General features: G+C 37.6%; 1 protein-coding gene across 5 annotated transcripts; it reads right to left on the bottom strand.

The window, feature by feature from the left end:
• Positions 1-24,556: 24,556 nt before the first annotated feature.
• Positions 24,557-53,312, bottom strand: LOC134380228 (zinc finger protein 169-like). Of its 5 annotated transcripts, XM_063099871.1 has the most exons (6): positions 53,272-53,312; positions 52,402-52,638; positions 50,071-50,158; positions 38,374-38,500; positions 37,798-37,893; positions 24,557-27,534 (listed from the first exon to the last, which is right to left on the bottom strand). In XM_063099871.1, exons 3-6 carry the CDS (start codon positions 50,101-50,103, stop codon positions 25,976-25,978), a joined length of 1,815 nt encoding a protein of 604 aa, XP_062955941.1. In that variant the 5' UTR covers positions 50,104-50,158; positions 52,402-52,638; positions 53,272-53,312; the 3' UTR covers positions 24,557-25,975. The 5 variants fall into 5 exon arrangements, with proteins under 5 accessions (XP_062955941.1, XP_062955942.1, XP_062955943.1 ...); XM_063099872.1 differs by lacking the exon at positions 37,798-37,893 and having other exon boundaries at positions 24,557-27,537; XM_063099873.1 differs by lacking the exon at positions 37,798-37,893.
• Between the last annotated feature and the right edge of the window lie 18,777 nt (positions 53,313-72,089).

The following is a 72,089-nucleotide window of genomic DNA, read 5'->3' as shown; positions in this document are numbered from 1 at the left end:
CTACATTCTGGAATTTAGGGGTCTGCCAGGTGAATAACAGAATCTATACCTCGTTAGAAAGAGGCTCTCAATCAACCTACCTAACCAAACTATCAACAGCTCTTGTTTGGAATACTTTTCCTTTTTCTTTTATACGAATGGTCAAAGATCACCAAGAATTTAAGTAAACCTTGCAATGTGAAAATGAAAGACAAATAAAAACAAGTGACTCTGGAAGAAACAGCACACCATGCAGCCTAATTCGCATCCTCAGAAAGACTGATGATGAAAATGTTCTATCCAGGAAACAGGAAAGCTGGTCTATGAAAAAGGAAGAATGACAGCATTCACTAATACATAAGTGCTACAGGCTAAGAGATTAGCAGAAAGATAAGAAACTCATCATTGCTATATCCAGACCTTCCATATCTGAAATTAAGCTCACAAAAGAGGGGTTTAACACCAGAATAGTTTCAGGCGAAGAAAGGATTAATGATTTCAAATACAGTTTAGTTAAGAAAAAAATACGGACCAAAGATTAGGAAAAATACAATGCTGGAAAATAAAGAAATAAGCGTAAGGAATATATGGATTATCGTAAAAAAGTTCAACACGTGTGTATTATTGGAGTCCCACTACAGGAAGAGAGAGAAAGAACAAGACGGAAGCAACATTTGATATACCTTTGAATAGTAATAAAATAGCTGATAATCATTCCAAATGAATGGAAGTCAGGAAGCATAATTATTCACTGTAAGTAAAGTGAATAGAAAGAAAAACACACCTAGACGCATCGTAATAAACCTGATAACAAATGATTACAAAAAATAATTCCTAAGGTATTTAGAAAAAGGACAACTGGGACTTTAAAAGAGAAAATGAAACTGATGACTGACTAGAACCATGGAAGCCAGAAGTCAATAAAACAACACTTTTAAAATTATAAAATAAAGTGAATGATAGAAGCCTATAGCCAACAAAAATAACCTTTAAAAATAAAGGTTTCACTTTCAGACAGTCAAAAAGTAAGAAAATCTTTAGCCAGCAATTCTACCTCAGAAGAAATTCTTACTAAAGTCCACCACAAAGATGGAATATGAACCTCTGTGGAACCATGGAAAGGAAAGAAAGAACGAAGAGCAGTGGAAAGGGTAAATGTACTGTTACATCAAAATACGTATTGAGTACAAGACAACAATATTAATTTCTTTTGAGATTTAAACTGTGTAGAATGAAATACATGATAACAATAACACAAAAGGGAGGAGAAGGGCAAATTAAGGAAACATCTTTCTTGGCTTTCTCAATGAAGTAGCAAAAGCATTCACATATAATAGAATCTAGCCAAGTATTTATGTTGAAACCTCTAGGGCATACACCAAAAGAATAGTAAAAGAATTTATAACTCAACAGCTACTAGAATATCGGATGCATTAATTAAAAATATCTGATTAATAAATATATCAAAACATCCCATTGTACCTCATCAATGTTTAAATTAGGATTTATCAACTAAAAACAATATTCTAAAAATATGAAGAGAAAAAAAGAAAAATGTAATAGACAACAGGTGGGACAAAGAATGAATAAATGGAAAGGCGGTAGATAAAATTCTAGATATACCAGTAATGCCTTTATCAGTAAATAAAATATACGCTCTTATTAAAATAACTGGATTTTTAAAAAACTAGTACTATGTGTTGCACACAATGGACACAACTTGTATATAATTAACACAAAAAGATTAAAAGTAGATGGAAAGAGATATATGCAAGCACTACACAAAAGAAAGTTGATATAACTGTACCAATGTGTGAAAAATACATTTTAAAGAAACAAACATTCCTGGAGTAAAGAGGGACATCTCATGATGATACAAGGGTCAATCCACAAAAAAGATGTAAAATTTTTACATTTCTAAATGGCTTATATCATTTTAATAGTTTTTGTTACTAGTGTTGGACAGATTCCTTCCTTAAGCTCTTCCTTGTATTTGAAAGTGAAAATATATTAAAGAAAAACAAAACAAAACAAAAAAACTGCAGTTGAAAGCCTTCCCACAAAGAAAACTCCACTTTCAGAAGATGTTATCTTTGAATTCTTTCACACATTGAATGAATGAAAACACCAACACAACATGAACTCTTCCATAAGACACAAAAAGTGGGAAACCTTTCCAACATGTTTTTGAAGACAGGATAACCCTGAAAGCAAAACTTAACAAGGACATTAAAAGAAAAATAGAAGTCAATCTGTCTCATAAATACAAATGCAGAAGTCCAAAATAAAATATTATCAGACCAAGTAATGTACCAAAAGTTCTTACATCATGACACAATTGAGTTTATTACAGGAATGCAAGTTTTGTTCAACATTTGAAAGTCAATTGGTACAGTTAACCATGTTAACAGAAAGATAACAACATATGGTGATCTCATTAGAGGCAAGAAAAAACATTTTTAAAAATTCACCACCCAATCATGATTTTTTTGAAAAAAAAAATCCTTAGTAAATTAGGAAAAGAAAGGCAATTTCTCAATCTAATAAAGCATATCAAAGAATTCCAACAGCAAACATTATATAATGAGGGGATAAGGGATGCTTTTACTCAGCCATGATCCAGGCACAGATGGTAACATCATCACTTCCATTCAACATTGTAGTTTAAGACCCAGTGCAATAAAGTAAGACAATGAAACAAAAAGCTTAACGATTTGAAGGTGAAAAGAAAGTCCTCATGCATACTATTATATTATTTACATAGAAATTCATAAGTAAGTTAATATTTAAGTAATACTGGATTGTGGCAGTTATCAATATTAAAACAGAGGCACTTAAACCCTACCAAAAGGGAGCCAGGAGGCCCTGAAGGAGCCTGAAGCACATATGCGTATGATGCATAAACTCCTCAAAAATGCAGTATTCCAGATAAGCCACTTACACAAAGACACTTGCTCAACATCAGCTGCTTCCACCAATGAGCTAACACCATCTCCTACAACGAGCTCCCGTAATCAACAGTCTTTGCTTCAAAGCAGTTTATGTGGACTTCCTTTTGTCTTTAAAAGCTTCCACTAGCCCCCACCTCTTTGGCTTTGCCTATGGTCCACCATAGCATATGTATCTCAGATTGGATTCCCCCATTACTCCCAAATAAACTTTCTTTAGAGATCCTGTCTCCCTCTCTGCTGTTATTTTAGGTTGACAGGATATAAGCTAATTAAACAGGAATAAAATTTAACAATTGTAAAATAAGTAAACAGTACCATTTACAATAACACCACTAACTAGTTTCCAAGCATAAATCTTATAAAATCTTATATGGCCTCTACACAGAAACTGGAAAATATTACTAAGACACAGTAAAAAATAACAAATGGATTAGAAGACTTTCCATGAATTAGGAAACTGAATATTGTGAATATATAATTCTCTACAAATTGGCCTATGCATGGAGAAATTCAAACAAAAATCTTCTCAATAATTTCCACATTTGGTTCTTTTCTCCAATTTCTAGTTATACTTCATAGTTTCCATTTCTCTGGTGAGAGTCCCCATCCATTCATCATAAATGTGTTTTTCTTTATATTTTTAAATGTATTTATAGTAACTTCTTTAAAGTCCTTGTCTGGTAATTCCCATTCAGGATGGCTTCCTTTTACTGCTTTTTCTCTTTGTTATCAATCACATTTTTCCTGTTTTTTGGTATGTCTAGTCATTTGAGATTGTATTTTGCACAATATGAATAATATGTTTTAGAGATTCTGAATTCTATTATTACCTCTCAAGAGTTTTTTGTTTTGTCTTGTTTTGTTTTTTATTAGTGAGATACTAAATTCACTTTTCAAGTTCCATACACACCTTTCCCTGTTGGTTCTATTGGGGCTGCAGAAGGAGCTTCTCCAGGACAGACTGCTTGGTATCCCTGTGTGGGAGAAGAAATGCTCTTGCCCAAGGGGATGGAGAGGGTTCACAGACTGAGCTTCTGTAGTGACAAGATCCTCTTTCCCAGTATCTGATGTGAACCTGGAATATGCTGGTACTAAAAGAAGTTTCTTCCTTGAGAGGGCAGTTGTTTAGGAGGAATCCCTTTGCTAGTACCACGTGGTAGCTATGTATCTTGCATTTGAGAAGGGTGTCTCAGGCCTATGGGGATAAGTCTTCCTGGGATGGGCACTTGTTTGGGAAGGATCCCTCCGGGTGGTGACACATGGCCACATGATATCTCTAGGTAAGGGGAAAGGAGTCTCGGGCCTTATGAGAAAGAGAATACTCCCCTTTACCACTTACTATAACCAGGGTCCTATCTGATCCCACCTACTACTGCTATCTGTTCACTTGGTTTTGTCAACAGGATTTCTGTTCTGTCTAGGAGAGGAATGAGCTGACTGGGGCTGCCATCTGTTGCCAGTTTGGGGCTGGGAAACACCAGGCCAGTGTCACTTCCTTCTTTTGGGGGGATGTAAGACACCCTGATACTATGTTGCTCCTCCAGTCGCAGAATACCAAAATAGCCCACCTTACTCTTCCACCTTTCAGAGTTCTCCTTTGGCTATCTTGTGCATTATTTCCAGGGTTTATAGTTGGCTGGAGGACATCTTGTCTAGATGAGTCCCAGATATTTCTTAAAAAGCAACAAGAATACTTCACTTCTGGAAGAACAAATTCCTTTATTACTTTAACTCCTGTTATGTTTCAATACTGGGTTGACACCCTGATATATGAGATAGTCAAAACAACTATTCCTACTTCTGACCAATGTATTTTGATGAGTCTTTTCAATATTGTCTCCCAAATTCAGGCCCAACCTGAGAATAATCTAACCCTTATAATATCTTTTACACCTCAAATTATCTTTCATATTTCTAAGATGGGTGCTAAGTAACTACTGAGAATTCCTTTTTCACCTTATAAAAGGAAGGAATGTAGACATACTTAGGTTCATTTGACATTCTCCATATTTTAATAAAATCAACATTAGTGAGGAAAGGTTTAACAATAATCTTTCCTTTTTTGCATGACTTGAACCCATGTTAACTCCATTAACTTCCAACCTATTTCCCTGAAGGCAGATGAAGAAGGTATGTCTCAACTATGTTACAGGCTACCTTGCATATAGCAAAAATGTCTCCTGATTGGTAGACTGACTCTGACCTTGGAGGAACTGGAATAACCTGTACGTATCTGAAGGGGAGCCATACGTTTGGCTGCCTTGACTACGGTGGCTCATGTGTGGGGCACCCATGGGAGAGACTCTAAGCTGTAATAGGAGATCTCGGTTCCTATGTGGAATGAGGCTTTAGGTCAGAACATCTTCCACATCAGCCTAATGTGATTTGTCTCCTCACATCTGACCTGAACTGCTCTGTGGACATTGTAAATCCTCCTGAAGAAGAGGAATCCCTGATACTGACTGACCTCCGGGCAAACAGCAGTCCTGGAGTCCCATCCTGTAAACTCTGGATAGAATGCTGCTAAGCATGTTCCCTCGATGCCATCACACAATGGTGTGTGTGCTGTTTTGCTCACCAAACCCAGGATTTAAAAATATCTGGCAAATCAAAAAGAGGTGCTCAGCATTTGAGGGTTAATAATAGATAACTTATTAGTAGTATAAAGATGTTTAAGAGGTTATATACATTTTCATTTAAGAAGCATGTTCTTATCCATATACAAAAACTAGTGTGAACTATACAAATTGATTTTTTAAAATATGAACATTTACTTGTACATATGTGTGGAGTACAGTGTGCTGCTTCGATACATGGATATACTGCACAGTGATTCACTTAGATACCACTATAGATACCATAGCTTTGTACCTGTTTATACACCACTTCCCCTCATCCTCTTCCCCTTCCCCTCCTGGTCTCCGGTAGCCATTATTCTACTCTATCCTTCTATGAGAACCACTTTTTTTTTTTTCTAGATTCCACATATGAGTGAGATCATGTGGTATTTTTCTTTGTGTGCCTGGCTTACTTCACTTAACACGATGGTCTCCAGTTTCATCCACGTTGCTGCAAATGACAAGATTTCTTTTTCTTTTTTTTGAATAGCTGAATAGTATTCTGTTGTATATATATGTCACAGTTTTTAAATTCATTCATCCATTGATGAGCATTTAGGTTTATTGTATCTCTTGGCTATTGAAATAGTGTTGCAATGAACATGGGAGTGCATATGTCTCTGATATATTGATATCATTTCCTTTGGGTATATACCCAGTAGTGGGATTGCTAAGTCATAAGAGAGTTCTATTTTTAATTCTCTGAGGAACCTCTGTTAGGTCAGCAAGACAACAGACTAAAGGACTCTGAGCTAAACATTATCATGTAAGGGAGTTTATTTCTAGTGAACCTGGAGGAGAAACTGAAAGATCAGTTTCCTGCCCCTGTACAGACTAGAAGAGGCTTTATAGGGTTTGAATTTGGAAAGGAGGGGTTAGGGGGAAGAGCCTAAGTTCTGAGAAGGGGTTGGGCAGCTATTCTGAGCACTAATGGCTTTGTGGTTTTCTTGGTTTTTACGAGATCCTGTTTTGTACTGGATGTTCTTATCAGAATGCATAGGCCTGAGGGAAAGGGAGGGGGTAGGGGAACACGGTCAGGGAGAGGTCAATATGGCTGTGCTTATGTTAAGCTGACTATGAGGCCTAATAACCTCCATACTGTTTTCCACAACGACTGTACCAACTTACATTCTCACCAACAATGTTCCCTTTTCTTTGCATCCTCACCAGCATTTGTTATTTTCTGTCTTTTTGATAATAGCCATTTTAATTTGAGTGAGGCAAAATCTCAGTGTGGTTTTAATTTGTATCTCCCTGATGATTAGTGTTACTGAGAATTTTTTCATGTGCCTTTTGGCCACTTGCATGTCTCCTTTTGAGAAATGTCTCTTCAGGTCCTTTGCCCATTTCTTTAATTGGCTTATTCATTTTTTTACTGTTAAGTTGAGTTCCTCAAATATCTGGATATTAGCCACTTGTCTGATGTGTAGTTTGCAAACACTTTATTGTCGGGTCCGCTGCCAGCCGACCCGAACAGCCGTAGCCTCGTTCCTTTCGGTGGGCGAGCGAATGGCCCAGATTACTCTTTCCCTTTGGTCCCCTTTGGGGGAAGAAAGCCGTGAAGAGAGGTGAGCACAGCCGCTGGTCCCAACCAGCCTGGTTTAAAGGACACTCAGAGGCGGCGGGGGTTCTGTTGAGCAGTTCCGTTTATTATCACACAAGCACTTGCTTTTATAGGCAGATGGGGAGGGGAGGTTTTAACATAATCCTATCAGCTTAACAGTCATGAGCATGCATCCTGTCTCAATGCCTAGCTATTGCAATCACGCAGTGTTCACAAGCGTGGAAGCACGTATTTGGCCAATAAGGGCTAAGGCAAGGTTCCTACAGACACTCCCACCCTACTTCCTCCCGGCGCCCTCTTAGGCTGCCACGTTAATACGCCCTTGTGGGCCCATAATGGCGCAGCTTGTAATGTCACTTAAGGTGGCATTAGTTTTTAAGGCCCAACACTTTATCCCATTCTGTAGGTTGTCTCTTAACTTTGTTGATTGTGTCCCCTTGCTATGTAGAAGCTTTTTAGTGTGATTTAGTCCCTTTGTGTATTTTTGCTTCAGTTGCCTGTGCCTTTGCTGTCTTGCTCAAAAAAGCACTGCCCACTCCCATTTTGTGTGGCATTTCCCCTATGTTTTCTTTTAGTAGTTTCATAGTTTTGGGTCTTAAAGTTAGGTCTTTAATCCATTTTGAGTTAATTTTTTTGTGTATGGCAAGAGATAAGGGTTTAGTTTCAATCTTGTGCATGTGGATATCCAGTTTTCACAGCACCATTTATTGAAGAGGCTATCCTTTCCTCATTGTATATTCTTAGCACTTTTGTCAAAAATCAATAGGCTGTAAGTGTGTGGGTTTATTTCTGGACTCTGTATTCTGTTCTGTTGGTCAATTTGTTTGTTTTTAGGCCAGTATCATGCTATTTTGGTCCCTACAGCTTTATAATATATTTTGAAGTCATGTAGTGTGATGCTTCCATCTTTGTCCTTTTTGTTTAAGATCACTTTGGCTATAAGGGGTCTATTGTGTTTCCATACAAATTTTAAGGTCATTTTTTCTATTTCTGTGAAGAATGTCATTGGCATTTTGATAGAGATTGCATTGAATCTGTAGATTGCTTTGAGTAATATGGATATTTTTATATTAATTTTTCCAACCCATGAACCTGGGATATCTTTCCATTTATTTGTATCTTCTTCAATTTCTTTCACCAATGTTTTATAGTTCTCATTGTAGAGGACTTTCACCTCCTTAGTTAAATTTACTCCTATGTATTTCATTTTTTTGGTAGCTATTGTGAATGGGATTATTTTCTTGATTTCCTCTTATTTTGTTATTGGAATATAGGAACACTATTGATTTGTGTGTGTTGATTTTATATCCTGCCACTTTAGTGAACTCATTTATTAGTTGTAGTAATTTTTGGTAGAGTCTTTAGGGTTTTCTATGTTTATGATCATGTCATCTGCAAATAGAGATAGTTTGGCTCCCTCCTTTCCAATTTGTAGGCCCATTATTGCTTTCTCTTGCCTTACTGCACTGGCTAGAACCTCCAGTATTATGTTGAATAAGAGTGGGGAAAGTGGACATCTTTGTCTTGTTCAAGATCTTAGAAGAAAAGCCTTCGACTTACATCTGTTCAGCGTATTAGCTGTGGATTTGTTGTATATGTCCTTTAGTGTGTTCAAGTACATTCCTTCTTGATGTAGATTGAATGTCCCTCCAAAACTGATTTGAAGCTTGACCTCCATTGTGATAGTGTTAAGGCGGTGGGAAGTCCTATTATGCTAATTGAAAGGTGGGGCCTTTAAGAGGTGATTAGATTGTGAATGGACTGACCCATTCATGGAGTGATGGGTGTGGTTCTGATGGCTTCATCAGGAGAGCGAGTGAGCAGGTTAGCTATCTCTTTTGTGCAGCCATGACAATACCCTCCCTGTGTTGCTGTAAAACCACCACCACCAAGGCTCTCACCAGATGTGTTCCTTGGACTTTGGACTTCCCAGCCTCTGAAACTGTAGGAAATAAATTCTATTTTTTTATAAACTACCCAGTTTCAAGTATTTTGTTATAAGCCACAGAAACAGACTAATGTACTTTACCTAATTTGTTGAGTGTTTTTATTATAAAAGGGGGTTGGATTTTATCAAATGCTTTTTCTGCATCTATTGAAGAGATCATGTTTTTTTTCTTCATCCTCTTGATGTGATTTATCACATTTATTGATTTGCATACGTTGAGCCATCCTTGCGACCCTGGGATGAGTCCCACTTGATCGTGGTGAATGATCTTTTTAATGTGTTGCTGGATTAGCTTTGCTAGCATTCTGTTGAGGATTTTCACATCTCTGTTTACTACAGATATTGGTATGTAGTTTTCTTTTTGTGTGTCTTTTTCTGGTTTTGTTATGAGGACAATGCTAGCCTTTTGGAATGAGTTTGGAAGTATTCTCTCCTGTCCTTTGCTGAAAGTGAGACATTAAAGTCCCCAAATATTATTGTGTTGGAGTCGATCTCTCCTATTAGGTCTAATAGTAACTGGTTTATATATTTGGGTGCTCCAGTGTTGGGTGCATTTATACTTAGGATTGTCATATCCTCTTGCTGAATTCATCCCTTATCATTATGAAATGACTTTCCCTACTTTTTTTTTTTTTTTTTTTTACTTTCTTTGACTTGAAGTCTATTTTACCTGATATAAGTATAGCTACTCCTGGTTCTTTTTTGTTTTTCATTGCATGAAATATCTTTTTCCATCCCTTCAGTTTCAGTTGATGTGTATCTTTGTAGGTGAAGTGAGTTTCTTATAGGCAGCCTATTGTTGGTTCATATTTTATAATACATTCAGTCACTGTGTCTTTTAATTTAAAGATTTAATCCAATTACATTTATAGTTCCTGCTATATAGGGACTTGTCACTGACATTTTGTTACTTTTTTCTGGTTGTTTTGCAGATCATTTTTTCCTGGTCTTACTGCTTTCCTTTCTGGTTGAGTGGTTTTCTCCAGTAGTATATTTTGATTTCTTGCTGTTTATTTTTAGTATGTCTGTCATAAGTTTTTGTGTTATGGTTGCTGTGAGGCTTGCAAAATAATTACAGTTAGATTATTTTAAACTAACAAAAACTTAACTTTGATAGCTAAGAAAAAAAAAAGCCAAGTCTATTCTCTGATGTCATTCCCCCAACCCCACTTTTTGACATTTTGTTCTTTCAAGTTACATCTTTTAATATAGCCTGTCTTTTATATGACTTTTGTATTTGTAATTATTCTATTAGATTTGTCCTTTAGTCTTCATACTAAGGATATAAATGGTTTATTCACCACCTTACAACACTAGAGTATTCTGAGGTTGTCTGTATACTTAATTTACTAGTGAGTTATGTATCTTCACATGTTTTATTGGTATACTTTGGTGTCATCTTGTTTCAAATAAGAACTCCTGTAGCTTTTCTTGTAAGACAGGTCTACTATTTTTTGACAGCTTTTTATTGAAAAATAATTGATTACATATATTTGTGGGGTACAGAATCAAGTATCAATACATGTGTACAATATGTGGTGATCAAATCTGGATGATTAGTATACTCACGTTTACAAAACATAATCTTTGTGACCTCTAACTAGTTTCTTGCCAATCTCCTCCCTCCACCTTTCCCACCTCTAATAACCAAAATTTTTTTTTAAGTTTAATGTATTATTATGATCCTTCCTTCTTTTTCTTTTTCTTTTTTTTTAAAGGTGACCGGTAAGGGGATTTTAACCTTTGACTTGGTGTTGTCAGCACCACACTCTCCCAAGTGAGCTAACCGGCCATCCCTATATAGGGATCTAAACCTGTGGCCGTGGTGTTATCAGCACCACACTCTCCCAAGTGAGCCACAGGCCAGCCCCCTCCCCCCTTTCTTTCTTTCTTTATTTTAGCTCCCACTTATGAGTGAAGACATGTGGTATTTCTCTTTCTGTGCCTGGCTTATATAACTTAACATAATTTTCTCTAAATTCATCTATGTTGCTGCAAATGGCAGAATTTCATTCTTTCTTATGGGGATAATAGAATAATTTAGTCAGGCTCCCTCAACATTTCTTGTAAACAAGTTGTGTGTGAGTAGAGTTAGTGTGCATGTGCACCAATGTATATTTTTAGTTTTGTTGCTATTGTGTGTTCTTGAGTTTGTGAAGCAGAAGCTGGCCAGCAGAGCTCGCATCTAAAAGTAGAGCATGTTTACTCTGCTGGCAGTTGCTCAGTTTTTCTTTGGACTTTGCTGGTTGCAGTTGAGTTTTGGAGTTTCTCTTTGGACTGCCTAGGTATTAGACATGTGTGTGCTGAATAAAGACTCCTCTTTCTTCAACCAAGGCTCCAAGGACCTTTTTGCTGGTTGCCTAGCTCATAGACCTCCGTGTGAAGGGTTTGTGAATGGGCTCACAGGGTCTGTGAGCTCCAGACCCTAGCCCTAGCTCTACAATTCCACTGAGTATATATACCACATTTTCCTTATCGTCATCTGTAAATGGACATTTAGGTTGATTCCAACTCTTGGCTATTGTAAATAGAGCTTCAATAAACATGGGAGTGCAGGTATCCTTTCAACATGATGATTTCCATTCCTTTAGGTAGATGCCCAGCAATGGGATTACTGGGTCATATGGCAGTTCTCTCTGTAGTTTTTTGAGGAACCTCCGTACTGTTTTCCAGAATGGCTGCACTAATTTACAGTCCCACCAAGAGTGTAAGAGGGTTCTCCTTTCTCTACATCCTTGCCAGCATTTGTTACTCTCTGTCTTTTTTATAGTAGCCAGTCTAACTGGGGTAAAATGATTTCTCAGTGTGGTTTTGATTTGCATTTCCCTGATGCTGAGTGATGTTGAGCATTTTTCATGTGTCTGTTGCCCATTTGTATATCTTAATATGAGAACTGTCTATTCAGGTCCTTTGCCCATTTTTTAATTGGGTTACTTGTTTTCTTACTGTTGAGTTGTTTGAGTTCTTTGTATATTCTGAATATTAATCCCTTGTCAGATGCATAGTTTGCAAATATTTTCTCCCATTCTGTAGGTGGTCTTTTCACTCTATTAATTATTTCTTTTGCTGTGCAGAAGCCTTTTAGTTTGATATAACCCCATATATTTTTTCCTGCATTGCCTGTGCTTTTGGGGCCACATTCATAAAGCCTTTGTCCAGTCCTATATCCTGAAGAGTTTCTCTTAGCTTTTGTTTGTCTGGGATAGACTTTATTTCTCCTTCATAATTAAAGGTTAGTTCTGCTGAATACAGAATTCTTGGCTGACAGTCTTTTTCTTTCAGCACTTTGAATATATCATTCCATTCTCTTCTGGCCTGTTGGGTTTCTACTGAGATATCCACTGAGAGACATTTGGGGACTCAGTTGAACATTGTTTTTGTTTTGTTTTGCTTTGCTTTGTTTTTGCTGCTTTCAGTATTTTTTCTTTGTCTTTGGTTTTTGATAATTTGATTATGACATGCCTTGGGATGTTCTTCCTTGGACTGAATTTGATTTGTGACCTCTGAGTTTCCTATACATGGATGCTGTCATCTTCCTCCATACTTGGGAAATTTTCAGCCATTATATCCTTGAATATATTTTCTAGGTCTCTTCCTTTTTTTTCTCCTTCGGGTACACCAAATATGCAGAGGTTATTTTTTAAAGTAGTCCCATAATTGCTGCAATTGTCTCATTTTTCTTATCTTTTTTCTTTTTGTTCCCCTGATTGGATAATTTTGTATGTTCTGTCTTCAAGGTCACTGATCTTTTCTCTGTTTGATCAAGTCTGCTGTTGGAGCTTTCTATTGAGTGTTTCAGTTCAGATAATGTATTCTTTATTTCCAGAATTTTTTTAAATTGCTTTTGTTCCTTTGTGAAGTTTCTTGTTCTGCTTCTGGGTTGTTTTCCAAATATTGTTTAGGATTCTATCTGTATTTTCTTTTGACTACCTGAACACCCTTAAGAGAGTTATTCTGAATTCTGTCAGACATGCCATAAATCGACTATTTGTTTACTTCCATTTCTGGCACTTTGTTGATTTCCTTTAGTGGTGTTATATTTCTCTATTCTTGATCTTTTTGTCTTTATGCTGATTCCTGTGCATTTGAGGAGATGGCTACCTTTTCCAGGTTTTGTAGGTGTTCTTTGGTGGTATTAGACCTTTACTTGTTAATATCAGCACTTTGTCTCTTGTCTGTGGTTTTTTTTTTCTGTTCTGTGGTGGATTAATAACAGCCACGACCACTTAAACACTACACTGAGACTAATTTGCTGTCCTGTAATTATTTCCCAAATTGGGGAAATCTTCCTGTGGAGACTGGGACTTGAGCTGTCTGCCTGAGCTAAATTACTGCCTTGATGTTGTTCCTCAAACTGGAAAAAATTTTATGTTTGGACTGGATTTTAATTGTCAGCCTTTTAGTAATGTTTGGATCATGTGTTATCATACCAAACTCAACTGGGCTGTGTGGAAAATCCAGCCTGGGACTATGTCTTTCCTGAAAACAGTGGCCCCTGCAGTTATTTCACTCTGACCAGTCTTCACTATGTGGCCAGTGCCAAATAGAAGGCAGAATAGCTGCCAATGCTGTACCCCAATGTTCCCCTGGTGGGTAACAGCCACCCCCTCCACCAGCACTCTGAACATTTCCTTTGGGGCACGCCATGCATGAGTCCCCCATGAAGACACACCAACCTTGAGGTTATTCCCTCCTCCCATCAGCTGTGGCCCCTACCTCCTATGCAGATCCAGGGGAATTTTGCAAGTGGCTTTGTTGTCCTAGGGAATGGAATGGTGGACTCAGAAGTGATTTTTTTTTCTTTTTGCCAGTGGTCACAGCACACTTTCCCCCCCTGTAGACTCCAAGTAGCTTCGTGCAAAGGGTGCTGCTGTGACTGCCATCTCCACATAGCTGTTATGAGCGCTGGTAGCTGCTCCTTGCGTTATGCCACACTGGCCCTGAGAGCGTCTGAGTCTCGGAATGATCAGAGTGGTTTTTCCTCCTGCTTATCATGGCCTTTCACACCTTCATGGACTTCACAGGTCTCTCCTCTTCTCCCAAGTTCCAGTGATCTCAGAATGACAGTTTTTGCCTTTTAACAGTTGTAAATTGATCTTTTGTGGGGTGGAGTGGAGGGATCATCTATTCCACCATCTTGGTGATATCACTCCTACAAACTAATTTTTTTTAAAAGATTTTGTTTCTAGGATTAAATAAGCTGCCAATGGTAGACCGTCTTTTAATTCCCATTATGGTATAAATTAAAGGCTCTAGAGGTTAGCAATGTTTTCAGTGTTCATAATAAGTTCATACCATGATTCCTAGGTAATTAACCCATTAAGTCCTTATGAATCATCACAGGATACCCCTCAGTAGAGAAACCTGCTTTCTGCAACTCAAACTATTAATTGTTGTAATAAAAAAAATAAATAAAGCCTTTGCTCTTGTTTATGATTAGTTACATCTTTTACCTTAGTTTTGCCTAAAGAACCCTTCTATGAGCTGCAGATTAGGACTGAGTTTCCTGGAACAAACTTTTAAAAGCATTAATCTGAAATGTATCAGGTAAGAACCAGGTCATAGCAAGAAACTGAATCAGGGTTTCAAGTGCCCTATTGGAACAGACAGATGTGGACAATTTCATGGAATTAGACTGCTTAACACAAGACAGACAATTATAACTAGCAATACTGATTTAAATTTCATTTCATTTAACTGTTTTTAATCATGAAGTATATATTTATTTTTGACCTTACTACTACTAAGAAAAACTCTTTACAGAGACAACTCATTATTTTATTTATTTATTATTATTTTTTATCATTGCACAATGTCAACATTTTTTGTGGCCCTTTACCAATTTCTCTGTAACCCCTTCTTCCCCTGCCCCTTTCCCACCTCTGTTGTCCTTAGTTACATTCACTCATTTTGAGAGTTCAAGGAATTACTGTAATTGTTGTATCTTTTTTTGTTGTTTTTTTGTTTGTTTGTTTTCAGTTCCACTTATGAGTGAGGACACGCAGTATTTCTCTTCCTGTACCTGGCTTGCTTCACTTAATGTTATTTTCTCTAAATTCATCCATATTCCTGTGAATAGCAGAATTTCATTCCTTTTTATGGCAGAGTAGTATTCTATTGAGCATATACACCAATTTTCCTTATCTAGTTGTCTGTCAATGGACATTTAAATTGATCCCAACTCTTAGCTATTATAAATAGAACTGCACTAAATATGGGAGTGCAGGTATCCCTTCGACATGATAATCTTCATTCCTTTGGTTATACACCCAGTGGTGGGATTGCTGGATTGTATGGTAGTTCTATCTGTAGTTGTTTGAAGAAACTCCACGCTGTTTTCCAGAATGGCTGTACTAATTTACAGTCCCACTAACAGTGTAGGAGGGTTCCCCTTTCTCTACATGCATGTCAGCATTTGATATTCTCTGTCTTTTTTATAATAACCAGTCTAACTAAGGTGAGAAGATATCTCAGTATGGTTTTGATTTGCATTTCCCTGATGCTGAGTGGTGTTGAGCATTTTTTCATGTGTATGTTGACCATTTGTACATCTTCTACACTGGTGACTTTTTGTGTCAATGCAGTTGAGTATCTGGTGGGCTGCCTGCATGGTGGTTGTGGCTACTACTGCTGCAGTGAGCCACTTTTGCAGCAGCCATGGCTCTGGCAGTGGCTGTGGTGGGCCACCCACGTGGAAGTGGTGTTTTTGTCATGCTGCCTTCTGTCAGGAAAGAGGTGCTGCCGTTGGCTCTTGCCTATGATCCTGTGTGTGTTCCTGCCTGCTGCTGGATGGGGGGTGGGGGGCTGCCCTCAGCTCCTGCCTAGGACCCCATGTGGTCAAACTCATTAATTAGAGTTAGTAAGATCATATCTGCAACAGGGAATTTAAGTAGCTTTAGGGATTGTCACCCACACTTCTAATTGGAATTCAAAGAAAGTTCTTTCTACTAAATCATTTTACTGGAAATGTTACCAGGTGAGATTGTGATGAATTCATACATAAATTAATTTCTTCCTGATTGGCTAATAATTATATCTTTCATGCTGGTAAAATTCAGAGACCAGTCTTGAAGAGAAACAAAATTAGTTTAAATGGTCTAAATATTTTGTTAGATTTTTTAATTGACAAATAAAAATTGTATATAGTTATGTATAACATGTTGCTTTGAAATATGTACACATTATGGGATGGCAAAATTGAGCTAATTGACATATGCATAGTCTTACATACTTTTGTGGTGAGAACACTTCAAAACTACTCACAGCAATTTTCAGGAATACAAGACATTGTATTAACTATAGTCACCAATAATATTAATTACTGTGATCTCTCGAATTTATTCCTATCTAACTGAAATTTTGTATCCTTTTACCAACATCTCATACCGCCCCCACACCCCCAGCCCCTGGTAACCACTATTCTAGTCTTTGCTTCTATGAGTTCAACCTTTTTAGATTTCACATATAAGTGAGATTATGTGGTATTTGTCTTTCTGTGCTTGGCTTATTTCATTTAACGCAACGTCCTCCAGGTTCATCCATATTGCCACAAATGATGGGATTTTCTTCTTTTTTCAGGCTGAATAGTATTCTATTGTGTACCTGTGGTAGAATTTTTTTTAAGGTATGCACTGGTACTACTACAATCTTTGGAAATATGACAACAACTTAGTTATAAAAGATAACTCTTCTGTAAAGACATACAAATCTAATCATTTTGCTGATGATATTTTACTCTGGTTGTACCCCTACTGGATTCAAGTATTTGTGTCATAGTAATGCTATCACACGATGAGAGCATGTAGAAAGAAGGAATCTGACATCTAGGAACAATTTTTATGCCAATATTTTGTTTTAAAATTTCAACACTCACTCGTAATATGTCACATGACCTCCTCTTCTCTCAACCATGTGCCTGCTGAAGTGCAGAGCTCCCCAGAGCAATCAGAGATACTGGGCCCCAACGCTTTGTGGGTAAGTCTTTCTCTTCACTCACCCTGTCAGATTCTTAGCAAATGAAGAACAAAAGCCTTAGTATGCTTAAGAATGGGGCCAGACAGGATTGATTTACATTATTTACTGACAGAATAAATCAGCTGAGACCTACAATTGGATATATACTTTAGGATAAGATGGAGAGGCACCTCATAAAATCAAGAAAAAGATGACTGTTGAAGGTCAAATCAGTTGAGTAATATAAAAATTTTTTTTCAATCTTTGGCTTAGACAAAAAGGAGGCTGGTTGAGTGAGCACTGACAAACATTAATTGTCACTTTTGAATTACTATAAACTGTTGTTGGTTTCAAATGGATTATTTATAGTCTTAAATGCTACTGTGAAGCCACTACCCCACGAGTTTGTGATTCTACATAAATGAGCCTGAAACGACTTGATGGATTTAATACCAATGAACACCTGAAACAAGCGGGAAACCTGATGATCTTCCTGTCTTCTGTGTAGATATCCTACTGTTCTGGGTTCAGGGAAAAACAACAAAAAGTACTGTAAAAGGAACATTTCCACTTACAGCAGCACTTGTGTAGAAGATATCCAAAGGGAATGGTCAAACATATTGTATGATTCCAGTTACATGAAATGTCCAGAATAAGCAAATCTATAGACAGAAATAGATAGTGGCTGCCAAAGGCTGGGGCATGAGGGAAATGGGAGGTGGATGATAAAGGACAGTTTCTTTGGGGGTGATAAAAAAGTTCTAAAATTAATTTTGTAATGGTTAGTCAATTCTGTAAATACACTAAAAACTACTGAATTGTACATTTTAAATGGGTCACTTGCATGGCATGTGTATTATGTTTTGATAAACAAGAGAAAAACCTCTAAAAGAGTGAGTGATTGACTGATCTTTTGTATTGTTTTTTGGGTTTCAATTCCATTCAGTTCTGCTCTGATCTTAATGATTTCTTTCCGTCTGCTAACTTTAGGTTTGGATTGTTCTTGTTTTTCTAGTTACTTAAGGTGAAGTGTTAGGTTGTTCACTTGCCATCTTTCCATTCTTCTGAAGTGAGCATTTAATGCGATAAATTTCCACCTTAGTACTGCTTTTGCAGTATCCCACGGGTTTTGATATGATGTATCAGTATTTTCATTAGTTTCAATAAATTTTTTGATTTCCTGCTTGATTTCTTCTTGGACCCATATGTCATTAAGTAGAATGCTGTTAAATTTCCATGTGTTTGTATAGTTTTCAGAATTTCGTTTGTTATTGATTTCTAATTTTAATCCATTGTGGTCTGAGAAAATACATGGGATAATTCCAATTTTTTTGAATTTGTTGAGACTTGATTTGTGACCTAATATGTGATCTGTCCTGGAGAATAATCCATGTGCTGATGAGAAGAATGAATATTCTGAGGTTGTTGGATGGAATGTTCTGTAGATATCTGCCAAGTCCAATTGGTCTAGAGTATTATTTAGATCTTGTGTTTCTCTGCTGATTCTTTGCCTAGATGATCTGTCCAATATTGACAGTGGGGTGTTCAGGTCCCCTGCTATTATGGTATTAGTGTCTATTTCCTACTTTAGGTCTAATAGAGTTTGCTTTATAAATCTGGCTCCTCCAACATTGGGGGCATATATATTTATTATTCTTATGTCTTCTTGATGGATCAATCCTTTTATCATTACGTAGTGTCCCTCATTGTCTCTTTTTATGGTTTTTAATTTAAAGTCTGTTTTATCAGATATAAGAATAGCTACTCCAGCTCGTTTTTCTTTTCTGTTTGCATGGCAAATCTTTTTCCATCCTTTCACTCTTTGTCTAGGCGAGTCCTTATGGGTGAGGTGGGTCTCTTGAAGGCAGCATATAGTTGGGTCCTCCTTTTTAATCCAGTCAGCCAGTCTGTGTCTTTTGATTAGGGAATTTAAGCCTTTTACATTAAGAGTTGTTATTGAGAAGCATTGATTTATTCCTAGCATTTTATTATTGTTTGGTTGTCTTAGGTGTCTTTTGTTCCTTTCTTTCTGATTTAGTGTTTATTTTCTGTATTTGTTGATTCCTTGGGTTGTAGATAGCCTTTTTGTTTGTTTGTTTTCTCTTCATGAATGCCATTTTTATTATACTAGTGGGTTTTGATTTTTCTTGGGTTCTTATGGCAGTGGTAGTTATTTTTCAGGAACCAAACCCAGTACTCCCTTGAGAATTTCTTGTAAGGGTGGTCATGTGGTGGTGAACTCCTGCAGTTTTTGTTTGTCTGAGAAATATACTATCTGCCCTTCATTTCAGAAGGATAGCCTTGCAGGGTAGAGTATTCTTGGCTGGCAATCTCTTTCTTTTAGTATTTTGAATATATCACCCTATTCCTTTCTGGCTTTTAGAGTTTATGATGAAAAGTCTGATGTTAGTCTGATTGGGGCTCCCTTATAGGTGATTTGACGTTTCTCTTTTGCAGCTTTTAAGATTCTCTCTTTGTCTTTGAGTTTTGCCAGTTTGACTATAACATGTCTTGGAGAAGACCTTTTTGGGTTGAATATGTTTGGAGATCTTTGAGCTTCCTGGATCTGAAGATCTGTGATTTTTCCTATACCTGGGAAGTTTTCTGCCACTATTTTGTTGAATATGTTTTCAATGCAATCTCTTTTTTTCCTCCCCTTCTGGAATACCCATGACTCGGATATTTGAGTGCTTAAGGTTGTCTGATATCTCTCTCAGATTTTCTTCAATGCCTTTGATTCTTTTTTCTTTCTTTCTTTTTCTTTTTTTTTTTGTCTGCCTGTGTTATTTCAAAGAGCCCATCTTCAAGTTCAGAGGTTCTCTCTTCAACTTCCACTAGTCTGCTGGTTAAACTCTCTGTTGTGTTTTTTATATCACTGAATAAATTCTTCAGTTCAGCAAGTTCTGCTACGTTTTTTTTCAGGGCATTGATTTCCTTGTACATTTCTTCTTTCAGGTCCTGTATACTTTTCCTTGTTTCTTCATGTTGTCTAGCTGAGTTTTCTTGTTTCTCATTCAGTTTCCTTAGAATTATCACTCAAAATTCCTTGTCAGTCATTTCAAGGGCTTCTTGTTCTATAGGATCTAGAGCTTGAGAGTTATTACCCTTTGATGGTGTACTTTCTTGATTTTTCGTATTTCTGGTATCTTTTCTTTGATGTTTATTCATTGTGGCAGGGGGTTTCACAGTCCACAGGTTTGACACTATTGTCTGACTAAGATGTTGCTGGGGTTGCCAATTTGGTATGGCTACCTCAGTGACTGCTCAGTTGGCCACTAGTGCCTTGCCTGTGTGGTTGCCTCGGGTCTTGGGCCTCTCCAGGGAGCCACCTCTCTGCTCAGCTTGGACTCGGCCGGGCTGCTGGGTCACGGGTGGTACTGCACGGTGTGTGGCCTCTGCCGAGCTTCCACCTCCCCTGCTGGACGTCTCCCTGTTCCGCACACACTGGGCCAGGCTGCTGGGATGCACGGAGGCACCGCAGAGCGTATGGTCTCCCCTGAATATCCAGCTATTCTCAATGTCAGGTCTCAATACAGCTGCTCCTCTCCCATTCTTTGTGAAGACTTGGATGCCAAGAATTCAGCCCTGGCCACAGACCGAGAACTCTTCCCTTCCCATCTGGAATCCAGGCCCTTTGGCCCCAGCCTACTTCAAGGACCTCCCCACTGATGTCCAGAATTCACAGTGTGCTCTAATCCACTGCTTCCCTGGGGCTGGAACACAGGGTTTCAGGTGTGCCACACACCGGGTCGCCCACACTTTCCCTGCTGCCTGCCCCTGAGGATGCCTCCTGCCGCCCCCTTTGCCACTCCTGCCGCTGCTGCTATCCTCCTCTGCCTGCCGCCAACACCGCTGCTCAAATAACTACCAGGAAGGTTTGATGGGGGATCCGGATCATTCTATTTTGTATAGAGAACATGTAGTGACTCTGAAGATCAGCCCCAATGAACAGGTCAGTGTTGACTTTACAAGAATATAAACTGGAAAAGCAGTTCAGTGAGAATGAAACCATTCAATGGATGCAGGAAAACTGGTAGGTGATGCTTTCATGTGATTCTGTTCCTTGAGCCCTGCATGTCTTCCCGGAGTGCCTTAATGTCAGAATTTCCCATCCGGGCATGAAGTGATGAATCTCTGGCAGCAACAAGCTGATCACTGAGTTCTCAGGTCTTCTGGGTGCAGGAGACACTGGGGCTGCATGAAGCATGTGGTCTGTGGGTACCCCTGTGCAAACCATGGCTACACAGGCACGTTTTATATAGATTATATAATGTAAAGCATATATGTATGCATAGAGTGATGTCTGCATGACTGGGAAGGAAGGAGAGAAGCCACAGTCCCGATACCCTACTTGTACTACCCCTTGGTTTTCATCTAGATTTGGGGTTTTGTTGCTTGGCCTCCCACAACCAGAATATGAAAGGCAGTGGAGGGAAGACCCCCTCTCACTTTCTTTAACCCTCTCCCACCCGCAACCCTGGGCTCTGGTCCTCACCCTCTCCCCATCCCTCCTGTCATTTCTACTGCAGCTCTCCTACTTCACTGCCCACCAGTCTGCTGCTCCCTGGCCGGATGCCTTCTTACCAGGACCCCTCTTTAATAATTCCAGGAGACAGAGCTTAATTCCCCTCACTTGGCATATGGGCTGGACTTGACAATTACTTCTAAGAGAAAAATGATAACTTTATGATGAAGAAACCTGGCAGACACTACCTTCACTAAGTGATCAAGGGTAACACCACTAAGTCATATTGTGTACCTCTTGATAAGACACAAAGAGGACAATTTGCCTCTGTGGTACACCAGACAATTCCAAATTGAGGGACTTTTATAGAAATCCTGGCCAATTCTCTTCAAGCGTCAAGGTCACGAAAGACAAAGAAAAACTGAGAACAGTTTTTAGGAGACCAAAGGAATGTGACCACTAAGTACAACATGGGATCCTAGATTGGATTCTAGACCAGAAAAAGGCAAACAGTGGAAAAACTAGTGGAATATCCAAATAAAGTCTGTAGTTCAGTTAATAGTGTTATACCAATGTTAACTTCTTAGCTTGACAACTGTACCATCATTGTATAAGATGTTAACATTAGAAGGGACACATGAAGTTACTGATTGTTGACATCCTACTGTAAGAATAGACTTCATTTACGTATATATTTACTATTAGCATAGACTCAAAGTTCTATTTTTTTCAAATGGTTTGTATGTCATCAGTGTACTCAATTAGTTTGGTGCTCAAATTGTCCCAGATTTGGCCAGTGGGTGGAAGACCCTTCAAACTGGTGCCTGAGCCCTGGTGCCATGCTCTGTCATGTTTTTTTTAGCACTTCCTTACTTTATGGCATGACAAAATATTCTGGAATCATCAAATCCTAATCCTGGAAGCAGGCACTTCTCCAAGAAGTCCTGGTTTGCATTAATAGAAAAGGGTGTTGGAAACTAAGATCTGGACATTACATGTGCTCGCTGTTACTGGAGGGTCCTTGCTTCTTGATCATTTCGGTGGACAGACCTATAAAACATATGTTTATATACACATACACATAAATACATGGACACATACATATACATGAATACAAATATGCATGTGCACATAAACAGGCATGGACACACTAATACACATCTTAAGAAACAAAAGTTCACACAAATACTTCCAATGCCAGTCCATCTTCACAGGAAGCTTTCTTACTTTGCTCCATTCCACATGTAAGATTTTCCTTCCCCATTGAGAACCCAGGCTCCCACCAACAAGGACACATGTACTCATCTGCTCAGTCCTATAATGCATATAAAATAGTTGCAGAATTGCTTCACCCGTACCACTACAGTACACAAACCTACTAAAGTTTAGGATTTGCTTTTAATTCTGATACTCATATAACAAACCCTGCCCAAGACTGAGTTATACAGTTAAATACCATGTTCATTATTATCCCTTCTTTCTTACACAAATGGTAACAAACTATATATGCTTCTTGCATTTTGCTCTTTTCACTTGACATTTCCTGAAAAACCACTCCATTAACAGTTTGTTGGTATCTTCTTCCTCATTCTTTTTCACAGCTGCATTGTGTGTATGCACCATTTTTTTTTATTTCCTATGGTGGACAATTGGTGCCAAAGGCACAGAGCCAGGACCAGGTGTGGGGTAGGCATTTGTCAGGATATGGGGCATATGGACTCTAGGGATTAGGGAAAATGAGGGGCCATGGCTAAAGGGGGAAGTGCCTTGGACTCGATATGAGGGTAGGTGGTTTCTGATCCTTAGCCTGTGACTGGAGAACTAAGGAGGGTGGTGGCTGAAGGACCTCACACCGTGGGCTGGATCACTGGCACATGGGCATAGCTAACATGATGGGGCCTTGGGGTGCAGGGATGGAGGTGTGAATACACGCTCTTCAATCTGGTGTTGGGGAGGCTGACTGTGTTGCTAGTGGCTCATCATGAACAAAGGAAGACTTAAGAAGGTGTGAGTTGAAGGCCATAATAATATCACTCTCACTTTATGCAGGACCAGAGTCCAGAATAAATACGTAACTCCTCCATGTCTCCCAAGAGGCTAAATACCTTGGGGTTCTCCTCAATAGATCAGAGAATGAGGTACACAGCCAGTATGCAGCTTTGTAGAGAAGCAGTTTATTAAAACAAAACATCATAAAATACAGAGGCTGCTGTGCAGGAGATAAAGCATAAACCAACTATCTCATGACCAATGAAGAAAGCAACATTTTTCCTCCATTCCATATCAAGAAAGTGGAACACTGACACGTGACTTCTACCATCTTTACACTTATGGAGAAAGGAAAGGAATGGTCAGAACACCCCTTATGGCAGGAGCTGACGGCTGGACAGGAATTTTGGGGGATCCATAGGGCAGAGTGTTATGGACTGACTGGTGTCCCTTCCCCAACCCAACTCACATGTTGAAGCCTTAATCCCCAATGTGTCCGTATTTGGGGATAGGACATTTAAAGAGGTAATTAAGGGTAAAATGAGGTCATGAGGGCGTGACCCTAACACAATATGACTCTCATATGTCTCTCATAAGAAGAGAGACACCAAGAAAGTGCATGCACATAATAGGCTATGTGAGGATACAGTGAGAAGGTAGCCATCTACCAGCCAAGGAAAATGGCTTCAGTAGAAATCAAACCTGCCAACACCTTGTTCCGGGACTTCCAACTTCCTAACTGTGAGAAAATAAAGCTCTATTACTTAAAGCACCCAGTCTCTGGTGCTTTCTTATGTAAGTCCTAGCAAACTAATACAAACTTTGGTACCAAGCATGGGGTGCTATTATAACAAACCTAAAAATGTGGAAGTGGCTTGGAACTGGGTAACAGTTAAAGGCTGGAAGAATTTTGAGGAATTGTTAGAAAAAGCCTGGATTGCCTTAAAGAGACTATTGGTAGGTATATAAGTGTTAAAGGTGATTCTGGTGAGGTCTCACACAGAAATGGAACAAGTCATTGCAAACTGGAATCCTTGCTATACAGTGGCAAAGAACGTGGCCAAAATGTATTCCAGTGTTTTGTGGAATGTAGAAGTTGTAAGTAATATAACAGCAAAATATTCAGATGAGATTTCTACACAGTGATGAAAGCATGGCCTGATTTCTCCTTGCTGCTTATAGTAAAGTATGAGAGGAGACAGATAAATTGAAGAATTGTTAAACAGAAGGGAACCAGAACTTTAAGATTTAGAAAATTCTTAGCCTATCTATATTGCAAAAAATGAGAAAGCATCTTCTAGACAGAACACCAAGGGTGTTGATGGACAACCATTTGATAAAGAGATTTGTACGGGTGTAAATCATGAAACCAATTAACCATCTCACCAGAAACTCTAACTGCTTGAAGTGAAAGGGAGAGAGAGGGGACAAAATGAAGGCAGGTTATTGAACTTCTGGAATTCTAAAGGAAAGTACAATAGAATTACCTAGCTGTAAACATGCATTAATCTTCAAGAAAAGGGAAGAATGTGATTCTCAAAGGTGATTCAGATATGGGCAGGGCTACGACTCTGACCATAGGCTCAGAGAGTACAGATCTGGGGGGCAAGTGTGTCTCCTCCTCAATTTTGTGGGCCAAGAACTGCTGCCCCAGTGAGCCCAGAAGCAGAGCATTGAGCCAAAGGGGATTCTTCTTGAGTCTTAAAATCTAATGGAATTCGTCATCTTGGCTCCACACTTGCTTAGGATCCATCACTCCTTATGTGTTTCTAATGTCTCTCTTTGGAATGGGAAAGTCTAGCTCATGCTTGTCCCACCATTGTATTTGCAGATAACTTATTTGGTTTCATATGATCACAGCTGGAGATGAATTGTACTTGGAGTCTTACCTAAATTTGACTTAGATAATATTGATTTAGATGAGATTTTGGATTTAAAGTTGATGCTGGAATGAGTTAAGAATTTGGGGGTTGCTGGGATAGTGTGAATGTATTTTGTATGTGAGAAGGATATGAACTTTGGTGGTCCAGAGGGCAGAGAGTAATGGACTGAACTGTTCCCCCGAAATTTATATGTTGAAGTCCTAACTCCCAATGTGACTGTATAAGGTCATATGGTTGTGGCCCTACACAAAATGACTAGTGTCTGTATAAGAAGGGACAAATGTGCACAGAGAAAAGGCCATGTGAGGACACAGTGAGAAGAGAGCCATTTGCAAGCTAAGGAGAGAGGTTTCAGCAGCAACCAACATTGCTGACACCTTGATCTGGGGCCTCCAGGCTCTGTAAATATGAGAAGATAAGCTTCTGATGTTTAAGCCACTCAGTCTAGGGTATTTTGTTATGGTAGCCCTATCAAACAAAGACACATCACTCATGCAAAAACCAACCATAAATCGACTATTACATGATCGATGAAAGAAAGTTATGATTTTTTTCCATCAGTGAAGTAGAACATTTACTAGTGATTTTCGCCAGTTTCACACTCATGGGGAAAGGAAAGGAAAGATCAGGAGAGCGCCTCTTGTAGTAGGGGCTGATGGCCAGACTTGGTCCTCCTGTGCCTGTGGAGGTGGGACTTCTGGCTAAAGCCGCGCCCACACTCCCTGCACACGTACGGCTTCTCCCCTGAGTGGGTCCGCTGGTGTCTGATGAGGGCGGATTTAAAGCCAAAGCCGCGTCCACACTCGTCACACACGCACGGCTTCTCTCCTGAGTGTGTCCTCTGGTCAGAGGCGAGGTATGGCTTCTGGCCAAGGCCTTGCCCACACACCCTGTCTACATAAAGCGCCTCTTCTGAGTGTGTCCTCTGGTGTCTGGTGAGGAGTGACTTAAAGCCAAAGGCACGCCCACACTCAGGGCACAGGTAAGGCTTCTCTCCTGTGTGTGTCCTCTGGTGTCTAATGAGGGTGACCTTCTGCCCAAAGCCACGCCCACACTGGGGGCACAGGTAAGGCTTCTCCCCAGTGTGTGTCCTCTGGTGTCCAATGAGGGTGACCTTCTGGCTAAAACCCCGCCCACACTGGGGGCACAGGTAAGGCTTCTCCCCAGTGTGTGTCCTCTGGTGTCTGATAAGGGTGACCTTCTGGCGAAAGCTGTGCCCGCAATCAGTGCAGACGTAAGGCTTCTCCCCTGAGTGTGTGACCTGGTGACTGAGCAGCAGCGACTGCTGCCTGAAGCCACGCCCACACGCAGGGCATAAGAAGGGCCTCTCGCCCGTGTGTGAGCTGCGGTGCTGCAGGAGCGAGGCCTTCTGGCAAAAGCCTCTTCCACACTCGGGGCACACGAAGGGCTTCTCTTCCAAGTGTGTCCGCTGGTGAAGGACGAGGGCTATCTTCTGGCGAAAGCCTCGGCCACACTCCTGACATACAAAGGGTCTCTCCCCAGAGTGAATCCTCTTGTGGTTCGTGAGCGAGGACGTATACCTGAAGTGTCGCCCACATTCCCTGCACACGTATGGCTTCTCTCCTGAGTGCTTCCTCTGGTGTATGGTGAGGGAGGCCTTCTGGCTAAACTGGCGACCACATTCGGGACACAGGTAAGGCTTCTCCCCCGTGTGTATCCTCTGGTGCTTGATGAGGTCTGACCTCTGGCAAAAGCCTCTCCCACATTCAGGGCACACATGATGTTTCTGGTGGCTGAATACACTTGACTTTTGGCTGGGCCCCAGTCTGTATTTTCCGCATGTGACTGTTCCAGATTCTGAGACACCCGCCCCCTTCAACGTTCTGTCTGACTCTCCAGGGCTCATCCTCTGGGCCAGGCCAAGGTCTATTTCTCCTGTTCTGTTGTCTTTCACCCAGTCTACTGGGTGACCTTGATGTGGGCAGAAGAATGTCCTCGAAATCTTGCTCGGCTTCATCTTCCCAAACATGGTGCCAAGGCCTTCTCTCTCTCCACCTTCTCTTTCAATCAAGCACCCTGGAGCTTCCAGTTGGAAGTCACTTTTTGTAGATGAGCTTGTGAAGACTGGAGGGGGACGACCACTTAGCACATATCGTCTGAGGAATGGTGGACTAGAAAAGGCCACCGGGTGGGAGAGACAGGGCTGGAATTCCGTCCCGCGTTCTGCTAGAGAGAAAGTCTTGGTCAGAATCGCCACAGGTGCTCTGTGGGCAGTCATACTTGCTCAGCAGTCACTGCTCAGATGTTCACCGCAAAGATGCCTTTACAGACCTACCTTCCACCCCACAACGACACATTACGCACCCTACTGCAACACTGAAAACCCACGCTACAAACCGGAGCTGAAAATCTCTCATATGTTTTGGTGAAGTGTCTGCTCATGTCTTCTACCCTCTTTTCTACAGAATTTGTTCTTTTCCCTTCAATTCCTAAAATATCTACAAAGAAGGGATATTAATCCTTTATTAGTTATCTTGATTTATATGTTGATAATATATTTTCCTCACATCATTTGTTTTCTGACATTGTTTATGGTATTTTTTCCACAGAAAAGTTTTTGATATTTGTATAGTAAAATGTATTAACCTTTTATTGCCTCTGGATTAGAAAGCCCCTCCCTACATCAAGTTAAAGATGATTTCACCATGTTTCCTTCTTGCATTTTTAATTGTTTTTAACATTTAGATCTCTGACCCATTGGAATTAATTCTAAAGTGTGATGTGAAAAATGTAATTAATTTAATCATTTTATAAACCACTAGCCAATGCCCCATTTATTTAAAAAAAAAATTTGCTCTACTGATTTGAGATTCTACCTTTCTGAAATACTACATTTTCATATGTAGTCGGGCCTAGCCCCACACTTTCTATTATCTTTCCATTGATCCACTGATGTGGAAATATCTCACTAAAATTATAGAGGCTCTGTATCTGGAAGGGCTAGTGCCCCTCAGAGCTCTTCTTGTTCAGTGTTTTTGCAGCAACTCTTATGTTAATTTTTCCATATGAATTTTAGGATTAACTTGTTGTAGAGTTCCATAAGAAAACTCATTGGAATTTCTAATGAAATTACATTGTTTATAAATAAACTTATTGAGAACTGTTATCTTTATTATACTGAGATGTTCTAACCAAGAACAGGAGATGCCTTTCCATTTGTACAAGTCTACTTTGTGTCTTCCAGAAGCATTTTCTAGTTTTCTAATTGGTTTGGCACATTTTTAATTCATGTTATTCCTAAACTTCTTATCATAAGCTAATGTTATTAAAATCAGAGTCATTAATTTCATCCCACAGGAAAAGGACAATATCATTATTACCTTGTGAAAATTACTACTGTGCTCCATTTGAGACCATCATTTTGTGCCATATTAGGTATTAACAGCCAGGCCTATTATATTTCCAGAGCTGAGACAGAGCAACCCTAAGGAATATATGCTTTGGTGATTTGTTCCTTCTTTTCCAAAGACCTACAGCTGAATGTGTTAGGAACAGATTTCCTCTTTCCATAAGATACTAATGTTCATTATCTGTATGGTTTTCTATTACATCAATCAAAAGCGTTCTTCTCCCCTTCTTCCATCACCATTTTTATGTAAATTAGAGGTTCAGATTTATCCAGCATAGAAGTTATAAAAACAAGAGGTCAGTTTTATTTTCTTTGCTGTTTTTAATTTCTACATCATTTATTAGGTCTATTTTGGGTGAATGGTCATAGAAACTTCCATTAACGGAGAAACACAGTAAAAAGTTAATATATATGCTATCGTGGGTATTACCTACATTTCTACTCTCAGTAGAAATTTTTTAGGCTACTGCTCTGAGATGACACGAGATATTTTTGCCACATTATTGAAACATTAAGGCACATACTAATAAAGAACAAATTTTCAGTGTTATTAAAACACAGAATTCATTTCTATTATGGAATTAAATTGAATCTGTATTCCAATACAACCTTTTCTTAGCATACTAAGCACAAAATTTTTAGATTATAATTAAAGCAACTTTGAGGTACTATTTATAAAAAATTAAATGTACACATTTTAAATGTACAACTATAAAACTGCATTTTGACAAAGGTACACATTTATGTAACCACCACCCCACAAGATTTAGAGAATTTCCAACACCCCAGAAACTTCCTCTAAAGGCACTGTGCACTGCCCTAGACCCTTGGCAACTACTAATCTGTTTTCTGTCATTATAGATTTCAATAAATAGTACCAAACAATTTTTAGTCTTTTGTGTCTGCCTTCTGTCACTCAGCATAATGTTTTTAGATTTATATATGTTTCTTCATATATCAGTGGTTAATTCTTCCTTTTGGTTGCTATGCACTATTTTTACTAGAAAGAGAAATCAATCTGAACCATTGATTTTCAAGTGGTAAAGTAACCTTGCAATTCAATAAACTGTACTTCATCATGGTGTGTGTGTGTGTATATATATATATATATATATATATATTTAACATGGTGCTAACCTGCTAATATTTTGTTAAAGATTTTTGCTTCAGTGTTCATAGAACTATTACATTACTATATACTTTTATTATTTTGTAATGTCTTTTTTAGGTTATGGTATTAGGGTTATACTGGCCTCATTAAATAAGGTGGGAAGCTCAATTTTTAAAAAGTATTTATATAACATTGGTATTATTTCTTCCTTGACTATTTAAAGGAATTCACAAGTAAAAACATCTGGGTCTGGGGTTTTCTTTAAGTGAAGTTAAAAAAAAAAAACAATTACATTAATAAATGTAGCACTACTCACATTTTGTTCTACCCTCTGTCAGTTGTATTCTTCAAAAAATTTGTCCATAATAACAACTTATTTAACAAGTTATTAGTATAAACTTGTTTGTAATATCTACTTATTATCCTTCTAAAGTCTGAAGGATATGTGATGTTAACGCCCCTTTCATTTTGGAATTGATTATTCGTATCTTCTTGCTTTCCTTGAATAGTCTACCTAGCAATATATAATTTTGTTGATCTTTTTGAATATGTAAATTTGTTGATCTTTTCAGAGAATCAGCATTTGGCTTTACTAATTTTTCTGTTGTTTATCTATGTTATATTTCATTGATTTCTACTCAATTTCATTATTTCCTTCCTTTTACTCACTTTGCATTTCTTTTGCTCTTCTTTCTCTAGCTTCTCATGGTAAAACCTATGTTATTTCTTTTCTAAAATAAGTATTTAAAGCTATAAATTTCCCTCTAAGCACTGCTTTAGTTGCATTTCACAAAAATTTTATTTTGCTGAGAGGAATTGTAAAAGATCTAAATAAATGGACCGGTATTAGTGGCGTGAAGGCTCAATACCGGCAAGATATAATTTCTCCCCCAAATAATCTACAGATGCAATAATGTCTCAATTAGAAACACCATCCAAGTTTTCCTTTTGTCTTTCTTTTCTTTTTTTTTTCTTTTTCTTTTTTCAAAAGCTGATCCTAAAATTTAAATGGAAATGCAGAGGACCTAAACTATCCAAAGCAATCTTGAAAAAGAAGAACAAAATTTGTGATTAAAAAAAGAAACACAATTAGTCCTCACTTACACTACCTAACTTCAAAAATTCCTATAATCCTACAGTAATACAGTGTGGCTTGCGACATATCAATCAAAGGAACTTAGAATACACAGCACAAAATAGCCCCACACTTAGCCAGTCATTGGATTTTCAACAAAAGTACCAAAGCAATCCACTGAGGGAAAGGCAAGTCTTCTCAGTAAATGATGCTAGAGCTGCTGAGTATTCATATGGAAAAGAAAAATAAACTTTAATCCCTGCCTCACATCATACACAAAAATTAATTCCAGATAGATCATAGACCTAAATGTAAAAGCTAATACTGTATCGCATTTACAAGAAAACATAAGAGAGTATATTCATGACAATGAAAGTGTTCTAAAGAGGGAAAAATGAGACTTCCTTAGAATCACAAACATCTGTTTATCAGAAGATACTGAACAGAGAACAGAAAAGTTTCAGATCAGGAGAAAATATTTGCAAAACATATATATGACAAAAGATTAGTATCTGAACTAAGAAATGACTCAGAGAACTTAACAAGAACAAAAAACAATGCAATAAAAAATTGAAAAAAATTTGAATGGGTACCTCACAAAGGAAAACATGAATGATAACAAAGCACCTAGCAAAGTGCTCCACATCATTACCAAGCAGTTTTAATGCAAATTAAAACCACAATGAGATACCACTATACATCCATCACAGCAGTTAAACACACTGTCAGGGAAGATGTGAAGCAAGAGGAACTCTCATAGTGAAAAATGGAAAACCATTTTGGAAAAGGTCTGGTCACTTCATATAAAACTACATATACAGTTACCCTATGACCCAGTGTACTTGGGTGAATAGTAATAGTCTTCCCTCCAAATTCATGCCTACCCATATTATGTGAATGTGGGCTTATTTAGAGATTTGTATACAGGTGTAATTAAGTTAAGATGAGGTCATACTGGATTAAGGTGAGCCTTGATCCAATGATTGGTGTCCTTATAAGGAGAAAGCTGGATTCAGAGAGACAAAGCAGGAAGAAAACTATATGACAATGGAGGCAGAGATTGGAGTGGCACAGCCACAAGTCAAGAAATGCTAAGGATTGCCAGTAACCACCAGAAGATAGGAAAGAGGCATTCTCCTCAGAGTCTCCAACAGGAATAAACCCTGCCGACACATTGATTTTGGACTTCTGGCCTCCTGAACTGTGAAAGAATAAACTTGTTGTTTTAAACTATCCAGTGTGTGGTAATCTGTTACAGCAGCCCTACAAAAATAATACACCCAGCATATACCCTAAGTATTTATCCAAAAGAAAGAAAGACATATGTTTATTTTTTCAAAAAAAATTAGCATAAAAATGTTAATAGCAGCTTTTATTAAATAGCTAAAAACTGGGAACTGTCAAGGTGTCTATCGAGGGGAATGGATAGCTGCACATTTATCCAATAATATGCTACTCGGCATTAAAAAGGAATAAACTTCTATTGAAGCTTAAAAACTTTATGCTGAGTTAAAGAAGCTTTATACAAAAGAGCACATATTGAATGATTCCAATAATGTGTAATTCTAGAACAGGCAAAACTAATTTATGATGAAATAAAATCAGATCTCTGAGACATGGGGACGGGTTTACAGGGATGGAGCATGAGGGAACTATCTGGGATGACAGTAATAATCTGTATCTTGATATGATTTGGATGGGGGAGGTGTATACCTTTGTTTGAATTAGACTAGTACACTTAAGATTCTGCATTTCCTATAAGTTGGTTCAGGAAGTTAGTTCCTATAGTTCTACCTAAAAGTAAAATATAAACAACTGTAAGCTAATGATATGCATGCTACCCACTCCTCCTGGGTGAATCACCTTTCCTGGGGTCTACCTAGCTGATATGAACAGCCAGGAATTGCCCTCCTAAATTGCAGTATATGGAGATGTTCAGGTAGACATCTGGACCTGATTCCATGAGTCCCTACTTGACAGACCAACCACATGAGCCTACCCAGGAGGAAACTATCCCTTTCCTCACACCACTTATCTGGTTGTCTTGGCCAGGACAGACAGCGGTCCAATCAGACCTTAACACATATTCATAACTGACAAGTACACTGATGGTTCCAGATCCTCTGGAAAAGAATAAGCAGAGGCTAAGAATATGCCATGAAGCCCCCTAACAATGACAGCTATAGCCACCCATTAGCAGGACCTCATAAGATGCTCACTACCTACGAGGAGAACACCAGTCTCTTTTCCAAGAAGAGCAAGGTCTTGATACAGTGCACTTACTCAGATACGCCCAGCTATCCAGATATCCCAGGGAGAAACTGCTTGCACTAACCTCTTCACTCATACCAACCAATGAGATATCATTAGAAAGCTGCCAGAATAGCTAAAATAAAAGCACAGTGATAACATCAAATGCTGCCAAGGATGCAGAGAAACTGGATTACTGAAACATTGCTAGTGAGAATGTAAAATAGTATTCTCGAAATGAGTATTAAACTCTTTTTACAAAATTGAATACATGCTTACCATGACCCAGCAATTGCACTCTTGCATACATATCCTAGAGAAAAGAAAACTTTATGTTCACACAAAAACCTATACTTAAATGTTCCTTACTGTTTTATTCATAATAGCCCAAAACTGGAAACAACCCAAACGTCTTTCAGTGGGTGAATGGTTTAGCAAACTGTGGTACATCCATACCATGGAATACTGCTCAACAATGAAAGAAATGAAGTACTGATGCATGCAACAACTCGAATAGCCCTCAGGGAATTATGCTAAATGAAAAAAGGTGGTCCTATGATTTCTTTTATATAACATTCTTGAAATGAAAATATTATAGAGACAAAGAACAGATCAGTGGTTGCCAGATGTAACAGAGTGAAGAAAGGAGTTGGCTGTAGCTATAAATGGGTAGCACAGGAGATCCTTGCAATGGTACTTTCCCGTATCTTTGATTTTGGTGCTGGTTACATGAAGCTACTTGTGATAAAATTACATAGAAATAAACACACACACACATATCAAAGAGTGAATGTAAAATTGGTGAAATCTGAATAAGAGCAGTATTACCAGAAATACAAGCCTGGTTTAACAATTAAAAAAAAAAACAACCAACAATGTAATTCACCATATTAAGACTAAAATAGAAAGAAAACCTATGATCATCTCCAAAGATACCAAAAAAGCATTTGACAAAATCCAACATCCACTCCCAATAAAAACTCTTATCAAACAATGAATACAAGAAAACTCTGTCAAACTGGTAAAGGACAGCTATAAAAAACTTAAGTCACACTTAGAAGGAAAGCATTTGCCATAAGATTAAGAACAAGGAAAGGATGTCCACTGTCACCATTAAAACTTAACATTGAATTGGATGCTTTCACCTGTGCAATAAGGCAAGAAAAAAAAATTAAAGACACATTAAATAGAAAGAAGTAAAACTAAAGCTACTAAAACTAAAAGGTGAGTTTTGCAAGATAACAGGGTACAAAATCACTATACATAAATTGTATTTCTATGTACCATCAACAAACAATTGAAATTTTAAAACAGCACTTAAATAGCATCAAAAATATAAAATACTTAGGGATAAATCTAACAAGAGATGTCCAAAATCTATGTACTAAAAACTACAAAACAATGCTGACAAAAATTAAAGATGACTTATGTAAATGGAGAGTTATACTGTGTGCATGTATTGGAAGACATTATTATTTACATGTACGTTCTCCACAAATTGACATTGATTCAACTCTATCTCAATCAAAATCCAAGCAGTTTTTTGTAAAAAACTGCCAAGCTGATTCTAAAATCCATATGGAAATGCATAGAATAACTAAAATGACTTGGGGAAAAAAAAGCAAAGTTGGAAGATTTACACTATCTGAGTTAAAAACCTATTATAAAGTTATACTAATCAAAACTATGTGATATTGGCATCAAGAGAGACATAGAGAAGAGAGAAATAAAAAATAGAGTCCAGATATAGACTCACACACATACAGTCAATTGATTTTCCACAAAGGTACTTAGGCAATTCAGTAAAGAGAGAGTAGCCTTTTCAATAAATCGTGCTCAAAAAATTGTATTTTTATATGCAAAAAAAAAAAGTACTTAAATACAGACCCTTTACCAAGTATAAAAATTTACTCAAAAAAGGTTAGAGACCTAAATGTAAAATAAAAAATTATAAAATTTCTGAAAGAAAAAAAATGTGAAAATCTTTTTGATCTTAGTTTAGAATGAAATTTCTTAAATACACCACCAAAAGTGCAATTCATAAGGAAAAAAAAAAAAATGAAAATTGAACTTCACCAAAATTAAGAATTTCTTTTTGAAAGGCACTATTAAGAGAATGAAAAGTAAGACCCAGAGAAAATATCTGTAAATCTCATATCTGATAATGGACTTCTGTATAAAATACATGAAGAACTCTCAAAACTCAATAATGAAAAAAAAAAGAAACCATAGGGCATGGTGGTAATAACACCAGGGTCCAGGGTTCGAGGCCTGTACCAGTCAGCAAAAAAAAAAAAAGGATAATAATAAAAAAATTTTTTAAAATAACCAATTTTAAAAATTAGCAAAAGATAGGAAAAGACATTTCATTAAAGAAGATATAAGATGGCAACTAAGCACATGAAAAGATACTCAACATCATCAGTCATTACAAAAATGTCACTTAACACCAAAGAAAGACGCCACTACACAGTTATGAGAATGTCTAAAATTCAAATAATAACGAAGCCAAGTGTTGACAAAGACAAGGAGCTCTTGAAACTCTCATATACTGTTGGTGGGAATGTGAAATGATGCAGCCACTTTGGAAAACAGTTTGTGAGTTTCTAAAAAAGTTAAATATAGACTGTGTTATACAACTCAGCCATTCCAGTTCCAGATATTTATCCAAAAGAAAAAAAAGCATACATCCACACAAAAACTTGTATGTTCAAAACAACTTTATTTGTATTTGTCAAAAACTGAAAATACCCTAAATGTCTTTCAATAGATCAATGGTTAAATAATTGTTTAAGGAACACTACCATATAAAGGAACACTACTTAGCAATAAAAATAAATCCACTATCGATATACACATTATGGATAAAATTCAAAATAATTATGCTGAGTGAAGAATCCAAATATATCCTGTTTAAGTCCATTTATATAAATTCTAGAAAAATGTAAATCTATAGTCATAGAAAGCAGATCCCTGGTTGCCTGGGTATGGGGGAGGGGAGGAGGGGGGGAGGTAGGGATTACAGTGAGGCACAGGGAAACTTTGGGGGATGACAGATATGCTTGCTATTTTGGTTTTGACAATGGTTTCATGTGTGCAAACAGATGTGAAAACTTACCAAATCTCACTTTTTAAAAATGTGCAGTTTATTATACCTTAAAAACAAATCTTATCCCTTAATTATTATCCCTTCATAATATCTTATACCTTAGCAACACATTTTTATATTATATCTTAATTATGCCTTATATAATAAAGTTCTTTTTAAAATAGACAAAAGCACTCAGTTTGCTGAAAGTGCAACACTAGCTATATGGTTATATATTTAGAAGCAAAAGAGTAACAAAACAAAAATCAATGCCAAGAAGATTGAAAATAAATGAATGAAAAAAGATAAATTAGGCAAAACTGTATCCTTACCTCCCAACATTTATATAAAATTAATTCTAATTAATTCTAATTAATTTTAATTGGATTAAAGACCTGAATGTTTCCAGAATTAATATGGAATTTCTACAAATCACTAACAAAAAAGAAAAAGCCCAACTAAAAAGTAGATAAACACCTCAAACAATCAAATCACAGAAGGGGAAACACCAGTGACGGAGCAACATATGAAAAGATGCTCATGCTTACTGGTAAGCAACTTAAAACCCCTCTGAGATTTCACCTCATACCAAACCAATGGGCAAAGAATGATGTCTGACAATACCAAGTGTTGGTGACAATGTGGATAAAGAACTCCCATACACTGCTGGTACCATAAACTGGCATAACTGCTTCAGAACATGATTTGGCATGACCTAATCAAGTTGAGGCTATGCATGCCTATGAACCAGCTTCTACGCTCCTAGGTATATATCTTAAGAGAAACTCTTGCACATGTTCTCAAGGAGGTATACAAGAATACAGAGCAATATTATTTAATAGCCAAAAATTAGGAACAATTTAAAAATACTATATACAGAGAAGTTTACAAACATGCAGAACAATGCTTTATATGATTGAAGGACCCATGGGATGGAATAAAAAGATAAATGTAGTCATGGAATATTAACTCAGAAACCTGAGGTAGAGGAGCCAGACACAATCAGGGAAGGTACAGGGCTGTCACCTAGTTTTAAAACATGCTATCTCTTAGGCTGTGGGGCTGCCGCATTGCTACTCACTGTACAATTCTTCATACCTTGCTGTAATGTTAAATAAGCCATCATAAAAGAAACAAAGTTACGAGAATCCATGGGATAGAACTGATGCCCCCCAAAGTTGCCAGGTTAAGAACAGAAACAGCAAAGTATTTAGCAGGGCAGCAGACTTAGTCTCAAAGGAAAGGTGCTATTTTGAAGATCAGGCCGACCACAAGAGCCCAAGAACGTCAGGAAATCCTAAATGTGCCCGAGAAGGGAAGCCAAGTGAGAGGAGTGAGGCTGTCTGGTAGAGAAAGGAGGCGGGATGCCAGGGAAGCCCTCTCTTGAGGAGCATGACGATGTGGAAGGGAGTCAGTGCGGTGTAGTCTTCACCAGTGGCCTGTGAGGCCTGGAGCAGAGCTTCCTCCCAGCACCTCAAAGTTGGCCCCTCCTTCCTCACTTGCTGAGCCCCTAACTGCCCAGCATCTCCATCTTCCCAGGGCTTCCCACTCACCTGGACAAAGGTCCAGAAGACATTCGTTTTCCACTCTCCAGGGCTCGTCCCCTTGCTCCAGATGTGTGATGAGTTTTGGTTTGGAAAAAGCAATTCCTACTCACATGAGAAAAAAACTAAGGTGACCTTGGGTTAGTGGCTTAAGAAGCTGTCACAGAACTCAGGGCCAACCCAGGGAATGCAATAAACCTGGAAAGTGGTAGGGACGCATAACTGAGTAGTAAAGAATTACTGAATGCTGAGAAAGGAAGAATAAGGGAAGAGGATCCTGGATCTGAAGGCAGGATAATGATTCTACCCAGTACTTGAGTGAATAAAAAATATTCCCCCATTTGAAGCAAGATAATCTTAGAGGAGAGGCCCAGTCTGGGAAAAGAGGCCTGGAAATGCAGTGTCAGATACCACACACACACACACACACAAACACACATAAAACTTCACTACAAAATCCAGACATTCTCTGGGGGGATAGGGAAAAAAATATTTTTCTTTCTGAGTCAGAAGCATGGAGGCTGCTACATAAAAGCTTAAGATGCCCACAAGTAGAGTGTGAGACCTAAAACAGGCCAGCCTTACCTAGCGAGACCAGGTGGCTATAGTTCTCCAGCATCACTTCTCTGTACAAGGTCCTCTGAGCAGGACTCAGTAGCTTCCACTCCTTTTGGGTAAAGGCCACAGCCACATCCTGGAAGGCCATTAATGCCTGTAACACAAACACATACCTGCTCACTTAAGAGCCAGCCTTGCCCACTAATCAATTTAACTTAAGCAACTAACCAAGGCTGAGGCAGCAAGAAGGCTGTCCTAGGACATGCAGGTGAGATTTATAGATCCTGTTTTAAACCTGAATCCGGTTCCATGTGTTCAAGACTATTAATCCCCTCCATACATTGATGCTGAGTCTATGTCTGGTTTTTCTATTCTGTTCTATTGATCTGTGAGTCTATGATGAACACCGTGTCTCTCCATTTATTTGCATATTCTATGATTTCTTTCATCAGCATTTTGCGGTTTTCAGCATAAACATGCTATAAATGTTTTGTTAGATTTACACCTAAGAATTTCTTCAGCTTTTTTTTTTAGTGATTTTAATGGTATTGTATTTTAATTTCAGTGACCATATGTTTATTGCTATGATATATCATAAAATTGTTTGTACACTTATCTTGTATCCTGCAGCCTGGCTGAACTTACTTATTAGCTCTAGGAGTTTCTCCCCCTAGGTTCTTTCAGTTTTCTACATAGGCAATCATGTCCTCTGCAAACAGAGACAGTTTTATTTCTTTGTTAATGATCTATATACCTTTTATTTCCTTTTCTTGCCTTATTGCTCTGGCTAGAACTTCTAGCACTATGTTGAACAAGAGTAGTGGAGCAGACATCCTTGGCTTGTTCCCCATCTTAGAAGGAAAGCATTCAGTCTTTCACTGTTAAGAATAGTGTTCCACAAATATTAGAATAGATATTACCAAAAATATGGAAAACAAGTTTTTCAGGGTGTGGATAAATTAGAACCTTGCACATTGTTGATGCAAATGTAAAATGTGTGCAGTTTCTATGAAAAACAGTTTGGCAGGTTCCTCGAAAAGTTAAATACACCATTATTATATGATCCAGCAATTCCACTCCTAGGTATACACCCTGAAGAACTGAAAGCAGGGACTCCAACAGATACTTATACAGTATTGTTCACAATAGCTCAAAGGTGGAAACCCAAATGTCCATCAAGTGATAAATGGAAAAAGAAAATGTGGATATACATACAAGGGAATATTTTTTGGCCTTAAAAAAGAAGAAAATTCAGATACATGTTTCAAAAGATGAGCCTTGAAAATATTATGCCAAGTGAAATAAGCCAGTCACAAAAGGACAAATACTGTATGATTTCACTTATATGAGGTACCTAGAATAGGCAAATTCATAGAAAGTAAAATAGAGGTTACCAGGGGCTGGGTGGATTGGGGACTGTGAAGTTATTGTTTAATGGATACACAGTTTCTATTTGGGATAATGAAAGAGTTCTAGAAATGGATAGTGGTGATGGTTGTACAACATTTGAATGTACTTACTGCTACTGAATTGTACGTTTAAAAATAGTCAAAATAGTAAAATTTATTTGTTAAATATATTACCACAATAAAAGAAAAAAAGAATAATGTTAGCTTCAGAGGAGTAATGTTACCGGTAACGTTTTTTGTAGAGGAGGTTCCCTTCCATTCCATATTGTTCGGAGAGTTTGTTTTGTTTTGTTCACAAACGGTCGTTGAATTCTGTCGAATGCTTTTACTACATCAACTTGTGACTTTTTCATCTTTAGCCTATTAATATGGTGGATTACACTGACTGATTTTTCAAATATGAAACCAGCCTTGCATCCCTGGAGTAAACCCTACTTTGTAATGGCATATAATTATTTCTATACATTGTGGAAAGATTTGCTAGTATTTCGTTAAGGATTTTCATGTGTATATTTATGAGGGATGTTAATCTGTAGCTTTCTTTTGTATTGTCCTTGTCTAGTTTTGGTATCAGGGTAGTACCTGCTCCATAAAGTGAATTGGAAAGTGTTCCCTCCTCTTCTACATTCTAGAAGAAATTGCATGGCATTCGTTGGTCTTAAGTCTTCTTTAAACATTTGGCAGAATTCCACAGTAAAATCACCTGAGCCTATAGATTTCTTCTGTGAAAGTTTTTAAATTACAAATTGGACATCCTTAATAGTTATTAGGCCTACTCAAATCATCTATTTCATATTGAGTGAATTATGATAGTGTGTGTATTTCAAGGAATCAGTCCACTTCATATATAAGTTGTTGAATTTACAGATATAAAGTTGTTCATAATGCTCTGGTATTATCCTTTTGATGGCTGCAGAGGTATTTAGTAATATAACTTGTTTCATTTCTGATACTGGTAATTGGTGTCTACTCTTTTTCTTAGTCTTACTAGAGGTTTGTGAATTTTACTGATGTATTCGAAGAAGCAGCTGTATTTGCTTTTCTCTGTTCTTTCTGTTTTTCAATCTCATTGATTTCTGCCTTTATCAGTATTATTTCCTTCTGTTTCCTTAGAGTTTATTTTGCTCTTATTTTTCTAGATTCTTGACGTGGAAGCATTGATTACTGACTTGAGACTTCCTCTTTTCTAATGTATACATTATAGTGCTACAAGTTTCCCTCTCAGCACTGCTTTAGCTCCATCCACCTACTTTTATATATCATATTTAAATTCTCATTCATTTTCATGCATGGTTTTATTGCCTTGAGACTTCCTTTATGACCCATAGATTACTTATGTGTGTGTTTACTTTCCAAGTGTCTAGAGATTTTCCTGCTATTTTTCTGTTACTGACATCAAGTTTGATTCCATTGTGATTAGAGATAAAATCTGTATGATTTCAATTTTTAAAAATTTGTTAGGCTAAACAAATTTTTATGTTTTATGTTATTTTATGGCCCAGGATATTTCAATTTTAGTATATGTTTACATAGGCACTTGAAAAAACTATGTATCCTGCTATTGCTGGGTGGAATGTTTTATAAATGCTGATTTGGTGTAAATGGTTCATGGTGTAAATGAGTCCTTACTGATTTTTCATCTATGTCTTCTATCAGTCATGGAGAGAAGGGTCTTGAAGTCTCCAAGTAACAGTCTCCAACTAACTGTAAATTTGAATATTTCTCCTTTGATTTTTCCCTTCATATAATTTTGAAGCTCTGTCATTTGATGCACACAAGTTAGGATTACTATGTCTTCTTGATGAACTGACCCCCTTTTATCATTACATAATATCCCTCTGTGTCTCTGGTAATTTTCTCTGCTTTGTAGTCTACCTTACCTGATATTAATAGAGTCACTCTTGCTTTCCTTTGATTAATGTTTGCATCATTTATCTGTTTTATTCTTTTACTTTTAACCTGCCTACATTGTAATATTTGAAGTGACTTTCTTACAGAAAGCACGGAGCTGGGCCAAGTTTTTTTAAAAATCCACTGTGCCAGTCTCTCTCTTTTAATTGCTGTATTTAGACCATTTAAATTTTATGTAATTATTAATGTTAGGGCTTAATCCCACCATCTAAATTTTATTTGTTCTCTCATCTTTTGCTTCTGTTTTCTTGTTACTGACTTCTTGTGGATTACATGAACTTTTTCAGAATTCTATTTTGATTTATCTACAGTGTTTTCTAGTGTATCTCATTGGATGACTGTTTTGGTGGTTACTCTAAGTGCTGCATTACATATGTATTGCTTATCACAATCTACTGGTGGGGGTGTTTAACCTGTTTGAATAATTATACAAAACCATACCACCTATTATATCCCCTTCCTATTTAAAATGTAATTTTCTTAAATATTTCCTCTATATACCTTTAAAACCACATCAGAGGACTAATTTTTGCTTCAGCCATCAAAAATAGTTTATAAAAACCATGTGGAATATGAATGCCTACTGTACTTACCCATACATTTCCTTACCATATTCTTCTTTTCTTCATGATTGTGTCAGGGGTCCCCAAGACCACCCCCAGGTTTGATAATTCACTAGAAGGACTCATAAGCCTCACCATATAGTTATACAAATAGCTATGACTGTTATAGTGAAGGCATGTAAACCAAAATCAGCAAAGGGAAAATAATACAAGAGACAGTTTAGAGGAAACCAGGCACAAGCTTCTAAGAATTCTTTCCAGTGGAATCACACATGATGACCCACTTAATTCCTTCAGCAATGACTTGTGACAACATTAAATGTTGTCTGCCAGAGAAGCTCATTAGAGACTCAGTGTCCAAAATCTCTCATGGGGGTTGGTCATACAGGTACCCTCTGCCTAGCACATACCAAAATTCCAGAGACCAGAAAGCAAGCAAGTGTTCAGCATAAACCACATTGTTTACACAGTTTAGGCACAGTGAGCTATTCTTATCAGTTCTGGAATTGATGGGATCCCTCCTGAAATAGAGGGTCCCAGATGCCAGCCAAGGTATAATCTTGTAAGCAGAACTTTCTAAAAATAGCAGTTACAGGCCAGTTATGTTAACTTTAAGTTTCCTTTTATATTGCTTCATTTTGTTTAGAGAACTGCCTTTAGTCATTCTTTTAGGGTAAGTCTGCTGAAGAGAAATTCTCTTAAGAATGTCCTGATTTCCCCTTTCATTCCTGAAGGATATTTTCACTTGATACAGAATTTAGGGTTTATAGTTCTTTTTTTTAGAACTTGAAAATCATTGTGCTAATTCCATCTAACCTCCATAGATTCTGATGAGAAAGCCATCGGAATTCTAATTGTTTCTCCCCTGTAAGTAAGATGTTATTTTTTTTCTGGCTGCTTTCGAGATGTTTTTTCCATCTTCAGTCTTCAGAAGTTTAATTACAATGTGTGTTCTAGCATGGATTTCTTGGGTTTATCAGTTTGAGATTTTCTCAGCTTTTTTAATTCTGTAGATTTGTCTCCTGCAAAATTAGGGAAGTTTTCAGCCATTATGTCTTCAAGTGCTTTTCACCCTTGCCCTCCTTCCAAACTCCAATAAAACAAATATTAGATCATTTGTTCTAGTCTCACAATTTTTGAGGCTCTGTTCATTTTTTTCCCAGTAAATTTTCTCTCTATTGTTCAAATCAACTGATTTCTATTGTTCTATTATCCAGTTCACTAATTTCTTTGTTACCTCTAATATGCTGGTAAGCCCATCCAGTGAGCTTTTTATCTCAGTTCTAAAATGTTTCATATAATTTTTCTTTATATCTTCTATTTCTTTGCTGAGGCTTTCTATCTTTATCATTTATCTCAAGTGTGTTCTTTTGGCTGTGGATATCCAGTGTCCAAGCACCATTTGTATAAAGACTGTCCTTTTCCAATTGAATGGCTTTGGCACCCTTGTTGCAAATCAATTGACCATACATATGAGGGTTTTTTCTGGATTCTCAATTCTATTCTATAGATCTATATGTCTATCCTAAATCCATGCAATACTGTTTTGATTACTGTAGCTTTGTGGTAAGTACTGAAATCATGCAGTGTAAGTCCTCCAACTTTTTCTTTTTCAAGATTGTTTTGTTTATTCATGGTCCCAAGAAATTCCATATAAATTTAAGGATGGGTTATTCTATTTCTGGAAAAAAACACAATGGGATTTTGATAGAGATTGAACTGAATCTATAGATCACTTTGGGTAGTGCTGTCATCTTAATTTTAAGTCTCCCAATTCATGAACATGGAAATGTTTTTCCATTTATTTAGGTCTTCTGTAATTTATTTCAGCAATGTTTTGTAGAACAAGTCTATTGCCTCCTTGGTTAAATGTATTGCTGAGTATTTTATTCTTTCTGATGGTATTGTAAATGGAATTTTTAAAAAATTCCTATTCAGATAGTTCATTGGATATGTACAGAGATACAACTTATTTTTGTGTGTTGCTTTTGTATCCTGCAATTTTGCTGAATTAATTAGCTCTAATGATTCTGTGGATGTCTTGGTCCATTCATGCTGCTATAACAAAATACCTGAGACTGGGTAATTTATAAAGAACATAAATTTGTTTCTCACAGTTCTGGAGGCTGGAAGTCCAGGATCAAGGCACCAGCAGGTCTGGTGTCTGGTGAGGACCCGGTCTATGCTTCCAATATGGCACCTCGTTGCTGCATTCTCTGGAGGGCACAAAAGCAGGGGACGAAAGGCAGAAGGATGAAAGGGCAAAGAAAGGCTGAGCTTGTTCATTCCAGCCCTTTTATAAGGTCACTAATCCCATGAGGGCAGAGCCCTCATGACTTAATCACTTCCTAAAGGCCCCACCTCTTAATACTATCACACTGGAGATTAAGTTTCAACACATGAATTTTGAGGGAAACAATCATGCCATAGCAGAGGGCTCTAGGGTTTTGTAGATATGAGATCATGCCTTCAGATAATTTTCCTTCTTCCTTACCAATTTGGATGCCTTTTCTTTTTATTGCCTAATTATCTGGCTTGAACTGTCAGGACTATGTTGAATAAAAGTGGTGAAAGTGGGCACCTTTTCTTGTTCCTGTTCTTAGGAAAAAGACTTTCAGTCTTTCACCATTAAGAATGATGTTAGCTGTGGATTTTTCATACATGGCCCATATCATGTTGAGGGAATTTCCTTCTATATCTCGTTTACTGAATGTTTTTTATCATGATAGGTGTTCACTTTGTCAAATGCTTTTTCTACATCAAATGAGATGATCATGGTTTTTATCCTCCATTCCATTAATGTGGTGTATTACATTATTGATTTTCACACGTTGAGTCATCCTTGTATTCTAGGAGTAAATCCTACTTGGTCATGATAAATAATCCTTTTAATACAGTGCTGAATCTGGTTTGGGAGTGTTTTGATGAGAACTGTATCTATACTGATAAGGACTATTGGCTTGCAATTTTCTTTTCTAGTAGTGTCTGTGTCTGTGACCTCTGCTATCAGGGTAATGTTGTTCTCACTACATGAGTTAGAAAGTATTCTCTTTTCAGCGTTTTAAAAGAGTTTGAAAAAGATCCATGTTAACTCTTTATATGTTTGGTAGAATTAAAAAGTGAAGCCACTTGGTTATGGACTTTTCTTTCTTGGGTGGATTTTTATTGCTAATTCAATATCCTTACTAGTTATAGTGCTATTCAGAATTTTTACTTCTTCCTGAGTCACTTTGGATAGACTGTGTGTTTCTAGAAATTTTGTCCATTTCACCTTGGTTAGCAAATTTTTTGGCATATATCTCTTCACAACATTCCCTGATAATCCTTTTTATTTCTTTAAAATTGACAGTAATGTCTCCAATTTCACTTTTGAGTTAAGTAATTTGAGTCTTCTTTTTTTGGTTACTCTCTCCAAAGGTTTGTCAACTTTGACGGTGCTTTCAAGGAACCAACTTTCATTTCATTGATTTTCCCTATTGTTTATCTAATCTCTTTTATTTATCTTTGCTCTAACCTTTATTATTTCCTTCCTTCTGCTGGTTTCAATTTAGCTTGCTCTTCTTTTTTCTAGTTCTGTACTCATACAATTCAGTCCCTGATTTGCGATATTTCTTATTCTTTAATAGATACAATTACAACTATAAATTTTCCTTTTAGCAGTGCTTTTGTTGCATTTTATAAGTTTTGTATGTTGTGTTTTCATTTCCATTCATCTCAAGGTATATTCTTCTTTCTCTTGATTTCTTCTTTGATCTATTCATTGTTAAAGAGTATTATTTAATTCCCACATATTCATTAATATTCCAGTTTTCTTCTGTTATTCATTTCTAGTTTTATTCCATTGTGATCAGAAAAGATACTTTATATGATTTCAATAATTTCAAATTTATTAAGTTTTACTTTGTGCCTAATATATGGTCTATCCTAGAGAATGTTCCACGTGCACTTCAGTAGAATATGTATTCTGCTGTTGTTGGGTGGAGTATTCTGTATATATCAGTTAGGGGCAATTCATTTATAGTGTGGTTGAAATTCTATATTTCTTTATTTGGTTGTTCTAGCTATTACTGATGGTGAGGTATTAAAGTCTCCAACTATTATCATAGAACTTTTCTCTTCAGTGATGTCAACTTTTACATGATATACTTTAAGCCTATATTGTTGGGTGCAAATATGTTTATACCTGTTATGTCTTCTTTCTGTAGTGTATGTTTTATCAAAATATGATGTCATCTTAATCCCATAACTTTTATGATTTAAAGTCTATTTTGTCTCACAATGATATAGCTACTCTTTTGGTTTCTATTTGCATGGAATATCTTTTCTATCCCTTTATTCTTAACCTCTCTCCTTCCTTATATCTAAAGTGAGTTATTTGTAGGCAACATACAGATCGTTCTTAGTTTTATTTTTAATCCAGTCTGCTAATCTATGCCTTTTGATTGGAGAGTATAATCCATTTACATGTAAATTTAACTTAAATAGTACACAGTCTGCTCCTATACATTTCCATCCCTCTCTCTTTATATTATAATTGTCCCATATTACATCTTTATACATTGTGTGCCTATTAATATAGATTTATAATTTTTTATGTATTTGCCTTAAATCACATAGGAAAAGCACAAGTTATAAACCAAGCAAAAAGTACAATAATATTGGCTTTTTTATATTTACCTATAAAGTTATATTTACTCATGCTCTTTTTTTTTTTCTTCATGTTTTAGAGTTTCTGTCTAGTGTCCTTTCATTTCAGCCTAAAGCATTCTTTGTAGGGAAGATCTGTTAATAAATTCTCTCAGCTTTATTTATCTAGAAGTGTCTTAATTTCTTCTTCATTCTTGAAGGACTATTTCTCCAGGTATAAAATTCTTAGTTGACAGCTTTCTTTCAGGACTTTAAATATATTATCTAACTGACCAGTGGCTTCCAGGGTTTCTGAAGAGAAATCAGCTGTTAATCACACTGAGGATTGCTTGGAGCTAATGAGTCACTTCTCTCTTGCTGCATTCAAAATTCTGTCTTTGGGCTTTGACAGTTTGACTATAATATGCTTGGTGTGGATCTTTCTATGTTTATTTTGTTTGAAGTTTGTTGAGCTTCTTGTATGTACAGATTTATGTTTTTTATCAAATTTGGAGAATTTCTGCATATTATTTCTTCAAATATTCTATCCTTCCCCTCTGCAATTATCATTATGTGCATATTAGTATGCCTGATGGTGTCCTACCAGTCTCTTAGGCTGTGTTCATTTTTCATTATTCTTTTCTTTTTCTACTCCTCAAAATGGATAATCTCAATTGAACTATTTTCTAGTTCCCTGACTCTTAATTATGCCTATTCCAATATGCTGTTGAACTCCTACAGTGAATTTTTTGTTTCATTTATTGCATGGTGTGACTCTAGACTATCTACATTGTTCTTTTTTTATAATTTTTCTTTATTGATATTCTCTATTTGTTGAAACATTATTGACCTGGTTCCCTTTAGTTCCATGTCTGTGGTTTCCTTAGTTCTTTGCGCTTGCTAAAAAAGTTGAAAGTCTTTGTGCCTCAGCTTCCTCATGGTCATGTGGTAGCTGGGCAATTTAATGGTAGCTAGGCAGTTTAAAATGCCACAGTACTCTCTTGCCACTAATAAGCCACTCCCTTCTTCACCAAGTCTTCCAGTTTTGACTAGATTCCAGAGTTCTACAAAAGTTGATTCTGACATTTTTTCCGGCTCATTATTTGCTTCTGGGGAAGGACAGAGCCTTGTATTTCCCTACTTTGCCATTTTTTATGACATATGTTTGGTTTTTTAAAATTGTATGATCCCACTTATATGAATTAGCTGGAAGAGGTAAATCCATACAACACAAAACAGATTAGTGGTTGCCAGGGACTGGGAGAGGGGCTAATGGAGAGTAATTCCAAATGGGTACAGGGTTTCTTTTGGGAGTAATGAAAACATTATAGTGCTGAAGGTTGCACATCTTTGTTACTATACTAAAATCCACTGAAATGTACATTTTACTTTATTTTGAAAGGTACATTTTAAAAGGGTGAATTTTATGGTATGTGGATTATATCTTAATAAAAAAATCTTTAAAAATTTTTAATTCCAATGATTGGTAAACCCCTAAATAAACTGGGAGTCTCATAAGAACAGAGGGTGTGCTGTAGATATAACTGTTTTTAGACCATCAAAGTCTCCTGCACACAGCAGACATTCAAAAAAAAATTTTAAATCCAATAAACAAGTGCTTACTAATTTCTTATCAGCTAACATCCTGTGTCTGCCAGCCCTTCTTCTATGTTACAACTCTACTGCAAGTTACAATTTCTCCTTTCAGGCAAAAGCCCTTAGGAGACATGCCTAAGTGCCATGTTGTATATATATAGGTCAGATTTTTTAATATAATTCAGATCTGATGCATAACAAAGTACCTGGAAATGTAATTTCAAAAATCATAAAATAAGTAATTTCTATGTCTCAAATAACATACAGCAAAACAAACATACCCCTTTATTCTTTAGTTCCTTCAAAATAACTAAAGATTGTGGTCCCTTTATGCAAAAAAGTATTTTTTAAGTGCCAGACACTCTTCCAGGTATAGAAGCTTCAACTTCAAAAGCTAAGCCTCTCAGATACTTTTACTCTTTCATTAATTTTTCTTGAGGAAATGGCTAAACCAAAGGAAAAAAAAAAAGTGTACTGAGAAATATTAGTACCATCTCTCAAGGATCTATGGATCCCACAGGAAGTGGCGGAGGATGGACAGGATATGTAATGTGTTCCATTTTTGGCCAAGAATTCTTCTCTCTTGACACTATACACAGAAAAGTGAAAAATACAGAAGAAAAAATTCCCCTATTATCTTGCGAAATATCCTGAATTGCATGTGTTACACACACGTTCTCTGTCAAACTCTCTTACATCTTCAAAAGAAATGAGGGACACACAGCTCTCAGTGATGTTCTGATAACATCAAAACCAATCATTTTTAACTCATCCAGGAGTATGCAAATACCCACTATATGAGCGCAGAAGTATGATTATGTCCATTTCTTTTCTCAAAAACATTCTACACTTGACATATTTATAGCATAGTCAAAGCAAAACTGAATTAGCAAAAATGACGATAAATATTTTACGTAATTGATATAATCAGCACAAAAGTACCCTGCCTGTCAGCAGTTTAGATGGTGAGAAAATGTTAACTCCATTCAATTACATCAAGTTCACATGCTGCTTAGTCAGTGGGGAGGATATATTTTCAGAGAAGTAGCCAACCCAGACCTTTAAGTATAATTTTCCAATTTTTAAGTGTATAAAACTCAAATATAAAACATGAGGCCTACAAAACCAAATTTATCCATGCACTTCATGCAGACAGTAGGTCAGAATCCTCACCTCTACACAGAGAAAACTAATGTGGCCAAAGGCTACTATATGCACAAGCTTCCCACATGATTAGGGAAAACCTGCCGGTCACCTGGTCTCTAAGATGATCTAGGCTTCCTGATCAACTCTTCAACTCACCAGATTCTTCAAGGACAGCTCAGACAATTTCTCCCTCAAAAGCCTTTCTACACATTTTTAGGCCTTGGGAATCTCTGGGCACATAAGCATGGATGTCCTGTAAAATAGTAATCTATTTTAACTTCCCAGAAAGTGAAGATCACAGTTAACTACTCGCTGAATGTCTAAGTCATGAATGGGGCAAAGAAGTCTGAACAAGAGCTCCAGATAAAATGAGTCATACCTCCAAGATCAGGGATAAGCATCGCCTAAGCCTAACAAGGCAACCCCCAGGACAAGAAAAGGCAATGGAGCTAGAAAAAAATTTCAGAACTCACCTCGTCCCTGGTTGTCAAGAGCCCTGGGGCCATATTCTTGCTCTCCTGAGTGTTCTTCCTAGAGAAGAGTTAAGTTGCAGAGGTAGATCTGGGGAAAAGAGGAGAGAAGTGAGATGGGTCCTTGTGAAGAACATCTTTCACACTCTGTTTGGCCTCCCAATTCAGTACGAAGTAGGGGCACAGGGGAGGTAAGAAAGGCAGGTTGTAGAGGACATCAGTGCAACCAACTCTTAGCTAGTATCCTGTAAATAAAGTCCACAGAGCTGGACCAGCAAGCTCTGGTTGGGGAACAAAGCCCCTATCTTCCAGCAGCTGGGTGAGACTTTGTTTGGACTCCATTAAGAGAAAAAGGACTTAGAGGGCCCACAGGCAAATATTCATGAACTTTTTTTTCTGGTAATCGATGATCACCAGAAATGGTAAATATGTTCATACACAAACAAGACTATCTCTTTTTTTCTCCTAATTTCTTTAAAATACTTACTGTTTATAGCAAAAATATTAAAATTACCTTGTGATTCATAGCCTGCATACATTCAATACATATGACAATTATAAAGGATAGAGAAGTAGGTGCCAGCATCCCCACAATTACAAGAGCCCTCGTTTTACATGAAGTGTAAACTCTAAATAGGCTGTGAAAAGTTAAATATATATTGTTATCTCTAGAGTAACAACTAGAAAAAAATAGTAAAAATACAAAGCAGTAAAGCTGAAAGGCAATTAAATTAGAATGCTAAAAAGTATTCAATTGACCCAAAGAAGGCAGGTATAGGAACACAAAAACAGAGGAGGCAAATAGAAAACAAACAGTAAAAACAGATCTAAATCTAATCATATCCATAATTACATAAAATAAACATTCCAATTAAAAGGCACAGATTGTCAGAATGGATTTTTTTAAAAAAAGCAGGACTCAACCATATGTTGTCTATAAGAAACATCCCTTAAAGATATAGGTCGGATGCAAAAAAATGGCTGAGAAAAGATATAATACGCAAAGAGTAAACATAACAAGGCTGGAGTGGCTATATTAAGAACAGACAAAGTTCATTTCAAGACAAAGTATTACCAAAGATACAAAGAGCTGTTTCATAATAACAAAAGGGTCAATTCATCAGGAAGATATAACAAAGGTAAATGTGTATGCGTCTTATAACAATGCCTCAAAGAACATGATGCAAAAATTGACAGAATTCAACGGAGAAATAGATAATTCCACAACTGTAGTTGAGGAATTTAACACCCTGTCATAGCAATTGATAAAATAACTTGACAAAAAATCAGCAAGGAAATAAAAGTTCGAACAACCAACTTGACCAAATTGATATTATTCATTTGGTCACCACACCACAACAGCAGAATACACATTCTTTTCAAAGGCCCATGGTGCATTCAGCAAGACACACTATTTTCTGGGCTGTAAAATAACTCCTAATAAGTTTGCAAGGACTGATATTATACATAATTTGTTCTTTAATCTGAATAGAATTAAATTTTAAAAAAGTGACAAAAAGATATCTAGAAAAACTTCAAATATTAGGAAATTAAATACAGAATGGGCAGAGAGGAACTGGATTCATCAAGTGCAGACAGTCTTTTTGATTACCTTCACTGTATGGGGAGCAGGTAGATAGGGTAATGACTGAAGGAAGAAATCATGACACTGCTCCAGTCAAAACCCTGCAGGGGACCCCACTGACCCCAGAACGAGATCCACACTTACAACCTTGGCACCCAAGGCTTTTGCCAATCATAGTCCATTCCCCTTTTCCCACCTGAGTTTCCATCACCCCCCATGGACTTCCCTTTCCAGGCAGAAAGGACAACTCCTCTTATGCTCACAGCCAATCACTCACAGAGATGGGTGCCAAGCACTATGTCAGTGACTGAGGAGGAGCCAGACAAGGTGCCTGTCCCTCAAAGAACTATCTCAAACCAGTGGGACACTCAGAGAGTTGGGATGCACCATGCAAGCCCTGGAGTCCTCACGTACAAAGTGCCCTGGGAGCAAAGGGGAGAGTGAAATTTACTATGCCAGAGAAAACTCTGGAATGCTTTACAGTGAACAAACATCCGTAGCAAGGCATCTTTTGGGACAAATGGGGAAACTAAACACTGAATATTAAATAATATTAAGGAAATTTTGTTAATTTTGTTGAGGGTGATCACTGGTATTGGGGTTGTTTTCTTTAAACTCTTTATTCATAAAAGATGCATACCGAGGTATTAATAAATAAAATGACATCTGGGATTTGTTTTAAAATACTTCAGTAGAGAAGTGCCAGACACTTCATAGCACATTCACAACAGATCCATGAGGTTAAGTACCTTGCTCAAAGTGACTCAGCGGGAAGGCGCAGACCTGGATTTGAACTGCCAGGACTTAGACTGCAGGCCCTGGCACATGCCCCCTAGGGAAACAGACAATTTCCAAAGAAATCCACACTTGGGGTTGCAGATTTCAGGGGGAAAGAAGAGAGATCATTCATTTGTAAGTGATGAATCTGATTGACGAATCCGTGGGACTTCACAGCTATTTCTGATTATGTCTGCAATATTTTCATACTGCAAAGTTAAGAATAAGAACGTAAGTCAGGACGCCTGGCCCCCACTCCCTTTCTCACCCCCAGTAATTCAGGGGTCAGCCCACAGCCCTCTGGGGTCTGGGAAAAGTTCCCTGGCCCTATGTGTACCACTCCACTTGCTCCACCCCATGGTTCCTGGAAGCGTCCCAGTGCTGGAGACAGCCACACGGCGGCAGAAGCCTGCAATCTGGACACGGGGATGCCCAACGCAAGCCACGAATGTCTTATCTCCGCCAAGCCCTTTCCCAACTCACTGAGGTGCTGTAGAGGCCCAGAGGGCCCAAGGACACTGACCCAAGTCGCAGGGTGTCTCCCCATCATCCAGGCAAGTCTGGATGTTTGCCCTAAGGCAATCCCCCCCACAAATCCGGCTCCTCGTGGCCAAGCTGCGCCTCCATCACAACGGTGTGAACCACCCAGCCACGCGCGCCCGATAAACAAGCCGATTGATGCTTCCACCACACGCCCCCACCAGTGGGGATGTTTGCTCCAACCAGGGATGTGTCGTGTCCCCCCAAAACATACTGGCCCAGCCACCTCCCGGTCTCGATGTCGGGGTGGAAGTGCCCCAGGCCGATCCCACCCCACGGCCGCCAAAGCACGAGGGACGCACCTACGGAGTTGCGCGAGAACTCAGTCCAAAGCCGCCCCGGCCCCTCCAGGACGAGAAGTATACTGGGCCCCAAGCCCCACCCGGTTGTCGCGAGACAACGCCCCCTTCTCACCCCAACACACTCGCCCAGACTCCCCCTGCGAAGTGAACCGCTAGCCCCCCAACCTGCACCCCAAAACCAAACATCAAGCAACATGCGGCCACAGCCCGATCTTCCCCCGCCCGCCCACGCCAGCTTCCACGACCTCCGTCCCCGCGGTGGGGCGCAGGAGTGGGGACTACCTGCGACCCCGCCCACCAAAACCGCGGAAGGACGGTCATACGCGCCATGCGACCAAGTAGGGATGCGGAAATACGCTGACCCAGACTGCCCCAGACTGCCCCGGGGCGCGCGACTCCCCTACCTGGGATGCCCTAGAGCGAGGGACTACACTACCCAGAATGCACCAGGGAGCGAGACTACACTACCCAGAATGCGCCAGGGAGCGAGACTACACTACCCAGAATGCGCCAGGGAGCGAGACTACACTACCCAGTACGCCGTGAGGGGCGGGACCATCCTGTCCAGACTCCTCACCACTGGATCTGGCTCGAGCTTCAGGTAAGGCGGTGTGGTTCTTGTTACCTGAATCTGCTACTGGGACTCCGCGATCGCATGACTGAATAACAGCCGCTTAAGCTCTTGGAGAAATTGTGAAAAATCAGAAAGTAAAATCGAACTAACTTTCAAGGACATGAGAAGGGTGGTTTAGGTGAGCACTAATTTATAAGGTCCTTGTAATTTTAATTTACTTAAAAAGAAAAAAAGAAGTTAGTTACCTGGATGTTTTCTTGTTCTCCATCCTATAAATTCACCCCTGTATTTTTACACCCCTGGGTTTTAAATAACAGCATGTATGAATGTGCTTAGAAGTGCATTTTATAAAAACTGCCAAAAATACCGTGGTGGGGTTTTTTTGGTTTTGTTTTTGTTTTTTCAAAGAAGAAGATTCTGAAGTTCGTTTTGTTTTGTTTTGTTTTTAAACCAGCCACCGATATATATATATATCTCCCAAATGATCACAAGAAGAAAAATGAGGGAAAAGGCATTTAAAGAAATTTAAAGGTACAATAATTAAAATTACTGATACAAAAATCGTTTATTGGATGTAACAGAATCGAAAGCCCAGAAACATACCAAACTTTGCAGAGACACACACTGTTTTTCTAGGAATTGACAAAAGTGGTATTTTCAAATTACTTCCTATTTGCTTCTCCTCAAAATGAAGTAATAGGGACCAGATTTAGCCTTTTACCTAAATCAGCTTTTAAAGGGACAAAATATATGAAACAACAGATATGAAGACAATGAAGGGCCATGATCTCAGAGACGTGGGTAATGAATGAGGTTAGCCCTTGAACTTCTTTGGACGGAAAGCATTTTGGGGTCACAGAACAAAGAAGGGTGGAGTTCAACTTGAGTTGAGGAGATGGAGCTGGGAATTTGGGGAGGCCAAGGTAGCTAGAATTCACAGGGCAGAGTACAGAAAAGGAGGGAGAACTCCAAGGATGTGCACAGGGCCCTCTTCCTCCGGTATTAAATGAGTGCTGACCAACGTGTGCATGTGAGGAAACTCCCAGCATCAGGGGTAAACCCACTGGAAAGCATTAGAGGGAAATATGTGCTCACAAAGGGACAGGAATAGTGCCTATTCCCACAGAGTAGATATCTCATAATTCACACAACATCAAGTATTCAAAAGGGTTTTGCCTCAGTAGTGGGACAAAATTAGCCTAAATGCTTCTCTGGTCTCACCTAAGAGAGCTTAAAACCAATCCTAGAAAAGATCAAGTTTTCCCCAAATAACTGCACCCCAGAAAAGAAAGAAAAGCTTAAGAATAGTTGAAGGAATACAAAATGAGCACCCAATAAGGGAAAACTCAGGATTTCAGAATTCCAATGAAAAAAATGCCAGGGTGCAAAGAAGCAGGAATATGTTGCTCAAAATGAGGAGAAAAGTCAATCAATAGAAATGACCCAGAAATGGCACAGAAGATATAATTAGATGAGGACACTAAAACATTTAGTATAATTACAATCCATATGTTCAACAAGGTACAGGAAAGATTGAACATGTAAGTAGAGCTATAGAAGATATAAAAAAGACTGAAATTGAACTTCTAGAAGTGGAAACTATAGTGTCTGAGTTGAAAAATACACTGGATGGTATTATGGTTAATTTTATGTACCAACTCGGCTAGGCTCTGGTGACCAGTTGTTTGGTCAAATACTAGACTAGATGTTGCGGAAGATATTTTATAGATGTGGTTAACATTTTCAGTCGGATAACTTTAAAGGAGATTACTTTCCATAATTTGGGTGGGTTTCATCTAATCAGTTGAAGGCCTTAAGAGCAAAATCTGAGGTTTCCAGAAGAAGAAGGAATTCTACCTGAAGACTGTAACAGAAATCTTGCATGAGTTTCCAGCCTGCTGTCTTGCCCTATGAATTTTAGACCCTAGCCTGCAACATCAACTTTTATCTAAATTTCCAGCCTGCCTGCCTGCCCTACAGATTTTAGACTTTACAAGCCCCCATAATTGCATGAGCCAATTCCTTAAATCAATCTCTCTCTCGGTCTCCCTCTCTCTATCTATATCTATCTATATCTATCTATGTACATATAGATATATATAGGAAATAGAGACAACTGACAGATGTAGATAGGAGATATATATATATATATCTTCTATTGGTTCTGTTTCTCTGGAAGACCTTTTTGACTAATACAGTTGGTATTCCAGCAGATTAGACGTTTCAGAAAAAAAGATTAGTGAACATAAAGATATAGATGGGGAAACTATGCAAAGTGAAACAGAGAGAAAAAAATACTAAAATGAAAATTATTATTACTATTATTATTAAAATTATAAACCCACAGATCAAAGCAGATGAGTGAAACCCAAGCAAAATAAACAGGAAGAAAACATCACCAAGGTACAACTACTTAGCACCAGTCATAAGGAAATTTGTTAAAAAAAAAAAAAAAAAATCCAGAAAAGGTACATATTATGTGCAGAGGAAAAAAGATAAGGATGACAGCATATTTATTGCTGGAAAAAATGCAGGCCAGGAGCAACATCTCTAAAGCACTGAAAGAAAATATGTCAACCTAGAATTCTTTACCCAGTGAAAAAACAAAAAATAAAGATACAAAATACAAAAGCTGAAATAATTTATTATCAACAGGCTATAAAACATGTTAAAGGATGTCCTTCAACCAGAAGGAAAAGCATACCAGATGGAAATAGGGATATGCACAAAGAAATGAGGAGCACTAGAAAGAATAAGTAAAGGCTGTGTTTCTATTCAAATCTCTTTAACACATGTCAACTATTTAAAGTAATAAGAATGCATTGTGATGTTATATATGGAAGTAAAATGTATAACAATGATACCACAAAGGCCAGGGGAGAAATGGAAGTACATTGTTGTGAGGTTCTTCTATGTTATGTAAATGGTATAATATCACTAGAAGGAAAGTTGTGATAAATAAAGATGTATACTATAAACTCAAAGATACCCCTAAAATGACACAATAAATATATACCTAATAAGCCCACTTAAGACAAAATGAAATCACTAAAAAATAATTCAAAAGAGGGCAGCAAAAGGACAACAAAGGACAGATGGGACAAATAATATTAAGATGGTACATATAAACCCACCCATACTAAGAATAATTACATTAAATATAAATGACCTAAACACCCCAATTGAGATTTCCAGATTAGATAAAAAGTAACAGGTCCCAACTATGTGCCATCCACAAGAAGTCCACTTTTAATATGTAAGATGTATATAGTTTAAAAGTAAAAGTAGCAGAAAACATGCAAACATTAATTTAAAAGAAAAAGCTGGAGTGGCTTTATTAATAGACAAAGCTGGCATCAGTCAAGGAATATTACCAGAGACAAAGAGGATCACCATATCCCAGGCCATAATACAATTTGAACAAATTAAAAGAACTGAAGTCATACAAACTATGTTCTCTAACTATAACATAAACTAGACAACATCATAAAGATATCTGGGAAACCCCTAAATATTTGGAATTTAACCAATATTGTTTTACACCATCTGAAAACAACATTATTTATTCTGGTCTTTATTTAATGTATTTTGTTTTCTTTTCATCTGTCATGTATATTTCTTATTAAGTCTACTCTAGTTATTTTATTTTGTTATTGTTGCTTTAGTGAGTGGGATATTTTATTCCATTTTATATTCTAACTAATTATTAATGAATAGCACCATTGATTTTGCATATTTATTTTATATCTCTCCAGGTTACTGAACTTAATATTTCCAATAATTTTTAATAATTGTCTTCATTCCTCAATGATGTGATTACATCATCTGCAAAGAATAAGAAATATTCCTCCTCTTTTAAAATATTTATAGTCCTTTATTTTTATTTGGGCTGTGTTGACTAACACTTTCAGAACAATATTAATGTTGCAATACCTGGCAAAAATATATGAATATATAAACACATACATACATACATACACCATGATCAATGTTAATACAGGAAAACTTGCAACAAAATGTAACATAAAGCAGTGATATGTCTAGCCTATAAAAGTTCTTATAAATCAATACACTAATCAATTCAGTAGGAAAATGGGGAAAGGAAATGAATATGTAATTACTTTTTTTTTTTTTTTGTCTTTTTCGTGACCGGTAAGGGGATCAACCCTTGGCTTGGTGTCGCCTGCACCGGCCATCCCTATATAGGATCCGAACCCGCAGCGGGAGCACCGCTGCGCTCCCAAGCACTGCACTCTCCCAAGTGCGCCACGGGGCTGGCCCTGTAATTACTTTTTTAAAGTACTAGGAAACATAAGATATTATATTTTGTTACTCTAGGACTTGAAGAAGAGCTTCTGATGATGTTGTTTTGCCCTTATCAAACCAGCAAAAGGGCCAGCCTGTGGCTCACTTGGGAGAGTGTGGTGCTGACAGCACCAAGTCAAGGGTTAAGATCCCCTTACCAGTCATCTTTGTAAAAAAAAAAAAAAAAAAAAAAACCAGCAAAGAGATTTTTTAAAATAGTACCCAATGTTGAACAAAGAGGTTTTTTTCTTTAATAGTTATACCTTGTTTGAGTGTGTACCCCAGAATTCATGTGTCAGAAACTTAATCCCCAATGGGACAGAGGTGGGAAGAGGGGCCTAATGGGAGGTGTCTAGGCCGTGAGGGCTCTGCTTAATCTATTATAATAGATTAATGTCATTATAAAAAGAGCTTGGGGGAGAGGGTTTCCCTCTCTTGCACTCTTGCCCTTCCACCTTCTACCATGTGACGATGCAGCAAGAAGGCTCTCACCAGATGATAGTGCCTTGATCTTGAACTTCCCAGCCTCCAGAACTGTAAGCCAATAAATTTCTGTTCATTGTAAATTACCCAGGCTCATGTATTCTGTTATAGTAGTACAAAGCAAACTAAGACATACCTTGTGTTGATTTATTACCATTACTGCTGGTAGACTATGTTCAGTTGTGTTACTTGATTGATTTAATTTTGTATTGAATTTGGGGTAGAAGTATGTTAAATATTTTTCAGAAATCTTAAAAGTAACTTCTGTTTATGCATGAATTACATTTCAGAATTACACATATTTTCATACAAACAAACATTTAGTTAGTTAGTTAGTTTGGCAGGTGGCTGGTATGTAGATCCAATCCTGTGATCTTGGTATTAGAAAGCTGTGCTAACAATTTAAAATTAAAAAGTCTAAATTTAATATTTATAAAATTTAACAGTTTAAAAGCCTAAATTCAAGGTCTCCTACAAAATGAACTGTAAGCTTAGTGCAATTACAATTAAAATAGCATTTGCATATTTTTCAGCACCACAAAGTAATTATTATGTTTATCTGGATGGTGGTATTTATCATGAAAATGGTGATTAATAATAAAGCCCAATTAGCTATATTATTAGCATGTCAATATAAAACTCAGTGTGACAATGATGCAAGTTAGCTGAATGGAACTAAAGAGAAAGTCTAGTAACTAGGGAAGAAGAGAGGAAGGCAGGGAGTAAGAAGGGGAGGGAAAATGAAAAAGATGATTTAAAATCAGTTGACAAGGCTTGAGAGAACACGTTCTCAGGTTTTTACTTCAGGAAACGTAAAGCTAGGTTACAAAACAAACATAAAGAGAGAAATCAGAAACATAATATAATGAAATATAGATGATTTTGAAAACTATCTTGCAGTGTGGGACAGCCTTTGTATGATTTACACCAAAGCAGAGGCCATGAAGAAAAAGGTAGATTTTCTTGCATTTGAAAATAATATTGATTTGATCATCACATACTGTACAGAAATACTGGTAGGCAACTCTGTACCCCATAAATATTTATAAATAAAAATAAATTTTTAAAAAACCAAAAACACCTCCAGAAAACAGCAGCAGAACAAGTTCAATTTATACTTGCTGTCTGCAAAGATCTCTCCCATCTCACTCAGTTGTGGGAAATCCTGCTGAAGTGACTGAATCCACAATGGAGAGAAGCTTTGAAACCACAGAAGAAAGTTTCAGGAACTACTTTATTATTTCATTTTAATAATCTATGCAGGGAATTATACAGTAAAAAACCTAATAACCCAATTAAAAATGGACAAAGGAGCTAAATAGACATTTTTCAAAGGAAGACATACATATGGTTAACAGATACATGAAAAAATGCTCAACATCACTAGTCATCAGGGAAATGCAAATTAAAACTACATTGAGATACCACCTCACCCAAGTTAGACTGGTTAAAATAAAAAAGACGGTGAATAACAAATGCTGGTGATGGTGTGGAGAGAAGGGAACACCCCTACACTGTTGGTGGGACTGTAAATTAGTACAACCACTTTGGAAAACAATTTGGTGGTTTCTCAAACAGCTACAGATATATCCTCCATACAATCCAGCAATACCTGTTCTGGGTATATACCTAGAGGAATGGAAATCATCATGTCAGAGGGACACCTGCACTCCCATGTTCATCACAGCTCTGTTTATAATAGTCAAGATATGGAACCAATCTAAATGTCCATCAATGGATGACTGGATGAGGACACTGTGGTATATATACACTATGGAATACTACTCTCCCATAAAAAAGAATGAAATGCTCCCATTTGCAACAACATGGATGAACCTTGAGAAACTTATGTTGAGTGAAATAAGCAAAACACAGAGGGATAAATACCGCATGTGCTCACTCATGTGGGAGCTAAGAGAGAAAGAAGGAAGGAAAGAAAGACTACAGTAGTGCCCTGGTCTAAAAGAGGGAGGGAACATTCCTAGGGCTGCAAAGCAAAGTTGGGGGGAGAGGGGGAGGGGGAGGGTGGTTGGGGGACAATTGGGTGGGGACAAGGGGTATAAAAGCAATTTCTGGTAATTTGTATCTCATGAATATTCATAATAATAAATAATAAATAATCTATGCAGGGTTATCTCATTCTTTTAATTTACAATTTCTATTAGCAAGGCTCACTATATTTTTTGTGTGTTTAATGTTTATTTGGTTGTCTCTTCTGTAGGTTGTCTATTAAAGATCCTTTGCAAATATTTCTATTAGGTTTTCTTTTGCTTGTGAACATGTAGAAACTCTTTGCAATAGGGTTGCAGTAATGAACAACTGCTGGGTATCTAATCTTGTTTCTCTCCACATTATAGTCTCCTGAGGTTTACGTAAACCACAGTGCAATTTTACACACTAAAATTATGAAAAACCGTAGCCCTAGTGAATATTAGAGATAACATAAGTATTGTAACATAAGATATGTAAATTGTAAACATTGCAAATATTTTTTCAAGCCGTACTTTGTCTTTTGACTTTTTTTTTTTTTTGCTTGATAAGTTTACATTTTATATAACAAATATGTCTAAATTTTTCATTTTAACCCAAAATTTTTGTCATACTTTTAAAAAATTCTCTGGTTTCTAGATTATCCCTTTGGTCTCCTAAAATTGTCCAACATTTTTGTGATTTTATTTTTACACTATAATCTTTAATTGATCTGAAATATATTTTTATATGATGTGAGTTAAAGTTCTATACAAATTTGAAGAGATAGTCACTTGTGCCAGCCACAGGAATTAAATTAGCCAATATTTTCCTGTTGAATTGAAATACCTTCATTTTTATATATTGAAATTCTTAGATTCTGGAATCTATTTCTGAATTCTTTTCCACTCGTCTTTTTCTGAGTCTATGCCAAACAATAGCATACTGACTTGATTACAGTGGCTTTATACTATTTTTAACAGGTAGTAAGGCATATCTTTGTTCCCCATTCTTCCACTTGCATAAATTACGTCGTTAATAGTAGATATTTATTCTTCAACATAAACTTGAAAGTTTGTCAAATTAAAACAGACTGTTGAGGATATAACTAGAATTTTAAAGTGTGTATTAATTTTTCTTGGGTTTTCATTTTATTAATATTTAGATCTTGATTTTTCTTCAGCCTTTTTCCCTTTTACTTTTATTCCATTTTTGTTCAGATGTGCACTTATGTATACATCTTACGTATAAGCTCAATGAAATTTAATATGACAAATAGAGTTTCCTTTATATTAAGAATCTCTGTGCATTGAAAGAAAATTTTGAGAGTTAAAAGACTAGCTGTAGACTAGAATATATTTACAATAAATAATTTTATAAAACTAATATACAGAATATATAAAGGACTCATACAAATCAAGAATAAAAAGACATCCTAATGTACAAAAAAGTGAGCAAATTCAGTAGAAATCATACATCAAGATATAAGAATATTTCTAGTGCCCCAATTTTAAAATATATTGAAATCATATAAAGCATTAACATTCTTAAAATAAAATTATTTGTGTAATCAAATTTGCTACTCATTTATTCAAATTTTTACTGGTAATGTCAAATTAAGCATGGCCTGAGGATGCCTTGGCTCTTGAGTTGTTACATAACAAACTGCAATCTAATTTAGGATTTAGTTAACTAAAAGCCTAATTTAGGAGGATATTCTTGTAACAAATAGCTGAGTCTCAGTCAATTACAGCAGCTAAGCTTCAGTCAATTGGGGCCAACTAATTCAAATAAGGCAAACATTGAGTTGCAACCAATTAAGCTGTCTTTATAACTAATCAAGCTGTTCTTGTACCTCATTTCCATTTTCTGTCCATAAATACTGCCTGATAATGTTGCAGACTGGAGTTCTTTGAACCTGTTCTGGTTCTGAGGGCTGCCCAATTCATGAATTACTTTTGGGTGTTCTTTTCTTGCTCAAATGAACTCTGCTAAATTTAGCTTGTCTATAAGTTTTTCCTTTTAACAGTAAGTATGGGGACAAAACTAAAAGTTTATTGATTTTAATATAATTGTGGGTCAGTGATATTTCTTCTGTTTATAATAAGTTACATCTTTAAGAAATATACTAATAACATTTTAAATAAAACAATATTTCTTATTTTAAAAATAATTAATAAATCCAAGTCTGTGAGCTTACTGACAAAGAATTTAAAATAAATGTCATAAAGGTGCCCAATGGACTAAAAGAGAACACAGATACACAACTAAATGAAATCAGAAAAACAATGCATGAACAAAATGAGAACATTTACAAGGGAGTAGAAACTATTTTAAAAAAAAAAACTAAGTAGAAATTCTGGAACTGAAAAATACAAAAACTGAAAAATACAATATCATAACTGAACTGAATAATTCATTAGAGGGGATGAACAACGGACTTTATTAGTCAGAAGAAAGAATCAGCTAACTTGAAAACAAGTTATTTGAAATCATCAGGTCAGAGGAACAAAGAGAATGAAGAAAAGTGAAGAGAGCCTAAGAGACTTATGGGTCACTATCAATCAGATCAATATACACATTATGGAAATCCAAGAAAGAGAAGAAAGAAAAAAAGGAACAGAGAGCTTATTTGAAAAAGAAAAAGTCTGAAAACTTCCCAAATCTGAGGAAAGAAATAGACATACAGATTCAAGAAACTTAAAGAACTCTAACTAGAATAAATTCAAAAGGAGCCTCATCAAGATACATTAAAATCAAACTGTCTAAAGTCAAAGACAAATACAGAGTCTGGAAAGCAGCAAAAGAAAAGCAATTCATCACAGATAAGGGAGCTTCCATAAGATTGTCAGTGGACTTCTCAGCAGAAAGTTTTCAGGCCAGAATGTGAATGGGATTCAAAGTACTGAAAGAAAAAACAAGAATACTGTATCTGGCAAGCCTGTCCTTCAAAAATGAATGAAAAATTAAGACTTTCCCAGATTAAAAAAAAAAAAAAAAGCTAAGCGAGTTCATTACCATTAGACCTGCTCCACAAGAAATGTTAAAGGGAGTTCTTCAAGTTTCAATGAAAGGATGGTAGACAGCAACACAAAGCAGTATGAAAATATAAGGTTCTCCAGTACTGCACTGTTGGTGGGACTGTAAATTGGTACAATCACTTTGGAAAACAATTTGGAGGTTTCTCAAACAACTACAGATAGATCCTCCATATGATCCAGCCATCCCACTTCTGGGTATATACCCAGAGGAATGGAAATCATCATGTTGAAGGGATACCTGCACTCCTATGTTCATCGCAGCTCTGTTTACAATAGTCAAGATATGGAACCAGCCTTAAAGTCCATCGATGGATGACTGGATAAGGAAAGTGTAGTATATATACACTATGGAATACTACTCTGCCATAAAAAAGAATGAAATGCTCCCATTTGCAACAACATGGATGAACCTTGAGAAACTTATGTAGAGTGAAATAAGCAAAACACAGAGGGATAAATACCACATGTGCCTACTCATATGTGGGAGCTAAGAGAGAAAGGAAGGCAGAAAAAAAAGAACACAGTAGTGCTGTGGTCTAACAAAGGGAGGTAACATTCCTAGGGCTACAAATTGGAGTTGAGGAGAGAGGGGGAAGGGGAGGGAAATTGGGGGATAATTGGGAGGGGACAAAGGGTACAAAAGTAATTTCTGATAATGGATATGCCCCCGGTATGAATCTGGCCCCCACATCATGGGCAGGAGGGGGAACAATCAGCTTTGTATCTCATGAATATTCATAATAAATAGGAAAAAAAAGAAAGAAAATGTAAGGTTCTCCAGTAAAGGTAAATACATGGAGACAAATAGTAACCTAGGCTATAGAGATTTTGGTGCATAGAATTTAAATGACAAAAATTATAAATAGCACAAGGGAAATCCTTAAATATGTGAAAATTAAATAACACACCCTTAAACAACCATTGGGTAGAAGAAGGAGCCACAAGAGAAATTAGAAAATATTCTAAGACAAAAGAAAATGAAAATAAAACGTACCAAATCTTATGGGATACAGCAAAAGCAGTTGCTAAGAGTGAAGTTCACAGCTATAAATGCAAAGACTAAGAAAGTTCTCAAACCAACAAGCTAATTTTACACCTTAAGAAAGGAGAAAAAGAAAAACAAACTAAATGCAAAGGCAGCAAAAGGAAGGAAATAATAACTATTAGAGCAAAGATAAATAAAGCAGATTAGGAAAAGCAATAGGAAAAAATCAACAAAACCAAGTGTTGTTTTTTTAAAAGATCAATAAAATTGACAAACCCTTAGCTAGATTTCTCCTTATTTAAGAAATAAAGAGAAGAGATTCAAATGAATAAAAATGGGAGAGGATACATTATAACCAATGCCACAGAAATAATAAAGGTTATAAGAGAATACTGTGAATAACTGTACCTCTATGAATTGGATGCTGTAGAAGAAATGAATAGATTCTTAGAAACACACAACCTACCAAGACTGAAACATGAAGCAATAAAAAAATCTGAACAGACCATTGATGAGTAAGGATATTGAATCAGTAATCAAAACCTTACAACAAAGAAAAGCCCAGGACCAGATGGCTTCACTGGAGAATTCTACTATATTTAAGGAAAAATTAACCAATCATCCTGTGACTCTTCCAAAAAATTGAAGAGGAGGAAACTTCCAATCCTCATTCTATGATGCCAGCATTACCCTAAGGCAAAAGCCAAACAAAGACACTGCAAGAAAAAAAAATACACAGAACAATATTCCTAGTGAATGTTAATGCAAAAACTTTGACAAATTAATAATAAACAAAATCACCAATGCATTAAAGGGATTATATAAAATAACCAAGTGGGTTTTATTCCTGGAATGCAAGGATGGTTCAATATATGAAAATCAATCCATGTAATAGACCACATTAACAGAATGAAGGGGAAAAATACATGACTATTTCAACTGATGGAGAAAAAGTATTTGACAAGATTCAACACACTTTTATGATTAAAAAAAGCCCCACTCAACTAGAAATACAAGAAAGCTGCCTCAACATAATAAAGGTCATTTATGAAAAGTCAACAGCTAAAATCATATTCAGTGGTGAAAAACTAAAACTTTTTCTCTAAGGTCAGGAACAAGGCACAGATGCCCACTCTCACCTCTATTCAACATAGTACTGGAATTCCTAGCCAGAGCAATTATGGAAAAAAGAAAGAAAGAAAAGTTACTCAACTAGGAAAGGAAGAAGTAAAATTATCTCTGTTCACAGATGACATGATCTTATACATAAAAAACCTAATAATTTCACATAAAATACTGTTAGAACTAATAACCAAATTCAGCAAAGTTATAGTATGAAAAATTAACACACAAAAAGCAGTTATATTTCTACACACAAACAATGAACAATCTGAAAAGGAAATTAAGAAGGCAATTCCATTTACAATAGCATAAAAAATATATATAATACTTAGGAATAAACCTAATCAAGGAGGTGAAAGACTTGAACACTGAAAACTGCAAAGCATTAATGAAAGAAATTAAAGAAGACACAAATAAATAAAAAGATATCCCATGTTCATGGATTGGAAGGCTTAATATTGTTATGATGTCCATACTACTCAAAGGAGTCTTCAGATTCAATGCAATCCTTATCAAAATTCCAATGGCTTTTTTCTTTTGTTGCAGAAATAGAAAATTTATATTAAAATTCATACAGAACTTCAAGGAACCCCACATAAACAAAACAATTTTGAAAAAAAAAATTGCAGGACTTACATATTCTGATTATAAGTCTACAGTAATCAAAACATAAAGTACCAGCATAAAGACAGAAAAATAGATCAGTGGATTTGAGTGGATAGCTCAGAAATAAACCCTCAAGAATATGGGCAAATGACCTTTGACAAAAGCGCTAAGACCACTCAGTTGGGAAAAAATAATCTTTTCAACAAATAGTGTTGGGAAAACTTGATATCCACATTTGACAGAATAAATCCAGGCCCTTATATTGCCCCATATACAAAAACTAACTCAAAGTGGATTGAAGACCTAAACCTAAGACCTAAAACTATAAGACTCCTAAAAATATCATAGAGTAAAAGCTTAATGAGATTGGAGTGGGCAATGATTTCTTGAATATGACACTAAAGACACAAGCAACAGATGCAAAAACAGATAAATGCAACTACATCAAATTTTAAAACTTTTGTACATCAAATGACTTAATGAAGAGTAAAAAGGCCACCTACAAAATGGGAGAAAATATTTGCAATTTATATACCTGATAAAGTATTCATATCCAGAATGCATAAAAAACTCCTATAACTCCAAAACAAAAATCAAAGAATCAGATTTTAAAAATGGACAAAGGACTGGAGTAGACATTTTTCCAAATATGTTCAGGGCTGGCTAGTTAGCTCAGTTGGTTAGAGCATGATGTCGATGACACCAAGGTTCAGGCTTCGATCCCTGTTACTGGCAATTGCCAAGAGAGGAGAGAGAGAGAGAGAGAAAGACAGAGAGAGGGAGGGAGGGAGAAAATATGTTCAACATCACATGTTGGAGAGGACGTGGAGAAAATGGAACACTAGCATACTGTTGGTGGGATTGCAAAATGGTACAGACACTATGGAAAACAGTATGGAGGTTCCTCAGAACATTAAAACAGTATGGAGATCTGAACCCTTTGTAAGACTTGTGCACCGTGCACAAATCCCACACGTTGGGATGGCTCACCTCACAAAGACCACGAGACAGAGACCGCTGCAATCAAGCAAGAGGAGTTTATTCCAGCATGCTAGGGTCACTCAGTCTCCTGGACAGAAGCAACCCCAAGCTCTTAACACAAGCACTTTTTATACAGTTTTTTAGACAGACTTTGGCAACAGGATGAGTTGTTTATTGTTTACAGGTTATCAGAGGTGACCTTTGGATTTATTGGTGGGCTTTAGTGGGCTGGCACACCGATAAGGAATAGTGTATTTCCCAATCGTTTATCTTCCTTGTGGCCAGGTGGCCTCTAGATAAGGAACTGGTCAGTTCCTGGAACCGGGTGGTGATTACTCCCTTCCTGGAATTTAGTGTGCCTGGGCCTGCCTTGACTTGCCTGGCCTCTGCATATCCCCTTAGAAGCTGCCTTACTTAAAATGGCATTACTTATGTTTTCTCGTCAGAAGCAAATTGTGCATGTTAAAGTTATATTTTATTCTTACACCTTAACCTTGGTGTTATCAGCTCTGCAAAAAAATAGAATTACCATATGATCCAGCAATTCCACTTGAGTATATACATAAAAGAATTGAAAATTGGGTCTCAAGGGGGGTATTTTTACAACAATACCCAAAAAGTCAAAGCAACCCAAGTGTTCATCAACAGGTGAATGGTTAAACAAAATATGGTATATCAATACAATGAAATATTATTTAGTATTAAAAAGGAAGAAAGCTCTTACACATGCTACAACATGGATGAACCTTGAGGATGTTATGCTAAGTGAAATAAGCCAGTCACAAAAAGACAAATACTGTATGATTCCACATATATAAAAATTACCTAGAGTAGTAAATGTATAGACAGAAAGCAGAATTGTAGCTACCAAGGGCTGGCAGGGGGAATGGCAAGCTGTGGTGTTCAATGGGTATAGTTTCAGTTTTGCAAAATGAAAGGAGTACTGGAGACTGGTTACTCAACAAATTGAATGTACTTACAACTGAACAGCACAGTTAAAATAATTGACATGGTAAACTTTATGTTAATATATACTTTACCACAACTTAACATTTTTTTAAATTATAAAGAGGGAAAACAGGCTAGTGGTTGCCAGGAGCTAGGGATGGGGGTGGGGTGGGGCAGGATACAGGAGGAAGGTGGATGTGGTTTTAAAAGAGTCATACAAGAGACCCTGATAATGATGGACCTGTTCTATATCTTTACTGTGGTGGTGGTGGGTACACAAGCCTACACATACTAAAACTGCATAGACCTAAAAACACACATACACAAATAAGTACGTGTAAAACTAATAAAATCAGAATTAGATGGTGGATGCATCAATGTCCATTTCCTGGGGACCGGACCACCCTACCACAACCAGGCACAACATGCCAGCAACTTGGAGGCCACCCAGGGACCCGGGGCAAGGAGAGGGGACTGGACCTCTCTCCCACAACCAGGCACACTGAGCCAGTGCCTTGAGGCTCATCCAGAGACCCGGGGTATGGAGAATGGGACCAGATCACCCTCCCACAACCAGGTACAACATGCCAGCAACTTGTAGCTCATCCAGGGACCTGAGGCATGGAGAAGAGGACTGGACCCCCCTCTGACATCCAGGCACACCATGCCAGCACCTTGGGGACTGCCTGGGAACCCGAGACAAGGAGAAGAGGAATGGACCTCTCTTCCACAACCAGGCACACTGAGCCAGTGCTTCAGGTCCCACCTGGGGAACTGAGGCATGGAGAAGGGGACTGGACCTCTCTCCCACAACCAGGCACACTGAGTCAGCACCTTGGGGCCCACCCAGGGACCCAGGGTATGGAGATGGGGACCAGATCCCCCTCCTACAACCAGGCACACCATGCCAGCACATTGGGGACTGCCCAGGGACCTGAGGCAAGGAGAAGGGGAACAGACCTCTCTCCCACAACCAGGCACACTGAGCCAGTGCCTTGGGGCCCACCCAGGGACCCATGGTATGGAGTCAGGGACCAGACCTCTCTCCCACAACCAGGCACAACATGCCAGCAACTTAGAGCCCACCCAGGGACCCGGGGCAAGGAGAAGGGGAATGGTCCCCTCTCCCACAACCAGGCACACCACACCAGTGCTTCAGGGCCTGCCCAGGGACCCGAGGCAAGGCGAAGTGGAATGGACCTCTTTCTCACAACCAGGCACAACATGCCAGCACCTTGGGCCCCACCCAGGGACCCAGGGCATAGAGAAGGGAAACGGTCCTCTCTCTCACACCAGGCACACCACACCAGAGCTTCAGGGCCCGCCCAGGGACCCAAGGCATGGAGAAGGGAAATGGACACCACTCCCACAACCAGGCACACCATGCCAGCACATTGGGGACTGCCTGGGGACCTGAGGCAAGGAGAAAGGGAATGGACCTCTCTCCCACAACCAGGCACACTGAGCCAGCACCTTGGGGCCCACCCAGGGACCCAGGGTATGGAGTCGGACACTGGACCTCTCTCCCACAACCAGGCACACCAAGCCAGTGCTCGGGGCCTGCCCGTGGTCTCAGGGCATGGAGAATGGGACCAGACCACCCTCCCACAACCAGGCACACCATGCCAGTGCCTCATGCCCTGCCCAGGGACCTGAGCCATGGAGAAGGGGTCTTGGACCCTCCAAGGCATGGAGCCAGGAACCAGACCCTCCTCCCATAACAAGACACACCACGACAGTACCTTGGGGCCCACCCAGGGACCCAAGGCAAGGAGAAGGGGACTGGACCTCTCTCCCACAACCAGGCACATGGCACCAGCACCTTGGGGCCTGGCCAGGGACCAGAGACATGGAGAAGGGGGCCAAACACACCCCACAACCAGGCATACCATCAGTGCCAAGGAGCATGCCAAAAACAGCACCTCCACATGGGTGGCCCACCACAGCCACCACAATAAACATGGCTGCTGCAAAAGTGGCTAGATGCCACAACCACCACGCAGATGGTCCGCCAACCACTGGAGTGCATTCACACAAGAAGAGTCACCAGCAGAGACAAAGAAAAGAAGAGGATGTCTCTTTCCACAAAACCCATTTCAGAGTGACAGAAGAAGCATCTGCTCTATGATAATATTGGGGGACCCGATCACATCTCTCAGCATCGGACAGATCATCTAGGCAACAAATTAACAGAGTAACCATTATTCTTTCAGAAAGAGAGAAGAAATCTAGCGTAATTAGAGGGGGGAGGGGGAGGGATTGGTGGAAGGGGAGAGATTGGACAAGGGGCATAAGGAATAATTATGATTTGTAACAATATATATGCTAGTAATATTGATTTAATCAATATATCTCAATGTTCAACCCCCAAAATATGTATAAGCGATTTTGATTCAATAAATAAATTTTTTTTAAGTTGGCTTTTTGGGAAGATAAACAATGTGGACAAATCATTAGCTAGTCTAACTAAAAAAAGAAGAGAGAAGACCCAAATAACAAAAATCAGAAATGAAAAATGAGACATTACAACTGATACCACAAAAATATGAAGAATCATTAGAGACTATTATAAACAACTATATGCCAACAAATTTGAAAACCTGGAGGAAATGGATAAATTTTTGGACACATACAAACTACCAATACTGAACCAAGAAGAAATAGAAAACCTGAACAGACCAATAACAAGCAACAAGATTGAAGCAGTAATCAGCAGTCTTCTGACAAAGAAAAGCCCATGACTGGATGGATTTACTGCTGAATTCCACTAAGCTTTTAAAGAGGAATTAATACCAATTCTCTTCAAACTATTCCAAAAAATTGAAACAGAGGTCATTCTCCCAAACTCATTCTATGAGGCCACTATTACCCTGATACCAAAACCGGACAAAGATACAACAAAAAAGAAAATGACAGGCCAATTTCCTTGATGAATATAGAAGCAAAAATCCTCAACAAAATATTAGCAAACAGAATAGAGCAGCACATGAAAAAGATTATACATCATGACCAAGTGTGATTCATCCCAGGGATGCAAAGATGGTTCAACATACACAAATCAATAAATGTGAAACACCACATCAACAAAATCAAGGACAAAAACCATATGATTATCTCAATAGAAGCAGAAAAAGCATTTGATAAAATTCAATTTTCCTTCATGATAAAGACTCTCAACCAATTAGGTGTAGAAGGAAAGTATCTCAAAACAGTAAAAGCCGTATATGACAAACCCACCACCAATATTACTTGAAATGAGGAAAAGCTGAAAGTTTTTCCTTTACAAACAGGAAAAAGACATACATACATACATACATACATACTTTGTCAAAGCCACCAAGAACATATATTGGGAAAAGGACAGCTTCTTCAATAAATGGTGCTTGGAAAACTGGATATTCACATGGAGAAGAATGAAATTTCATTGAAATGAAATCTCACCATATACCAAAATCAAGTAAAAATGGCTTAAAGACTTAAATTAAGACCTGACACCAGAAAATTCCTAGAAGGAACATAGGGGAAACACTTCAGGATCTAGGACTGGGCAAACACTTTATGAATAAGACCCCAAAAGCACAGGCAACAAAACAAAAAATAAACAAATGAGATAATATCAAACTAAAAAGCTTCGCACAGCAAAGGAAATAATCAACATAGTGAAAAGACAACCTAAAAACTGGGAGAAAATATTTGCATAGTGTGCATCTGACAAGGTATTAATGTCAGAATACACAAGGAACTCAAACTCAAACAACAGCAAAAAGAAAAAGAAAAAAATCTAACTAAAAAATGGGCAAAGGAG

Source organism: Cynocephalus volans, chromosome 6 (genome assembly GCF_027409185.1).
Source record: "Cynocephalus volans isolate mCynVol1 chromosome 6, mCynVol1.pri, whole genome shotgun sequence".
Taxonomy (NCBI): Eukaryota; Metazoa; Chordata; class Mammalia; order Dermoptera; family Cynocephalidae; genus Cynocephalus; species Cynocephalus volans.
This window is presented reverse-complemented; position numbering and strand designations above follow the sequence as displayed.

Excerpts from the sequence above, each read along its gene's own strand:
- LOC134380228 (XM_063099871.1), bottom strand. The coding sequence starts at position 50,103 with ATGGCCCCAGGGCTCTTGACAACCAGGGACGAG. Across the intron at positions 38,501-50,070 it reads TCTTGACAACCAGGGACGAG|GCATTAATGGCCTTCCAGGA; the intron begins GTGAGTTCTGAA and ends TTTGTGTTACAG. Across the intron at positions 27,535-37,797 it reads TCTTCTGGACCTTTGTCCAG|AACGCGGGACGGAATTCCAG; the intron begins GTGAGTGGGAAG and ends TCTCTCTAGCAG.